Source organism: Rhamphochromis sp. 'chilingali' (genome assembly GCF_963969265.1).
Source record: "Rhamphochromis sp. 'chilingali' genome assembly, chromosome: 5".
NCBI classification, from domain to species: Eukaryota; Metazoa; Chordata; class Actinopteri; order Cichliformes; family Cichlidae; genus Rhamphochromis; species Rhamphochromis sp. 'chilingali'.
In genome coordinates, this window is record NC_137932.1 from 28,434,391 (window position 1) to 28,504,766 (window position 70,376).

At 45.3% G+C, this 70,376-nt stretch overlaps 3 protein-coding genes and 1 long non-coding RNA gene across 11 annotated transcripts; 2 read left to right on the forward strand and 2 right to left on the reverse strand.

The window, feature by feature from the left end:
• The first annotated feature begins 406 nt into the window (after positions 1-406).
• LOC308396494 (inverted formin-2-like) lies at positions 407-13,275 on the forward strand. The gene is made up of 22 exons (XM_080881846.1): positions 407-585; positions 791-913; positions 1,977-2,136; positions 2,500-2,533; positions 2,621-2,762; positions 6,442-6,574; positions 6,815-7,357; positions 7,424-7,554; positions 7,643-7,704; positions 7,798-7,900; positions 8,020-8,105; positions 8,302-8,372; positions 8,488-8,558; positions 9,903-10,010; positions 10,093-10,163; positions 10,280-10,397; positions 10,532-10,696; positions 10,934-11,015; positions 11,388-11,510; positions 11,583-11,918; positions 12,918-12,980; positions 13,139-13,275. The coding sequence occupies exons 1-21, from the start codon at positions 556-558 to the stop codon at positions 12,977-12,979; spliced, it is 2,754 nt and encodes a 917-aa protein (XP_080737972.1). The 5' UTR covers positions 407-555; the 3' UTR covers position 12,980; positions 13,139-13,275.
• A 5,931-nt stretch (positions 13,276-19,206) lies between these two features.
• cep170bb (centrosomal protein 170Bb) lies at positions 19,207-40,942 on the forward strand. 5 transcript variants are annotated; one of them, XM_080882338.1, is made up of 21 exons: positions 19,207-19,734; positions 20,047-20,256; positions 22,542-22,679; positions 22,819-22,908; positions 23,189-23,267; positions 23,454-23,512; positions 23,740-23,857; positions 26,693-26,794; positions 26,917-27,429; positions 27,709-28,787; positions 29,229-29,405; positions 29,595-29,712; positions 30,001-31,725; positions 33,041-33,284; positions 33,378-33,534; positions 33,763-33,804; positions 34,904-35,041; positions 36,070-36,158; positions 36,546-36,639; positions 36,731-36,782; positions 39,037-40,942. In XM_080882338.1, the coding sequence occupies exons 3-21, from the start codon at positions 22,575-22,577 to the stop codon at positions 39,219-39,221; spliced, it is 5,166 nt and encodes a 1,721-aa protein (XP_080738464.1). In that variant the 5' UTR covers positions 19,207-19,734; positions 20,047-20,256; positions 22,542-22,574; the 3' UTR covers positions 39,222-40,942. The 5 variants fall into 5 exon arrangements, with proteins under 5 accessions (XP_080738464.1, XP_080738465.1, XP_080738467.1 ...); XM_080882339.1 differs by lacking the exon at positions 20,047-20,256; XM_080882341.1 differs by lacking the exon at positions 34,904-35,041 and having other exon boundaries at positions 19,208-19,734.
• A 138-nt stretch (positions 40,943-41,080) lies between these two features.
• On the reverse strand, positions 41,081-58,192 carry LOC308396781 (neuroglobin-like). 4 transcript variants are annotated; one of them, XM_080882344.1, is made up of 5 exons: positions 57,600-58,192; positions 56,654-56,761; positions 55,928-56,048; positions 48,398-48,488; positions 41,081-42,456 (listed from the first exon to the last, which is right to left on the reverse strand). In XM_080882344.1, exons 1-5 carry the CDS (start codon positions 57,764-57,766, stop codon positions 42,284-42,286), a joined length of 660 nt encoding a protein of 219 aa, XP_080738470.1. In that variant the 5' UTR covers positions 57,767-58,192; the 3' UTR covers positions 41,081-42,283. The 4 variants fall into 4 exon arrangements, with proteins under 4 accessions (XP_080738470.1, XP_080738469.1, XP_080738471.1 ...); XM_080882343.1 differs by having other exon boundaries at positions 55,904-56,048; XM_080882345.1 differs by having other exon boundaries at positions 48,408-48,488; positions 55,904-56,048; positions 57,600-58,191.
• Positions 58,193-62,337: 4,145 nt separating this feature from the next.
• Positions 62,338-64,619, reverse strand: LOC308397474. Its single transcript, XR_013971781.1, has 3 exons — positions 64,392-64,619; positions 63,736-63,787; positions 62,338-62,676 (listed from the first exon to the last, which is right to left on the reverse strand). It is a non-coding gene; the product is annotated as an uncharacterized lncRNA (long non-coding RNA).
• Positions 64,620-70,376: the final 5,757 nt, after the last annotated feature.

A 70,376-nucleotide genomic window follows, 5' to 3' on the forward strand; every position in this document is an offset into this window, starting at 1 on the left:
TCATGGACGTTAAGATGATGATGTCATTGATTGTTTGTGATTGATTACCTGTATCTGTTTTAACCCTCATCAGCTCAAACATCGGTAAAACCTTTGGCCTGTCATCATGGCAACCAGTACCAAATGGGGGGCGGTAAAGGACCAGTTGACCAGAGGCCTCGCCACAGTCACTGACGGCAAGGTGGAGGCCAATCTGGAGAACGCTGACCCCGAGCTCTGCATCCGACTGCTGCAGGTAGGAAAGAAGCAGAACCTCAGGAGTCCTGCCAGGGGAAGGAGAAGGCGTCTCACAGCTCTGACCGATGGTCACTCTGCCCCTCCAGGTTCCCACAGTGGTGAACTACTCGGGTCTGCAGCGGCGGCTGGAGGTGAGTAATCGGTCATGGATGGTGCAGTTTCTTGAACTACAGGGTTTGGACCTCCTGCTGGAGGCGCTGGAGCGTCTGTCGGGCCGCGGCTGCGCCCGCATCGCCAATGCTCTGCTGCAGCTCACCTGCGTCAGCTGTGTCCGGGCCATCATGAACTCGTCCGCAGGGCTGCATTTCATCCTGGACAATGAGGGCTACGTCAGGATGCTGGCTCAAGGTGGGTGGAGGACCAGAAAGTTAGAATGAAGCAGATCTGCCTTAAAACCACCTTAAAATCATATTTACACGCTACCCTGAGCAACAGGTAGACTCAGGTGGCTGTTCCAGCCTAAGCTAAGCAGGTAGCCGGTGTACCTGTGAGGTGAAGATGACGACTCCGAGTCATTACTTATGAAAGCGGTAACTCCACCTCCTCCTATAAGCCCTCAGCTCTCGACACGTCCAATGTCATGGTGAAGATGCAGCTGTTCCAGCTGGTGGCTGCTCTTGCCGTCTTCGACCCTCGGGGACACCACCTCGCCTTCGATGCACTCGACAACTACAAGGTATGCTCATGTCCTCGTCCACTTCCTCCTCTCTCTTTATTTCCTTCCTGTCCTTCCTTTTTCCTTTTTTCCCTTCCTTCTCTGTCTCCTCTGAGGTGATTTGTGATTTCATGAGATCAGTTTAAGTAATCTGAACTCTGCCTCACGATGGCAGTCAGGACAGTTGGCGCTCAGTCATATTAACACTTAAATGTTGCTGTAGGTCCAGGTCACTTTCAGAGGCTCTCTTGGCTGATTTCATTTGTTTAGAGGGGCATGTTTACCTGCTTGATGGACAAACCAACAGATGTCGCATGAGCTGGATGGGGAGACATGAGCAGGCCATTTGGGTCGGTTTGAAAAGCTTTATCGGCATGACGTTAGCAAAAGGAAGTGCGAGTCAGTTTCACTTAGTTTCAAGGCTAACACAACAAGCAGAACAGCTCAAACTGAAAGCCACTGGCTGATTACCTAAGTCAGCAGATAGCTCACAAAGCTCCACCACAGCTCCTCGCTGCCAGGTGAGAGCAACGACGACGTGGTCTGTGTACCATCAGGGCGTGACTGCAGATACACCACAACAAACAGCTGAGCCTCAGACGCTGCAGATCTTATCGTCCCCGCCCAGCCTGTTCTCACAGGCTCTGAACTTACAGCATGGAATCATGGGATACCACACGTCTGCACACACACACTCGTTTTATTATCTTAGTGAGGACATCTCATTGACATAACCCTTTCCCTAGCTGCTTACCCTAACCATCAAAAATGAATGCCTAACCATAACCTAACTGTAACCCTGACACTAAAACCACATTTTAAGCCTCAGACACGTCTTCAAACTTGTGGGGATGGGCACTTTGTCCCCATAAGGGCTGTTGGTCCCCACAAGTATAGTGGCATGCCAATTTTCTGTCCTCACAAAGTTGTCTAAACATAACATGTACACACACACACACACACCGCTATTAGGAGTGTTTAATCATCACACTTCAGTCAGACTGAAGCAGGAAGTTGTGTTTAATGAAGGTGTAAACGAACTGTGTCCGTCCTCTGACCTGTCACTTCCTGTGTCTGTATTCAGAGCCTGAAGAAGCAGCAGTATCGCTTCAGCGTGATCATGAATGAGCTTCACGCCACCAACAACATCCCCTACATGGTGACGCTGCTAAGTGTGGTCAACGTCCTCGTGCTGCAGGAGGAGGAGCTGAGGAGGAGGCACCGGGTGCGGCAGGAGTTCATCGGTAAAACGAACTGTTTATCACCACTCTGACATCACCCCTGACATCATCATCATGATGTCATTGCTGACATCACTGTTTTCATCATGTTGTAGGGTCTTTACCTCACAACAGAAAGACCTTGATGTGACTGTTGTTGTGATTTGGCGATGTATAAATAAAGTTGAATTAAACTGTTATCAGAGTTATGTGTAGGAGGAGCTTGATATCTGTCACAGTGTGACATCACATCCCTGTACGGAGGCTTTCCTGGAGTCAGGTCTCGCTGAGGGCTCGAGTGTCAGACCCTCAGAGGTCGTCATGGTGTGAGTGTGTCCTGCTGCTTGACCAAAATAAGAAGTGATATATGTGTCTGTGATTTTTTAGGTCTGCAGCTGCTGGACCTGCTCCCCAGGCTCAGGTACTGGCTTCATTCTCACTTTGCTTACATCAGTTATTAATCAATAATCAATCGTGTTTCCAATCAGTTTCCTGTCTGTGTGTGCAGGGAGACGCAGGACAAGGACCTGAACATCCAGTGTGACGTGTTTGAAGACTCTCTGTCGGAGGACATGGAGGAGATGGAGAGGCTGTACGGAGGGATTGATATGAGCAGCCACCAGCAGGTCTTCACAATGCTCTACACCATGGTAACCACAGTTTAAAGAGTGATGCGACTCAAGCTGGAACGTTTAAACCAATGTTTCCCAACCACTGTGCCGCGGCACAAAGGTGTGCCGTGGAAGATTACCTTATTCCACCCAGTTGGTACTCTAAGCCAGCGGTCCCCAACCCCCGGGCCTTGTACCGGTCCGTGAGTCGTTTGGTACCGGGCCGCGAGAGTAGAGGCTCAGGTGTGAAATGTATGGTTTTCAGGGTTTTTATCGGTTTTCAGCGTTATTTTGTTATCGTTAACTCGGTTTTCCTGGGTCTTTTCACATGTGTTATGAATAAATCCTCTTTTTTTTTCGGTACCGGTACTAGTTTTATTTTGTTGTATTTATCCGCGACACCTTAAAGGCCGGTCCGTGAAAATATTGTCGGGCATAAACCAGTCCGTGGCGCAAAAAAGGTTGGGGACCGCTGCTCTAAGCGATTGGCTTGAGTAATGGGCAGAACAATTACATTATCTTCCACTAGAGGGGAGTACAACTACCTGCTCTAATTAAATTGGTTGCCGACTGCCAGTAAAACAGAAGAACATGAAGAAGAAATTATAGGTCGCTGCTGTCAGGTCTAATATTTCTCCATCATCCTCTCAGTATCACACTGACACGTTGCTTACCTCTGATACCTGGTCCTCTTTTACTCCTGTTACCTTACAGGACATCAGTGCTCTGCTTGGTCGAATGAAACTGACTTCAAGCCACCTTGATGTACTTCCTCCATCATTTTTCATTAGTGTGTTTGATTTCTATTGGCCTCTGTATTCTGGAAATAATTAATACTTCTCTTTATACTGGCTCAGTTCCCAGCTATTTTAAACAAGCTATTGTTGAACCAATATTAAAGAAACCAAATTTGGATCCATCTCTTCCAAGCAGTTACAGGCCAATATTAAAATTACCATTGGTGTCAAAGATCTTGGAAAAAACAGTTGCAGAACAACTTAACAACTTTTTGGAAAAGAACAACGTTCTGGACATTTTCCAGTCTGGTTTCTGCAAATTGCACTCCACTGAAACCGCTTTGCTTAAAGTGTCTAGTGACATTCTGATGGCAGCAGACTCTGGAGAGTACACTGTTCTGGTTATGTTGGATCTCAGCTCTGCTTTTGATACTGTTGATCACAGCATCATGATAAATAGGCTGAAGGACTTGTTTGGGATTACTGGTGTTGTTTTAAAATGGTTTATGTCGTATCTATCTGAGAGATCCTTTACTGTCCGTGTAAATCATGTGCTGTCAGAAACATCAGTTCTGTCTTCTGGGGTACCTCAAGGATCTGTTTTAGGTCCTATTCTCTTTTTGCTGTATATACTCCCTCTAGGCCACATTATCAGACGTTACAATAATATTTCTTATCATCTCTATGCTGATGACATTCAGTTGTACTGTTCTTTCAAAGCTTCTGAGTTGTATAAATTGTCTTGTTTAAATAATTGTCTGTCAGAAATCAAACAATGGTTAAATGACAATTTCCTTCAGTTAAATGCAGATAAACCAGAAACTTTGATTATTGCACCTGATCACATGCTCTCAGAAATTAGGCAGCATATCAGTTTTTTAGACCCTTCATTTCAGTCGAGTCTCAGAAACTTAGGTGTTATATTTGACAGTTCAATGTCTCTTGAGAAACACTCTAAACAACTTGCCCGGAACTGTTTTTATCATCTAAGAAACATTTCTAAACTCAGGCTACTGGTGTCAAAGGCAGAACTTGAGATGATTCTTCATGCTTTTATCTCTTCTCGTTTGGATTATTGTAACGGTCTTTTTACGTGTCTCAGCAAATCAGCTCTGGATCGCCTTCAGTCTGTACAGAATGCAGCGGCAAGACTTTTAACTGGTGCAAACAAGAGGTCACACATTACTCCAGTTTTGGCTTCTCTTCATTGGTTGCCTGTAAATTTTAGGGTTCATTTTAAAATTTTAGTTGTAACTTTTAGAGCTCTGCACGGTGAAGCTCCCCAGTATATCTCTGACCTGCTGAAACCTCGTGCTTCATCCCGAGCACTTAGGTCTTCAAGTCAGAGGCTACTGGTGGTCCCACGTACTAGGTTTAAAACACGTGGGGATCGGGCTTTTCAGGCACTGGCACATAGGCTGTTGAACTCTCTGCCGTTGTCTTTACGCTGTCTAGGCTCTACTGACTCCTTTAAAAAGCAGCTGAAGACATTTTTATACAAACGGGCTTTTAATTAATTTTAACTTGTATGTCTGATCTTATTGTAAAGCACTTTGTGATTTTTATCTGTGAAATGTACTATATAAATAAATTTTACTTACTTACTTACTTACTTATATAATAGTCATGCTGTGAGTGAAACGACGCAGCACGTAATGGCAATAAATAAATATTTGAAAAGAAAAATAGTGAGTCTGACCTGGGTCTTTGAGAAAATTCCGACCCAGACGAAGGCCCTAGCATTAGTAGTGGTCAGAAGAAAGCAAAAAAAGGGTAGATTGGGGACAAACTTGTTAGTCCAATAATCACACAACTGGTATGTTAACTCCAACTTGAATGGTTGCCTTCTTTCGTTCCTCCACACAAGAAAAAACGGACACTCCAAAAAACTCCTACTTCCCCTTCCCGCCTGTGCGTAGCCATGCCCCCCTTCACTGGACACTTGCGCAGTGGGACAGATACATCTAAACAAACTGAACCAATTCTGCTATACCTGGTGCGCGGGGAAAAATTATCAATATTCTTTTTGTGACATTTTTGTTTGGTGGTAGGTTGTGTTATTTTTCTAACGTGAAATATGTACCGTGGCTCCAAAAGATTGGGAAACACTGGTTTAAACTACAGAAGCCAACACTGTCACCTTCAGAGCGATTGGTGCAGCATCTGTGAAAGTGACACTGCTGGTAGTTCTCTTTTCAATGATAGAAATGTAAGGAGACAGACGCTACGTTCAAACTGCAGTCGAAAGCACATCAAATCCGATTTTTTTTTTTTTTTTTTTTTTTTGACCCTATGCGACCCATACCCGACCATGGTATGACAGTGTGAACGGAATAAATCCGATCTGGGTCACTTTCGTATGTGGTACTGAATCCAATACATATCCGATGTTTTAGAAAGCGACTGCTGTTTGAATGGTCACGTCGCATTAAATCCGTCTTGTACGTCACTGACACAAGACAGACGCCAATTATTAGCGCCGGAGATGACATCGCGAACGCTTCCTGGCCATCCAGTGTAGATGTTAATGAAACTGTTGGAAAGACAACGTGAACATTTTATTTGTACTGTATAATCTGCAGATTTTGACAGAAATCTGCAACTATTCTTTGAAGCACTGCTCCTCTCTAAAACAGCAATAAGGATAATTATTAGGTTATCTACATTATTATGTAAATAACAAAATAACTTAAAGCAAAAATTGGGAAACGTAAAGTCCGAAGTCTTTATATTAAGGGCCATCAGTCAAACAATATTATTTGCTCTGGGTCTAAACAGAGCGCGTTGTGTGTGACGTCTTCTTTTGCGCATGCGGGCCGCTTCGAGGGTTCACACTAGAGCGTGTTTGCTGTCGCATTTTATTTGTAGTGTGAACAAGCAGACAAAAAAAATCGGATTTGGTCAAAAATTTGGAATTGAGCATTAACACCTGCAATGTGAACGTAGCCAAAATAACCTGTCCTGACCCTCTCTGCGTTCAGGTGTCCAGCCATCCATCCTCCGTGCAGCTGCTGTCCATCCTTCAGGCCTTGTTGCTGGTGGGTCCAGACAGAGCTGAGGTCTGGTGTGCTCTGGAGCTGCTGATGGATCGAGCCACCCTGCTGGCTCAGGATGGTAAGTATGGGGGCGCATCCAACAACAGATCACTGGGTCCAGCTCTGATTCCGCCTCTTTGTAGAAGTGTCCTCTCTATATAAACGATGACCCCTGTAAAGAGTCCCTTAAGGTTCAGATGCAGGCCCTGTTTTATGTCAGTTTGTATAAATGACAGCAGGCAGAGTATGATCAAAGCTGAGGGCATTTCACAGGATCAGGCGAAGGTGAATTCACCGGCTCTGTTTTTCTTGATCGCAGCTGAGGTAGACTCTGCAGATCACCTGCTGGAGAAGCTCCTCCCCCGAAAGACTTACTCACCCAATCTTGCCATCGACAGGGCGGTCCAGACTAGACTACCAGACAGTCCTCCCAGCCAATCAGGGGCACTCACCAAAGATGCTCCAACAGCCCCCACTGCAGCAGCACTGCCTCCGGCTCTTCCCACTTCCTATGCCCCCCCTCTACCTCCTCCCTTACCCGGTGCTATGACTCTTCCCCTTCCACCCCCTCCACTGCCGCCCACACGCTTGCCTGGTGCTATGGCTCCTCTCCCTCCACCCCCTCCACCCCCTCCACCCCCACCCTTACCTGGTGCTATGGCTCCTCCCCCTCCACCCCCACCCTTACCTGGTGCTGGACCTCCACTCCCCCCCTCTCCTCCAGGTGACATCAGAGCTGAGACAGTTCAAAGTCTGGGCAGGTTATATAGCAGCTCTGCTCCTAATTCAAGCCACACCCCCTGCCCAACACTGCGGATGAAGAAGCTGAACTGGCAGAAACTTCGATCCAGACTGGTGTCAGGTGAGGCCTGGTGTTGGCCCAGGTCAGGTGCAGGATTCATCCAAGCTGACGTCACTCTGTCCACAGGCCACGAGTCTCTGTGGACGTCGACATCTTTGGACTCCATGGAGCCAGATTACTGCAGCATTGAGCAGCTCTTCAGTCTCCCTCCGACTGAGACCAAGACCAGAACCAAGTCAAAGACGGAGCCCAAAGAGGTGCCGTAGCTTTCTCTGTCTTCACCTTACAGGTGTGGCGTTACAGGTTTTACCTTTGTCACATCCACATGTTCAATTCTGTCCACAGGTGTCCTTCATCGACGCCAAGAAGAGCCTTAACCTCCACATCTTCCTCAAGCACTTCAAATGGTGACTGTTCTTTTTCTGAGTCTTGCAGCCAATTAAAAACATCTGTGCTGTGACATCACCACCCCTGTATCACCTGACCTGTCTCACCTGCAGTTCCCACGAGGACTTTGTGGATCTCATCCGAAGAGGAGACCGATCAAAGTTTGATGTCGAGGCCCTGAAACAGTTCATTAAACTCCTCCCAGAGAAACATGAGGTCAGAGCAGAGGTCACCTGCGCTTCACCTGTTCTCCACCTGTCTCTCACCTGCCCCTCACCTGTGCTTCAGTTGTCCTTCACCTGTACTTGACCTGTATCTCATCTTTCCCTCCTCAGGTAGGGAACCTGAAGTCTCATCTGGCAGAGCGGGACAAGTTGGCATCAGCAGATCAGTTTTACCTGCAGCTCATTGATCTGCCCAGGTGTGAGGACAGCGCCAGCTGCAGCACACATCAAGCACAGATAAATAAGCACAGCTCACCACAGGTCCACTCACTCGCAGTGTGTGTGTGTGTGTGTGTGTGTGTGTGTGTGTGTGTGTGTGTGTGTGTGTGTGTGTTGCAGTTACTCTCTGAGGATTGAGTGTATGTTGTGTGTGTGTGTGTGTGTGTGTTGCAGTTACTCTCTGAGGATTGAGTGTATGTTGCTGTGTGAGGAGAGCAGCTGTGTGTTGGAGACTATGAGAGTGTGTATACACATGACAAACACACAGCAGCTACACAACAAACACACTGGCTGCACACGCACGTTTGGCTGCTGTGGTGGTGTTCTTGTTTCTGTTTGTGTGTGTTGTTTTGTGTGCAGGTGTGAAGGAGAGCGCTCGGCTGCCAGTCTTCTGTAAACTAATCCTGAGTGTCGGAAACTTTCTCAACTATGTGAGAATCTTTTTTCTTTTACTCCTTGTAATCTGATTACTTTGTGTGGCATGCTCAGTGACGGTCCTAAAGCAGTTCTCTTCCCGAAGACTCAAACCACACAAACAAACTCAAACACAAACTCTGACCAGTGTTGGGGTCGTTACTCAGAAAAAGTAATCTATTACACATCACTTGTTGCTTTGCAGTCTGCCATATGCCCGTCCAACCTGAAGCAGCGTTACATGATCATCAGTGACCAGTGTAGACCTGAGACTACATTTACACGTGCAGCGCTGTGAAGCACATTTGTTTCCACTGCTGCACCGCACAGTAATAGTTTCCCGCTGCGCCAAGTACAGTGCAGCACGTCAGTGAGGAGTACTCGGCATGTGCGCTGTGTCACACGACCAATAGAATCGAAGACTACCACTGCACTAAATTCCATCACACGATGAAGGAAAACATTCGTATCAGTGCGTATCAGAGTTCTGTGAACTTTTTCACACAGGTTTATGTGCATGTATGGGGACCTCCAGAGCCTCTTAACAGCTCTGGGGACGACACACTCTTCACTAGTCTGGATAGTTGAAAGCTTTCATCTATATGAATGAGCGATTTTTTTTTTTTTTTTTTTTTTTTTTTTTTTTTTTTTTTATTAAAAATTTGAACACAATTCAACACAAACTCTTGTGAAGGACACAAAGTCAGAGAGATATAGGTTTAATACAGACTCGTAGAGTGGTAACAAAAAAAAGACTTCCAAGCAGAGCGCATCGGCCAGCACAACACAGAGTTTGGGTCCTTTACGCTAAGCGAGACAGGTGGAGAACAAGCTAGCGGTCAGTGTGCCGCATCCTATGTGAAAGGGCCTTAAGTTCTTGGCTAGCTTAGCATTAACATGCTGTCTGTGCAGATGTTAGCAGTATAATGCAGCTGTTTATGTCCTGGATGCTGGTTCCACTGCACCATGATGCTTGTCCTTTCGTGCAAGAAAAATAAGTCATGTCCGTGTCTCTGCTGTGGAGTGGGCTGCTAGCAACTGCTGGACTTCACATCAGCTAACTTGAGCCTCTGATGAAGTTTTTATGAAGTTATCTAAGCAGTAATATCACAGCTGTGAGGTTGATTGCACTAACAGTTCATCCGAGGAGTGTTTTGTTTGTTTTTTTTGTTTTTGTTTGTTTGCACATTCAGGCAGGTGTGACTCAGCACCAACTATTAGCTCAGCACAAATCTACCAACAGAGACTGTCTACCAAGACAGTTCATTTAGTTGCCAAATCATAAATCAGTCTGTTATTTAGCTGAAATAAAATCTAAAGGCTGGTAGTCTGATTTTGTCATGTGATGTATGGTCCATCAGGGAACTCGCACAGGGAATGCTGAAGGCTTTAAGATCAGCACTCTGCTCAAACTGACCGAAACCAAAGCCAACAAGTCGAGAGTCACGCTGCTGCACCACATCCTGCAGGTAATGCTGGGAATACTACGAATACTGGGGAATACTGCAGTATTCTCATAATATTTCAGTTGCTGCTGTTTGTGACCCTTAGGAGGCTGAAGAGAATCACCCCGACCTGCTCAACCTGCCCGATGAACTGGAGATCTGTGCAAAGGCTGCTGGGTAAACACATATAAGAGTTCAGTCACGTACAGACTGCTGGGCGGAGTCTGTGACGTGGTAGCTCAGGTGTTTCGCCTGCAGCGGTGTTAAATGTTGCCCTCTGACTCCACCTGCAGGCTCAGCTTGGACTCTATTCAGTCTGAAACAAACACTCTAAACAAACGGCTGAAAAACTCAGAGAGGAGCGTTTCCTCCTCATCTGACATGAAGGAGCAGTACCTGTCCACCGTACAGGTGAGTCACTCGGGATGAGGCTGTCACCTTTACGGGCAGATAAATCCAGTCTGTGCACTAACTGACACCGTTTTAGTGGGACAGACCTGCTCTTCCAGGTGAACTTACCTGTTGTTCTTATGTGGTGTTACCAGGAGAGCCTGCAGGCTGTTGAGCAGCTGCAACTCCTGCTGTCATCTGTGGAGGAGCAGAGGAAGCACCTGTCCGCCTACCTCTGTGAGGACAGCAGCAGCTTCTCTCTCGAAGAGCTCTTCAGCACCATCAAGACATTCAGAGACCTCTTCCTTCGAACCCTCAAGGTCAGTGGCCAATCGCAGTGCGGCTCAGTCTGCAGGACTCATACCCTGCCGCACGTTTGCATGTGTCATTTAAACTGTGTCTCAGCCAGCCAATCGGCTCTGACTTCAACCGTGACAAAGTGTGGTAGCTGCCACACATTAGTCCTGTTTCCCTGTAAATGTTAAGCTCCGCCCTCTCTGGGGGGCCGGTTAGCCTGTTGAAGTTTGAACTGTGTGTTCCTTTTATTCTTCCATCAGGAGAACGAAGGTCACAGGGAGCAGGAGAAGAGGTTGGACGAAGGGAGGAAACTGAGAGAAGAAGCCCCCACCAGAAAGATCAGTAAGTCAGACACCATCATTTCACCTTAAATCCTCCCTCCTTAAGGTGTCCCTCACCTGTCTCTCCAGGTGTGGCAGGTGAAGGACAGGTCAAGTACAAGTGGAGGGCAAGTGGAGAACAGGTGAGACGTGAAGGGCCGGTGACTGACAGGTCGAGAATCAATAGCTGACATCAGCAACATTTCTCTGCAACAGTTTATCAGCAGCTGAATATTTAAAGGAAATGATGTGACAGCATCAGGACGAGAAGGAAGTTTGTAAAGATTAAATGCTGCTGTACCTATGAGGCTGTCAGGTGACGCAGTGACAGCTTTCACCTGTTGTTTGTGACATGTGCGCTAAGCTCACAGGGGAACGTGTTTCTGTGCTGCAGTTAGGACGGACATGGCCAATTGGGACGAAGGATGCATCGTCGACAACCTGCTGGCCGAGATCAGGAAGGGCTGCAGGCTGAGGAAGACAAGGCCACGGGCAGAGCCGGACGGTGGGGTCGAAGGTGAGAGCCCGGCAGGACTTCTGCAGACTTTCTTGTCACCACTGCTCGTTTGACCCAAGTTCTCCTTTTCAGGTCACCCCGGGGTCACGCAGATGTCAGCGGCCCAAGACAAGCCAGATTTGCCCGAGAAGCCTCGGGAGGAGGTCCGGACTCCCACACATCCACCTGCTGGAACCAGACCAGAACCAGAGCCAGACAGAGCTGCCTCAGAGCTCCAGGCCCTCGGTGAACCCCCTGCAGCTGAGGTCCAGGGTCCGGAGTCTGAAGTGGACACCGGACCGGCGCAGCAGGAAGTCCAGCATGCAGCTAGTCAGCAGGATGTGACCCAGGTCAACAGGAGCAAAGATCCTAACCCGGAAGATTCTGCTCCCCAGAACACATTGAACACCTTAGACACCAGCCCGGCAGGTAGAGTGAGGCGCTGTGCTCTCTGCTTCAGGCTTTGAGCACGCTCAGTGCTGCTGTTTGTTTCTGAAACATGGAAATTTTAATGCTTCCTGTCCCACAGCCCACCCACACAGATCAAGGCTATGTCCACACGTACACGGGTATTTTTGAAAACGGAGATTTTCCGTTTTCGTTTTAAAAAAATAATCCCGTCCACACGTAAAGGCAGAAATGAAGGAAAACGCTGCTAGGAACATGCCAAAGCAACAGGTAGCGATATATTCCTAACCGTGCAGAAATGTTGGCCAATCAGAAGTCTAGAAGCCTCGGTGGGAAAAAGTAAACAAAGCTGGGGCATAGAAGCAGAACTGAGTCGTATGTGTGGAGTGACAGTAACTGTGTGTGTATATGTAAGCATGTAAACACTGCAGAGACTACAATTAACAGTAACAGTATTGTAGAAATTCATGTCACCGAAACAATAACGTGGCGCACAGTGTGACGTCAAAAAATGCGCACACCTTTGACGCTGCGTTTTCTCTGTTTTTCTTGTCCACACGTAAATGCAAAAACGGAGTTTTCAAAAATATCCACCCTGGCCGGAGTTTTTAAAAATCTTTGTTTTCAGTGACCAAAAACGCCGTTTACGTGTGGACGAAAGGTGCAAACGCATAGAAAAATCTGCGTTTTCAAAAATACCTGTGTGCGTGTGGACGTAGCCCAAGTTGTGTTCAGTGTTTGCAGCAGAGTGACGGAGACTCGGCCGCAGATTGCAGTTGAGTGGAGTCGAGATTGCCATACCATGGTGATGTAGCCGGGTCAGTGTGGCTGTTGTGATGTAGCTCTGAGTCTATGAGGTCACTTCCTGTTCCTGAACATTAGTGTTTCCTGTGACATGGTGAGCTGAGGCTCAGGCTGTAAGGTCGCATCAAGACGATGATAGAACATCCTTTAGTGTTTATGATGAAATAAGCTTTATATCTAGAAACCGACCAATTTTATCCTCTCTTTGATCTCCAGAAGGCAGTGGTCACACAGGAAGAAAGCGTTTGAAGAAAAAGAAAAAATGCATCCTTCAGTGAGGTGAGCTCACCTGCAGCTGTGCATAAATCCACGTCAGCGGCGATTCACTGCTGTCCTTCACTCTAAAGCATTTCATTGGTCGAAATGTTTTTATGTTGTGGGATTTAAGGTCTTTTTTAAATATCATTTATTATTTTATTCTTCTTCTATGGTTCCAGGTACATGGGTCAGGACTTGTTTCTGTGGCGACAGGACTGGACCTGCAGGAGAACAAAGTGTTTAAAAGGGAAACACAATCATAAAGAGCAAGGATTCTGGGCGGAGCTTCCTGTGACTGACTGATCTAACCCTCGCTCACCTCTCAGTGGCGCCGAAGTGACTGCATCAGTTTGTGATGTCAGCAAGGTTTCTGTGTGCACTTCCTGTCAGGTCGAGGCGCTGCTGGTCTCTGAGCTCAGAAAGCACAGCATATAAACTCTTTCCAGGTTAATGCCACCTGCCTGCTCACCTGGTTTCTTGCAAAAGACCTTTTAGATTAAAAGCCTCGCATTGTTCCCGTGCAGGTGTTCAGGTTTTAGACTTTCAAATTCAAATTCAAATTTTATTTGTCACGTACACAGTCATACACAGTACGATATGTAGTGAAATGCTTGGACAACTGCTCGTGACCTAAAGAAAACAAAAAAGGAAAAGGCTATGAATAAGATAGGAAATAAATATGAAAAATTAAAAAGGGTAAATTTAACTAGGAAGGAATAAAATATAAATTAAGGTTAAAAATGAAACAACTGTACAACACAAATTAGAATGAAGGGTAAATTTAACTGGGAAAGAATAAGATAAAATATATAAATTAAAGTTGAAAATAAAATAACTGTACAACAAAATACACAATATAGAACTATATAAGAATGTATGAAGAAATATAAATAAATATATATACAATAACAGCAGCTGTACAAGTATTAACCGGAAATGAAGAATATAATGTCCAGTGTTGTGCAATCCACATTATGTCTTGTGCAGTGCAAATATGCTTAAAGTGATTTAAGTGATGAAGTGAAAACAATGTCCAGAATGTCCAGTGTGTGTGTAAGAACTATATGTGTGGGTCAGTACTGTGTGGTGGTGTGATTGAGAGACCGTATCGCCTGCGGGAAGAAGCTCCTCCTCAGTCTCTCTGTGTTGGTCTTCAGGGAGCGGAATCGCTTTCCTGACCTCAACAGAGAGAACAGTCTGTTGTTGGGATGGCTGAGGTCCTTCACAATCTTCCTGGCCTTGGTCCAGCACCGCCTGCTGTAGATTGAGTGCAGGTCAGGGAGCTCGGAGCGGATGGTGCGCTCAGCTGACCGCACAACCCTCTGTAGAGCTCGTCTGTCCTGCATGGTGCTGTTCCCGAACCAGGTTAAGATGTTTCCCGCCAGGATGCTCTCTATGGTGCACGAGTAAAAGTTCCTGAGCACCTTGGAGGGCAGTTGGAAGTCTCTCAAGCGTCTGAGGTGGTAGAGACGCTGACGGGCCTTTTTCACCACGGTGTTGATGTGACAGGACCATGACAGGTCCTGCGTGATGTGAACTCCGAGGTATTTGAAGCTGTCCACTCTCTCCACTGGGCACTCGTTGATGACGGGGGTCTGGTAGTTCCTCCCCTGCTTAGTGCTGAAGTCCACTATAAGCTCCTTTGTCTTACTGACGTTTAGAAGGAGGTTGTTCCTCTGGCACCAGTTCTCCAGATTCCTAATCTCCTTCAGGTAGGCCGTCTTGTTGTTATCAGAGATCAGGCCCACCACGACGGTGTCGTCAGCAAACTTGATGATGGTGGTGGAGCTGGTAGTGGCCACACAGTCATATGTGTACAAAGAGTACAGCAGGGGGCTCAGGACACACCCCTGGGGGGCTCCAGTGCTGAGAGTGGTGGAGGCTGAGACATGTCCGCCCATCCTTACTGCCTGTGGTCTGCCAGTTAGGAAGTTGGAGATCCACTGACACATAGATGAGCTGAGTCCCAGATGCTCCAGCTTGGTGGTGAGTGTGGAGGGAATTATGGTGTTAAATGCAGAGCTGTAGTCTATGAAGAGCATTTTAACATAATTCCCCCTTCTAGTGTCCAAGTGAGTGAGTGATGTGTGGAGGAGATGAGAGATGGCATCGTCTGTGGAACGATTTGGACGGTAAGCGAACTGTAGTGGGTCCAGTGTGTCTGGTAGTGAAGAAATGATGAATCTCTGACCAGGCGTTCAAAGCACTTCATCACTACTGAGGTGAGGGCTACAGGGCGATAGTCATTGAGAGAAGCAGGGTGGGGTTTCTTCGGGACAGGAACAATGATGGACTCTTTGAAGCATGTGGGGATCACTGACTGAGATAAAGAGATGTTGAATATCTCAGTGAACACAGGAGCTAGCTCAGGGCTGCCCAATCCCAGTCCTCGAGAGCTACTATCCTGCAGCTTTTAGATGCATCCCTACTCCAACACAGCTGAATCAAATGGTTTGATTACCTCTTCAGCATGCCATCCTGTTTGGCAAAGGCCTGATAACAAGCCATTCATTTGATTCAGGTGTGTGGGAACAAGGATGCATCTAAAAGCTGCAGGACGGTAGCTCTCGAGGACCGGGATTGGGCACCCCTGAGCTAGCTGGTATGCGCAGTCTCTTAGGATACGACCTGGGATGCCGTCTGGTCCTGCTGCTTTCCTGGTGTTCACTCTTTTGAAGGCTCTCCTTACTTCATGCTCGGAGATGACGAGCACGTTTCCGGTGCTGGCAGTATCTTCCTGTCTGCAGCCGTTAGCGCCGCTAACACTAGCATTGTTGGAGTCCTTAGCTGCAGCCTCGAAGCGAGCATAGAAAGTGTTCAGCTCGTCTGCCAAAGTCACGGCCGCGTTCGTCATACCGGTTGTTGGTGCTTTATAGTCCGTTATTGTCCTTAGTCCCCGCCACAGGCTCCTAGAGTCACTCTGTTGGAGTTGTGACTCTAGTTTCCTCCCGTAGCGCTACTTCGCCTCTTTCACCGCCCTCCGCACGTTATATGACGGGGCTTTGTACGGGTCCATGTCCCCCGTCGTGAGTCCCGTGTTGTAGGCAGCGGTGCGGGATCTCAGAGCGTCGCGGATGGTTTTATCCACCCACGGCTTCTGGTTGGGAAACGTTGTGATAGTCTTTGTCTCCACGGTATCATCCGCTAGTTTCCTGATGAATCCCACAACCGCTTCCGTAAACACGTTGACATCATCATCGGAGCTGTTTCTGAACATGCCCCAGTCTGCGTCATCAAGTGCGTCCTGTAACGCGGCCACCAATTGATCCGTCCAGCGCGCGACCTTCCTCTGAACTGGAACTTCCTGTTTCAGCCTTTGTTTGTATTTTGGCATGAGGAAGATGGCAGCGTGATCAGATTTGCCAAACGGAGGGCGGGGTTGTGCCTTGTAGCCGTCCTTGACCGTAGTGTAGCAGTGGTCCAGTGTCCTTTCACCTCTGGTGGGGCAGGTGATGTGTTGATAAAAGTTCAGCGCTGCGCGTTTGAGGTTGGCGCTATTAAAGTCCCCCGTCACAATAAGCGCAGCGTCCCGGTGTTGTGTCTGGTGCTGTGTGAGTGCCTCATGCAGCTCGCATAAGGCGGTGACCGTGTCCGCTTGTGGTGGAATATAAACGGCACTTATAATGACCGATGTAAATTCCCAAGGTAGATAAAAAGGACGACACATGATGGACAGTAGTTCCAGATTTGGTGTGCAGGAGCGTGTGAGAGGAACAACGTTCGCACTGTTGCACCAGTTGTTGTTCACCATTAAACACACGCCGCCTCCCCTTGACTCCCCCGAGTCCCGTGTCCTGTCCATGCGGTGAACCGAGAAGAACTCGGCCGGCTGGATGGCGTGGTCCGGCACCGCTGGGTTCAGCCATGTCTCGGTGAAGCAGAGGAGACTTTTCTGTTCTTATTGTTGATTAAAGTTCGCTGAGACTTTTACTGTTAGAATAAATGTTGTTCTAGCTCTTTGATGAGTCCTGTTTTTTGTTTGTTTGTTTGTTTGTTTTTCTGTCCCGTTCGGTACTTTAGCAATCAGAATTGTCTGAGGGCCAGGAAAGATGCCCAATGGGTTTATTTCTTCAAGTGGGGAAAATGTGTCAATGTGATATTGGTCCACTTGATTGATCTTTATCATTATTATTATTATTTATTTATTTATTTTAAGTTATTAAAAATTGGACAGACAATTAGACAGAAAAGGGGGAAAGAAAAACAGAGGGAATCGGGGGACAGTAAGAGAAGACACTGAGAAAATCCATTGGGTCACCTGTTAACAGAAGAAAAAAGAAAACAAACAACAAGAGAACAACACAAAACAGAGGTCAAAGCAACAACCTATCTACGTGTAAGTAACAGTAAATACTAAATATTGAATGTTGAGCAGCACGCAAGATCAACAGCGCATGATATGCTTTAACCCTTTAGAGCCGATCGGAGCGGGAACGCTCTGTTATGCATAACTATTTTTAAATCCCGGTAGCACTGCAACCACGTAAGCTAGCGCAAAAAATTTTTTTGCATATGAAACCGGAGGAGTTGTACTTACATATTGTGCCATCAGCTTGTCCTAGGTCACGGTTTCCTTCCACATAAAGCTTTGCAAAAACTGCATAAAAAGCGCTTGCAGGAACAAAAACATAATATTCCAGAAACACGCTTTGCCGGTCCGATCAGCTGTTCAAAACACTTCCTACGTTGGAATAGACGTCAGCGCGAACTTTTGCATTTCCGCCATTACCTGGCCGAAACCGGAAGTGACGTCATTTTCGCGGAAATGTAGTCTTTTTTGCGATCAGGGCCTCAGGGCCTATACTGCTCTTTTTAAAAGTTATCTTTGACTTTATGACTTTCTGTGTCGTTTCTGGGATGCTTAGGACTCATATTGCACTGCTGGAAATAGTTTATTTTGATGCATATGCTGCTTTTTTGCAAATTTGCAGTATAATATTTATTTTCGTTTTTCCTGCAGTGTATAAAAATTGGTGTATTTCAAAAATAAAACTATGAAGACACTCAAAATAAATTTCCTGTGGTGGGAAACTATTTTGTGCAACTTTTTTGTATTTACAGTTTTGAGGGATAAGCCTCTTAAATTTCTCTAACTACAAATATATGTTAAAAAATCAAAAACGATTTTCAATTTTTTTGTAGTTTATTGCACTTTTTTGCAATTTATGTAATTACTATGCACTTAATGAATACATATTATTAAAATCTGGGCTATAATGGTTGTATTGATGTATAGCAACTTGAAATGCTCCCAAAAATGGCTCCACAGCATGTAAAAATATAATATAAGCTCTGGCGGACTTGGTTCTATGGTAGGTCTTAAAGGGTTAAGGTAGCAGCCAAGGAAGATAGAGTTTGTGTCTGTGAGCACCCATGTGTACAACCCCCAGACCCAGGAGATGTTACCCTTTTCCCTGGGGTTGACGCAAGCAGCCTGCAGCCAAGTGTCCTGATGGTGTACAGAGAACAGGGGTTGTGAAGACCCCATACCTCACTCCGCTTGCTCATATCTCGTGTTGCTGCGTGCTCTAAGCGAGCAGCTCCTGTGCTCACCTGACGGTCACCTGCACCAAGGAGCTGCTGTGATTGACGGAGCAGCAGCTCTACGAGAACCAACACATGTTGTTGGACTTTCAGTTCCAGGTTTTGAGCCACAAAGTACTCATTGCCATATGCAGTAATCTGATTGGTCAAATCTGAGCCTGTTTAGAAAAAATAACTCCCAGATGCATCCACCCATGATGGATGTTTCTTTTTCAATCACTATGTGCTAAAAGACCTCCCTGCACTGAATCATACTTGTTATCAATCTCTGTCTCTCTTTCACAGCATGTCTTTTATACTGTCTTCCTTCTCTCACCCTAACCAGTCGCGGCAGATGGCCGCCCTCTCACTGAGCCTGGTTCTGCTGGAGGTTTCTTCCTGTTAAAAGGGAGTTTTTCCCTCCCACTGTCGCTAAAGTGCTTGCTCATAGGGGGTCACATGACTGCTGGGTTATTGTAAGGTCTACCTTCCAATATAAAGCGCCTTGAGCTTGTATAAATAAAACTGAATCAGTGTACACCCCCCCCCCCCCCCAACATACACAGCGCAGGTAAGCAGCTGAGTCACACGTGAGGTAGACTCTTCATCTGCAGCTCACAGACGGTCACACGCAGAGCCATGAACCGGAGACGTGCACGTGCTTATAACACGTTTACTTTTTTTTTATACAATAGATGTCGTCATCATCCTCATCCCCGTGTCAGCGTTGCGGTGACGTCACGCAAAATCGGCGCTTCCCGTACTGAAGTGACGGCGCTCCAAATCATGTGACCTCTGCCCGGCGCACGCTGAGCTGATCGATCAGAAGAATCTGTGCTGATTACCGATGAGCGGGTCTTCCGAAAACCCTCATACTGCCGAGCGCGCAACCGGAAACCGACCCGCCCTCACAATAAGAGTAGGCCGAGGGCAGCCGTTCCGTCACGGTCACACCTGCAGTCAGGTGTGCTGTGACGAAGTTACTCGCGTGGTCACACTTTTTACTCGTACATGAGTTATCCTCCATCATCGCTCCTCAGCAGACCAACGCTGAGGGGGCCGTGCTTTTCCGCGCTATGTAAAACGGACTCTGAGCTGCTCTCCGGTTTAAGTCTTGCTGGATCATGCAGGCCACTTACACAGCCATTCGACTCAGTCGTGTGAGGTGTGCACCGCTGGATTGGCTCAGCACACACCATCCCTATCGGTACAATCTGCAGAATCCTGCCTACCACGTGACTTTAGCCAGCAGGTGAACCACTGTTTCATTTTAATCAATGGCTAGTTTTGTGTGAACAAAAACATGAAAATTCAGTCTGACTCACCGAAATTACAACATAGTGCCTCTGAGTCTAACTACTGACCACTGCCAAGCCAAATGTATGATAACAGAGCTCCACAGCGCCCTCTGCTGTGGCAGTACCAGGTAATTTGACAGCCAGCCCCGGTGTGCCTGCCTCAGACTCGGTCGGTGCTGCAGTGGACTGTAATATTCTATTTTTTCTAATAAAACCTGTTCGAACCTCACTGGGCATGTTATCAGGTGCGGGCTTTTATTGTGAAGGTCTCGGCAGCTCTTCCGGTGCGGTGGTCGCTGTCGCGGTGCGTGTTGACGCAGCGGGTGCGTCAGGAGGAGATGTTGTAGAGCATCATCGGAGCCGAGCCGCCCCAGTCCGTGTGAGTCCGGATAACGGGACCCGCTCATGCTCTTCCCGCCCCGCAGCACGCCAGCCCCAGATCCAAGAAGCGAAGAGCAGCGGGGAAGAGCCCGGAGGTAAGAGAGGGGGAGGGCAGGGCGTGGAGGAGGAGAGCCTGTCTGTCATCTGTCTGTAACTCCCCCACCCTTCACACACACACATCCGTCGGTCTGTCGGAACCGGACAGGAGGAGCAGCTCCGGGCAGCAGCCGCCGAGAGGCGCTGAGGCTTGGAGAGCTGCTGCTGAAGAGCCGCTCCTCTCCTCCAGCATCAGCTCAGTGTCTGTGGTTGTCTGTGTGTATGTGCATCTGAGTGTGTGTTGTGCACACTTGTCCACATCATGAGCAGTTTTCTTCACTGGTTCTATGCCGTGATGAAAAACAGGAAGATCCCCCCTCCCTTCTCCAGACTTTTTACCTATGGAGTGAGCTGTCCAATCACCTCTGACCTCCTGAGAAGGGCAGAGCTTCACAGAGTGAGCTCCAGAGTGGATGTGAAGTCTCAGTGACTGATGGAGGAGCTGATCTACTCCATGTGTGCCCGTGTGTCAGCCTCTGATTGGACAGAGCGTCTGTGGCACTGCTGTCTGTGCTGCAGAGGAGCTTCATCTATCCTTCAGCTGTGTCTGCAAGAGCTCCTGCATACAAAACCCAGTGCTCAAACTCCAAACTCTCACTTCATCTGTTCGTGTGGTTCACACAAAAGTATTGACAGTACTGATGATACTGCAGTATATGTGCAGAAAAACACTAAAGCAGTGAAGTTTTAATGTCAGTGACTCTCACCTGTGCGAGTGTGTGTGTGAGATCATGTGGTCATTTGACAGTTGGGTATTTCGTGTTAGAAATCGGAAATATCTTTAATCCGTTCCCAGGAAACAGAATCATCTCTGAGCCGTTATTTCAAATTAGAAGTTTTATAAAGCGCTCGTGTTTTATTTTCTGCTGGTCAGTGATTTAGTTCAACTTTTAACTCTAAAGATGAAATGAACAGTTGATTTGCTCATTCTGTGTTTTTAATAAATATCGCATATTTGCCTGCATGACCCCATTTCTGTGCCGAACCTCTGTAATCAGAGCACTGTGAATAAAAATGTCTGTAGGAGTTCATTCAGTGCTTAATTGAAAGTTGAAGGTGTTTGAACCTCAGACTCAGGCTGGTGTGGACAACCTGCAGGTCCTTTTGGACCTGACTACACACCTGCAGGTGCCTCAGCTGTCAGGATTCAAACACACACAAATCAGTAAGAGCAGGATCGTCTGAAATTACTCATTTTGTCTGATTAAATATTTAAAATCTGTCACGATGGCACAACAGGCCTGCACAAACCCACCTGTATCACCTGTAGGGATGGGACCGGTATCGGTTCTGACATAAACGGTAGTAACCAGACCGAAAAGCAGCGCACATTTCGGTGCTTTTTTTTCCTGAGCTGTGATACACTTTAGATTCTAGCCAATCATTTTACGTTTCCGAGGACAGTAGGCGGGGCCAGGTACGTACGTTCTTTTAGAGCAGAGCTACAGATTAAAAATGACCAAGGCAAAGCGGTCAAAAGTCTGGCTGTACTTCACAGCAAAATATGCAAACTCAGCAGCCTGCAACAAGTGCTTTAAGCTGATACTGTCAGAGGTAACACCTCAAATCTGATGAAACACCTGGCGACGCATAGCGTTTTTTTAAAAAGCTGAGAAATGCGCCGTATTTGATAGCTTGCTGTGAGACCTCACACCGAGCACATCTACTGCGGGTGGGTTGCCTGTTATCAGACCCGGAGTTAGCAACATCCCCCAAAAACACGAAGAGGAGAGTCCTGGCCCCTAGCCCTGCCAGTGTAGCAGAAATGATGACGGATGATGATGGCAGCAGCAGCCGTTCTTCCCTGCGTGAGTAGCTTAATGTTGTTCGTGTGTAATTTACGCTGAGTAGGCTAACAGCGTTATCAAATTAATGCATGTAAGGTGAACTGGCAAACATCATCATAGCTACATGCGGCTGTCTTCTTGTTTGATGGCAGATACTCCCTTCACCCTGGCCAAAAAGGCTAAAATGACCAAAGAAAAAGTGGAAAACCGTTAAACATGAGAGGTCTTTGGACAAAGTTTGTGTTTTTTCCATTGATTAAGCACTGCTTCCAGCCAAGAGTGATGCCATAAAAAAGGCTAACATTGTTATCTTTTTACAAAAAAACAGCTGAACATGAGAGGTTTTTGGACCAATTTTGTGTTCTCCATTCTTTAAGCACCGGTTCGAGCACAGTGTAAGCACCGGCACCATTTCAAAAGTACCAGTTTGGCACCGGTATCGGATAAAACCTAAACGATACCATCCCTAATCACCTGCCTCTGTCTTCATTTCCCAGGATGCTCTGGGGTTTCTCAGCAGGCCTGTGAAGATGAGTGTGACATCATGGTTCCTGGTAAGCAGTTCGGGGACTCGACACCGCCTCCCCCGAGAGATGATTTTTGTGGGCCGAGAGGACTGCGAGCTGATGCTTCAGGTGAGGCTGACCTGTGCAGGTGTTCGGGTTAGTAGAAATTGCCTCCCTCTAGGTTGGTCTGAAAAAGGAAGTTTTAATGGTGTCTTGTTTGAGTCGCAGTGAAAGTAAGCAAAAAGAGTTGTATGTGTGTGTGTCTCAGTCTCGCAGTGTGGACAAACAACACGCTGTCATCAACTACAACCCGACCACTGATGAACACCTGGTGAAGGACCTGGGCAGCCTCAATGGGGTGAGCCATACACAACATATCAGTACATTATCATAGGTATCCACCAATCAGCAGCAAACACAGGTGGGGGGTGGTGATGCCTAAAGTCACAGGTTACAGTACAAAGATTTTTTTTTTTATTAACTTAAAAAAAATTAATTCCACTTTCATTTAAACAGGCAAGAACTGTAAAATCACAAAAGAGTGAAAACCTTCAGAGTGGACTTCAACATCATAATCAGAAAGTTTCACCTGGACGTTTGTTTGTTTGTTTGTTTGTTTGTTTGTTTGTTTCCTGCAGACATTTGTAAACGACCTTCGGATTCCTGATCAGACCTACATCACCCTCAAACTGTCCGACATCATCCGCTTCGGATACGATATCCTTCAGACGCACACACGCACTGTTTGTGTGCGTGTCTGTGTGCGTGTGTGTGTTTCTGTGTGTGTGTGTGTGTGTGTGTGTGTGTGTGTGTGTGTGTGTGTGTGTGTGTGTGTGTGTGTGTGTGTGTGTGTGTGTGTGTGTGTGTGTGATAATTTTAATATTTTTCTGAGCTGTTGTTCACATTCTCACGTCTACGTTCTGGAGAAAAGTCAACACAAAGTCCCAGAGGAGGCCCTAAAGGTTGGTGTTTGTGGGTGTGTGTTTTCTATTGTACAAATTACTGCATAGAGGGTGTTATTTAATTTCCTTGTTTAACTGCATTTAGTTTGCATTTCCAAAACTACTCAGAGCGTCATGAATTTCTCATGACTACACACAGCATGTACAGTACTGTGAGTAAATGCAGTACCGTGAGTACATGCAATTTGCAGTACCTTGAGTACGTTTGCCTCGTTCTTCTGTTTCAGCATGAGAAGTACAGCAGTCAGCTGCAGATGAGCCTAAAGCCTTCAGAGGGGAAGAAGAGCGACGTGGACGAGCGGGCGAGAGGCGAGAAAGCGCAGAGTACCAAGAGCCTCACACAGGGTAACAATAATACAGCAACAGTACTGGCAGTAAATATACTGTGTATCAAATGTACTCCTAACAATAGGGCTTTGGAGTTGACGTCACGCCGCAATGCATTATGGGAGCGCAGCGCCATTTTCGGGGTCTACGAATCAAACCAAACACACTGTGTTGGAACGATGACTACAAGAAAGATGCTTAAACGCAGCTCAAAAGAGAATGAACTGTATAGAGACCGATTTCATTCAGAGGCGAAGCAGCGGTACTTGCAGAAAATAGCGTGCATTGGAAATGTGGACCAGTATGAAATAGGGCCGTGGAGTAGAAACCCTGAAGACCAACCGCTACTGACGTAGCCTGACATATTTTCGTACCTTATCTGTGGAATCAGCGCGTACAAGTCGTCATTCAAGCAAAGGTAAGTCAGCTCGAGTACTGCGAGTGAAATGCGTTTGATTTCCTTGCAAAGATTCAGATTAGTGCAGCATAAATTCATTCATGAGGGGAAATTACAGTGAGAACATGTGGAGGCTGTTAGGTGGATAACATAGCGAGTTCAGTGCATTGATGAGACATTCTCCTGAAGGATTGTTATTCTTTATGGTTAAAGAAATTGCACTAATTTATTCATATTTATTATAAATAATCCTAATTAAACATCTTGCTTCCATGTTTGTATCTTGTGTCACTAAAAATACAATTTATTTTAATTTTATATATTGATCAATGACCTGCAGAATCTCCTTATCATATTAAGGGATTCATAATTGTCACTTTATGCTTTTTCCATCTCTAAAGTGATGACATCCTTGCATTACCGGTACATACTTTAGGTTCATTTTCTGCAGGCAGATTTACACTATAACATGCAGCGTTCTATAGATGGACACATAAAGAAATGAAAAATTACATCTATGTGCTAACTTTCTAAACACTTTGTTACATTTATGATAAAGTAGATAAAACACATTTACGTCGGCCTTGGCTCATAGTTCTTGTCTTTAAATGAACTTTGTCTGTGTGTGTTTCAGGTCCTGCACTCTCAAAGACTGAATGAACCAGCATTGCAGCCATGGGTCACCGTGAGCATCACAGGGAAGGTTGAAGCCGCCCACTGCAGCTGTAAGGCCGGAGTCGCAGAGACCTGCAGCCATGTCGCTGCTCTTCTGTTTAATGTAGAAGCAACAGTGTTGATCCGTGGCACAAGGACTGTTACAGATGAACCTGCATACTGGGTTTTGCTGGGTAATATGACCAAGATACAGCCAGAGGTTGGCCATAAGATAGACTTCTCCTCTTCAGCTGCCCAAAAAAAGGCTCTTGATCAAAACCTAAACAGACCATCTGTAGTGACAGGTAAAAGGAGCCGTCCTCAAAACAGAAAAATCCCAGCTGCTACTTTGGAGGAGTTGTCACTGCTATTGGATACTTTGCTGGAACACAGTAAAGCTGTGGGTTGTGGGAATGACCCATAATGTTTTATCTAGGGGTCTACATTTATGCCTGTAGTGCACTGCCGTGTAAATAATTTGCATTTACTGAATATATACTGACTGAGTACCACTGTTCAAAAGTTGAATAAAGAAACAAACTAATTTTTGCCTCTTTTTTTTTTTTTTTTTATTGAAACCACCTTATAGAACATCACATCAGTTACAATGTAGAATCCATGTCATTTATAGTTTACAAATGACAAAATGTTTACACAAAATCATGAGTGTTTACATGACATCACCCACTACTAACATTACTTTATTTACTGTATCTTTTGAAAAAATACAGCAATTTTAACAGCACAAGACTTAAGAATATTTAACAGGAGCAGGTTTCATTCTTCCCTGGTTTTATTATCACACTATTCACCAAAACGCAGCAAACCTTCACCATCTTATCCAGAAGGGTCAACTCTTCACCCTCACATGGAAGAAGTAATCTGATTGGCATGGTGGTATGTTTGCAGCAGGTCCCTTGTGTAGCGCTGGAACCCAGTCACGATGTTTCATCCATTTCATAGGCTGGTTTGCTGCAATAATGCCAAATAATTAGCATCTCTATAAATAGAAGGTAGTTCTGCAAAATCACTCAGTAGGATGTTTGTTCTAATTTGCTATGAGCTCAGAGCGCATAGAAAATAATACTAATAGGCTATAAAGAGTGATATGAACATATTTAGAACTTACCGGAATGAAAATGTCTGGAGCACCAACAGATATTTGGAGATGGAAGAGAGCTGCACGTCAGCTCGTCTCACAGCTGCTATCCAGGCTAGACGCCTTTGTTTGGTAACATCAATACACGAGCTGCTCATGTTGCTTCCAGGTTGGGAAAGAATGAAAAGATAAACCATTTTCAACCTTATTCTCTTGCCGGTCGTGTGATCGAACATTGCAGCCGACCACACAGCAAATACGAACCATGGCTGTTGTGTGAGACTTCGCTCCCCTTTCACTTGCGCTAGACCCCCAAAATGGCGGATCGGGCCAAAATCCTTTCCACGCCCACCCCCCGTGACATCACGGTCCAAAGCCCTATACTGGGCGTAATACAAGCAATAACACAAAATTTTGACATCACACAGGGTCAAAAATATACTGCACTGTACAAAACATAATGTAATACAAAACCCTGCACCAGAAAGCCTGGTGCAGGGTTAAAAAGTACTGGATCAGGAGTCTGTCCGCTGTGTGTTCCTGTACGCAGATGATGTGTCGCTGTTTGTTCTGATGTATTTTTTACTATAAATCTGCTCGTTCAGGAAAATGTTTTAGTAACAAACCAGAAAGTCGTTTGTTCACGCTCCTCGGGACACTTTGATTGGTCGTCAGTTTCACCTATCACACGTTTCTGTGACAGAGGCGCCGGTGTGTCGGCCCACTCCTTTGTATGGCCAGCCTTCCTGGTGGGGAGAGGAGGATTATGGGAGTAAAGTCCAAACCAGCGATGAGCCACATTCAGGTACGCACACCTTAATAAAGTGGAGGAGTGCAGTAAACTGGTGCTGTATAAATAAAGCTAAATTGAGCTGATGGTGCATTATTGATGATGTTGGTGAGATGTCGTCTCTTTGCCTCTGTCAGATGTTCAGAAAGACGCTCCCTCTGCAGATCCAGAATTTTCTGCATCGCTGTCAGACTGTCAGCCAAAGTCCGCCTTCCCTTCGTACCACCGTGAGCCGAGCTACTTTGAGATCCCCACCAAGGACTTCCAGCACCCTAAGTCCTCAGGCGCGGAGCTCCATGAGATCCCCACCAAGGACACTGACACGCCCCCGGCCCCACTCTCGCCTCCCACTCCGACTCCGCCTGTCGTTCAGAGCCATGCCTCCTTTACCATTGAGTTTGATGATTGCATGCCTGGGAAGATCAAGATTAAAGACCACATCACCAAGTTCTCCACTCGCCAGAGGAAGCTGCAGGCTACACCCACCAAGACAGCCATCATGGCCACACCTGCAGAGGTGATGTCAGCAGAGAGCAAGGTGGCTGACTGGCTGGTCCACAGTGATGTAAGCATGATGAAGAGACGCCCACCGTCTGAAGACGTTTACAGCACCAAGAGTGACCTCGCCATGAATATCAAGACCCTGAAAGGTCAGAGTTGCACCTGTGTTCCGGACCATACCTGTGTTTGTCATTCACAGGTAATCGGGGATTATGCTTTCTGCTGGTGATAAAACCTGTCCAGCACTTCATTGTTAACAATTTATTGACACACGGTCCCTGAATCTTCTGATATTTCTCTGATTTTACTGACCCCACTAAACTTGTGTCTTTGTTTGAGGCTATCAAAGCTTCAGTCATGCACTTGTGACCATTGAGCTTCAAAGTTCAAAAGCTAGTACTCACTGACATCTTTATTCCTGTCTTTAGGTCACCATCATGAGGATGGGACCCAGAGTGACTCAGAGGACCCAGTTCTCAAAGGAAGGAGTAAATCCCACCACTCGGTCCGCACTGAGCACTCTATGCAATCAGAGCTGTCCCAGGCGTCGCAGCAGGTCATCCAATCAGGCCAGTCCATCCATAGTCAGCTACACCAACCACTGCAGCATGCTCCACCCAGACCGGCCTCTGCCTCACCCGTGGCCCCTGAGAGACCCTTGTCCCAGAGTCCTCCTAAAGCTCTGTCACCCACCGAATTTCCCAAACAGGCGCCCCCCGAGCACCTCACTCAGCAAGCTTTCATCATTGAGTTCTTTGATGACAACCCACGCAAGAAGCGCTCTCAGTCCTTCACCCACAACCCCGCCCATGCTGACTCGTACTCCACACTCAGAGCCAAGTTGGAGCGGCGGAAAGGCGGCGAGAGGCCAGCATCTGTGCACGGCCACATCCCTCCCACACAGCAGGTGACGGTTCCTCTGAAGAGTCAGAGCCATGGTGGCCCTCAGAGGTCAAGCTCTCTGAAGAGAGAAAAGACTGAGGGGGAGGCGGCTTCGTCGGCTTCCTCGTCTCGCTCCTCATCGGGCATCATCATCCGACCTTTCGGCAGCGTTGGGAAGAAGTCAAAGCTTGCCCAGGAGTTTGCTGCTGAATTCCTGAAGGATTCGGGTCGTAATGACTCCTCCCCAACCAGGGATAAGACAACTCCTCCACCAATGTCTGCACCTCCTGTGATGATATCGCCTCATCATACAAGGATCCTCTCCACACAAGAACCTCCAGCTCCATCTTCTGTCTCCTACCCTGCCTCCCCATTACAGCCTCCAGCAATCTCAAAGACCCCAGTCCCAGTCAACATTCCAGGCCCAGCTGCCGCTCCGGTACATCCGTCTGGACCTCCCTTCTCCACCATGCCGCCCATGGCCGTCAGTGGAGGAGATGTCAAAGGTACCCAGAGGATGGCCCGGAACGAGGAAGACGACAGCTTGAGCGATGCTGGGACCTACACCATTGAGACGGAGTCGCAGGACAAAGAGGTGGAAGAGGCTCGTAACATGATCGATCAGGTGAAGTCCCAGTGAAAACACAGTAAGAATAAGATCTTTGTGATAGTGGTGGGGTGAGGCAGCATTCATTGTTCCTGCTGCTCGTGAAAGGGTGTCTTTAAGTGGTGGTGAGTGCAGGAAAACTGCAGCACAGCACACGTGCTGTGCCGTATGATTCTTCAGCAGGGATGTGGACTTTGATAAAATAACACATCTTATGTAATGTTGTATTCAAACCCTTGTGTCATTGCTGATTATCTCAGTTTTGTTGTCTCGTCTTCACAGAATCTTCCAGATAGAAAAATGTTTATGAAATTAGAAATGATCCTAGGGTATCTTGAAGTATTCTGATGTTGCCTATCTAAACAGTATCTCTTAGTGATGCACTGACCCTCGTATCCTTCCTATTTCTTCCTGTTTGTTTTTTCTGCCCGTCCTCATGCATGTCCTGTGCTCTGACAGGTGTTTGGTGTCCTCGATTCTCCAGAGTACAGTGGTGTGAACACTGGTGTGTATAGACCTGTGATAAATGATGGAAAGGATGAGCATGCTAACCTGCCTACTGATGGTAGCACTGTGGACTCACTGCATGGCTTTATCCCATCTTCTATCAGCGGCCCTTCAACAGGCCCCATACAGGTAAAAAAAAAAAAGTGAAAATTTTGAAGTACAACCTGGAGAAACACCTTTGTAGCACACTGTTATCCCAGTGCCTGCACAACCATGTTGTTATTCCCTATTTCTTCTTGTGATATGAATGTAAATGTTGACGTTTGTTTCCACTGATCTTCCTGAAAATGGTGTTGGTCATCATATTTTGTTCTGCAGGTTCCAGCTGCTCATGCTGCATGTCTGGAAGGCCCTAAGTGGGTTTCACGTTGGGCCAGTCTAGCAGACAGCTACGCCGAAACTGGTTCCACTCCACCTCAAGTAGAATGTCTGGAAGGTGAGGTTTGTTAAAAATACCTTAAACATGTTTAAAGAGCACAGAGCCGCTGTTATCTCAGCTTTATGTTTATGGACCTCCAAATGTGATTCCGTTTGTCTACTTGGAGTCTTGAATTTATCAGTAATTTGCAGTTTTGTAAGTGAACAATAAATGTATCTATACACAGTTCAGAGCAATGGACCCATGGTCTTATTTTTACTCCGCTTATTGTTTTAAAACTAAAGTAGTTACGCAACATTAAAGCAACTCATATAAAATGCTGACGTGACTAAACTTGTGTTGCAGATTCACGTCTCATGAGCCCTTCGATGGGAAACTACAGCTACGACAACTCTGAGTCAGAGTCCAGCCACAGCTCCAGGACAAGAAGGCTGCTGCCCCAAGTGCCTCCAGAAAAGCTAGACGGTGTCACCCCAAGCATCATGATTCGCCATGAATCTTACCAAAGCCAAGAACCTCTGGACAGAGCCTTTGGTCCCTCCCACTCAGTTGACTCCACCCAGCGCCTGTCCGTTCAGGATGATGTGGACCCAGACAGCCTGAGTGATGCCAGTCGCTCAGATGATGGACCTGTTCAAGAGAAGATGAGGACAAATCAGGTCAAGACTGCATTTGTATCTCCAGTGATCACTGGTCCTCAGCTTAGAGGTCAGGAGAAAGTGTCTCCATCCTCCAAATCCACCTGCTTCTACATTGGTTCAGAAGACCATCCCAGCAAACCTGAGCAAGCCCAGAGCCCAGTACAGTCTGAGAAGACAAGAGACCCCCCAGCAAAAACTCCCCCTACCACTGTCCTGATCCGACATCTGAGTGGATACGAACCCAAGAGGACGGGAGTCAAACCCAACAGCTCTGCTCCAAACCTCCAAACACAGGACAAAGATTCAGTTCCAACCAAAGACAGTTGCACATCATCCTTCATCCGTCAGGAGAGTTTCACCAAAGACCAGCCCAGTGACACTGTCCAGATGAAGAAGCTTCCCCACATCTCCAGCCACCCATCCATCAGAGACATGGAGCAGAGGCAGGAGAACATCCAGGACACACAGTCCTTCCTTCAGGAAGGAACTCTATCCTCTCTGGATGCCAAGTTCCCCTCCTCTGGTTCAGGTCGCAGCTCAAAGAAGGAGGGTTCGTCCAGCCACATGGACGACTCCCTGTCTGGTGAGTCAGATGTTGACACGGCTAGCACGGTGAGTCAAGTGAGTAGCAAAAACACTCCAGTCAGCTCAACTTCTAAAAAGCACCCTCCCATCAGCAGCCTTCAAAAGGAGAGGTCCTCTTCTAGTCCATCCATCCAAGAGAAGGGACAGCAGCTCAGTGCCCGTGAGCGACTTTCTGAGAAACGCCGAAACCAGATCACTGCCAGTGCAGCAAATAAGGCAGAGGCAGCGAAGCGCTTCCAGATGCGCCGCAGTGCCGGGAATCGTGGCTCTCTGGATCTGTCTGAAGGCCAGCAGGGGTCTGGTCCGCAGTGGACCGAAACCCCATCATCTGATCACGAAACGTCCCGTCCATCCAGCCGCAGCAAAAAACTCATTGCCCCTCTTCAGAAAGAAGACAATGGGAAGATGCCCAGGACGGCGACCCAGCAGGTTCTGACACGCTCCAACAGCCTGTCAGCGCCACGGCCGACCCGAGCCTCAATGCTGCGGCGGGCACGTCTGGGTGAAGCTTCAGATAACGAAGGTGCTGAGACTGACCGAGGCTCTCAGAATTCTGACCATATTGCTGCAGCGCCCAAAGTGTCCACTGAGGGGAAGAAGCTGTCCAGGCTGGACATCTTAGCGATGCCCAGGAAGAGGACCGGCTCCTTCACCAACCCCAGCGATACCGAGGCATCCTCCACAGGACGGCCCACTTTCTCCAACCGGAACACAGAGGCTGTTGTCAGCACCAGGAAAACATCGGCGGGTGACAACCGGCAGGCAGCTAGCAGAGGAGGCGGAGCTCCAGCGAAGCAACCTCTGACACGTACCCGTTCGAGCGGAGCCAAGTACGCCGGCAGCGGTGAGTTATTCCTTAATGACCCTGAATGTGAGGGGTTCCTGATGTTTCAGTCAGAGTTGTTCCTCCTGAGTTGTTCTAGGATGAGAGACAGAGGTCGAGTCTGCCGTCACTCAGTCTAATCGCATTAATCATAGGTGTTTCAGTTGCTCCGTCGTCTCCAACAGGTGAGGACTGGTCAGTTTGAATTTTTTGGCCTTTTATTATGGAATGATAATCATGTCATGATAAATGCATGAGCCAAAAAATTATTCTGAGAAAATAATTTCATTTCACTGGTGCAATTAAATTCCTCATGTATAAATTCAACAACCTGTGTGTGTAAGTCTCAGAGCTCCGAGAAGCAATTGCTCATGCCAGCTTATCAAGGTACTAACCGCAAGTCCAATGTGTCCCAGGTGTAAGTGTTAGATAAAAAAGAAAAAGTCTGTGCAAACCTGAGTTTGTCAAAAGTTAGTGCGAGCAGCCTCAGCTGACTGGTGTGAAACAGCAAACAGACGATTCAGAGGAATCAGGACAATTGTGAGGAAATCGGGGAAACCTCCTCATCACGGTCTCACTTTTTGAGCTTCACAATGAGCTGAATTGTTTGAGTCGTATCATTGTCGCATCTTTACCTTTACAACATAAAGTGCTTCGAGGTCATGGAAATAAAATTGAATTCAATTGAATCATGGTAAAAAGCACTTAAACTCAAAACCCTCCATGAGGACAGACTCTCTGGTGGGATCTGCTGACCTTTGCTGTCATTTGAAATGTCGTCAGATTTCTGATGCTGCTGAGTCTGTTTGTATTACCGTGGAAACAGCATCAGCTCCCTTGTTATGAACAGGAATTAGGACACAAACCCAGATACCAGCTGCAGCCCAGAGCTTCGCCCTGCAGACACTTTAATCTGATGTCCTGTCACAGCCACAGCCATCCAAACATGCTTACTAACGCTCTGAGGCAAAACCTAACGCTGTGTAGAGTTAGACAGAAGCTCTGGATGGATGATGAACAGCGCCTTTGTGCAGCTGCTGTAGTGATTTGGCACAATATAAAATAGTATTGAAGTGAATTGAATAATTTCATTTTTTGGCCCTTGATCACAAAGAGCTGAGATGCGAGGGTCAGGGTGATCACTGATGAAGGCTCACAAGGATCAGATGTCAAACTTCACCTGAGATGTCAAACTTCACCTGAGAGTCTGAGGTTTCTGACTGAATGATGGCATAGCGGTGCTCTCTGGAAGTCATGGTTGGCTCTTATCTGAACCTCGTGTTAAACAGAATCTCGTAGTTGAGGTTTGCGGTTTCTCACGACCGGCTGTTCTCAGGTTCCCGTCGCAGACAGAAGGGCTCGGACTTCTCTTCTTCCTCTGATGAAGAATACGAGACGAGTGGCAGTATCTCCAGAGCCAAACGCTCCTCCCATCCTTCCACCTCTGACCAGACGCCACACAGCCACCGGACGCCCGCCACCAGGACCAAGTCTGTCTCCCTGGAAATGGAGGAGGATGAGGATCAGAACGACGTTGACCCGTACCAGAACTGGTCCACGCACAGCGCTGAGATTGCAAAGTAAAAGCACTGTCACATGTTGACACGTGTGCCACGGTAAGGTGATGTCACTCACGTCTCTATGGTGATCATGTGTTTGCGTTTCCCCTGCAGGCTCAGTCAGGACCTGGCTAAAGACTTGGCCATCCTGGCGAAGGAAATCCACGATGTCGCTGGGGATGGGGACTCGCCAAGCTCCAGCATGGGCACCACCACGTCTCCCAGCTCGCTGCCCAACACGCCAGCCTCCACCATCTCCGCCAGGGAGGAGGTGGGCCACAAAAATCCCTCATAACACTCTCACTACACACAGGCCATAGAATGACTAGCAGGCAGGGTTAGCAGCAGGTGTTGTGTTGCAGTGTCTTCAGGTTTTGTTTATTAGCTCAGCAGAGGTCAGTGCAAACTCCAGTGTTCCCACTTCAGATGCTGGTCTGACTGGGAGGAAAAGCCTTCGTCATGCTTCGACTCATTGTTCATTTCTCTGTTCTGCTCGCAGACGCCATCCTGTCCATACTTATGGGGGGTCCGACCATCTCAGGTGTCTGACTCATCTCTCCTCGTGCCCTGTGATTGGTTCGCCTGCCATCACTAATCCTAACACTCCCTTCTCATTGGTGTTGTTTTATTTATGTTTTGAAAGATTATTGATAATAAACTGCTGAGGCGGTGCTGAACAAACCCGAGCTGGAACAAGTGAGGAGGTGTGTCAGAGCAAGGACTCGAAGCCCCGCCCCTCCGAGGGTCTGCTGAGAGCAAAGAGCTCTATAAAGAATATGACCTGAGGCCAGGTGACAGGTGGCTTCACTTGTGCTACTTCACACTCCCTACATGAGAATAAAAACGTTTCACAGCTCGGCACGCTTCTTTGGATTCTATGGTTTAACAGTGGCAACCAAACAGCCTGTAGGGCCCTAACTGCCACCTTTTGGCAGTTGTAACACATTACACCCTCCAGGTGCCAATAAAAACAAGATCAGAAGTCACGACCCCTGTAGTGGAAGCCTGTTCTCTCACTTTTCACAGCCAGCCACCACATTTAAGGCTTTATTGTGTTTTCTATCGGCTGTTTCACAGATTTGCCAGATACTCCAGCTGTGGTCCTCTGCGGAAAGGAGCTAATGACAAACCACAGAGTGTGAATCAGAGAACAAATTTCCACAGCGTATCATTGGGTGCTCTGTCTGACGCGCCCTCATAAACAGATGAATAAAACCCCTACGCTCTGAAGTTCGTAACTGTCTCAAACAGAGTCCGTCCCCTCTCTCAGGTGACTGAATCAGATGTAAGAACCTGAACCTGCCCCAATGGTGTTGGTTCCTGCTCGGTGTTGTTTGGTGCTCACTCAGTGGTTTTGATGATAATCGGGTCCATCGGCCTCCACCGTGAATGAACTGGTGTTACTGGTTTTGGAACAGTTCGTGAAGCCGTGGCTGGTGCCCAGCAGGGTTCACCCGCCCTCCTTCGCCTCCCCGTGGTCGTTACGCTCTGTCTCCCAGCAGCACTGAAATTCACTGCGCACGCTGTTGCCTCCACGATTGCAGCTGCATGTTGACTTGGTGCATGCGTTCACAGAGCACCGCCATCACCGTCTAGCTGGTTTCATCACCGGAGTCAGACTCCTTTTATTCTCTTTCCAGCTGGTCCAGCGTATCCCTGAGGCCAGTTTAAACTACCAGAAGGTTCCTCCAGGTTCTGCTGCTGTCTTGGACCTGGACGCAAATATGAATGAGCCAGAGACCAGTTCTAAGCAACGGCGTCCGTGGAACCGCGAAGAGGTCACTGTCTAATCCCTCTGAGGCTACGTTCACACTGCAGCTTGTAGCGCCACGGTCATGTTCATGTGTAATTAACAGAGCAGTTAACGCCAAGGTGTGTGTGCGTGCGTGTGTGTGTGTGTGTGTGTGTTTGTGTGTAACCCATCGCACTGACCATCGTCACACCCAGATTTAGCTTTGTTTCAGCTGGGACTAATAACCACTAAAATGACTGTAATATTTAGGTTTTGATTAGTGCTGTCAGTGTTAATCTTGTTAAAATGACGAGCTAGCATGTTAGCGCGGTTAGCTCGTTAATGCGTTAGCGCCGTCCAGACCCATACACAGGTCTATCTGCGTTAACTCGCTAACGGAGATTTGCTGCGTTAATGTGGTTATGGCCTTAACTTCATTTTAACAAGATTAAGGCTGAGAGCACTAGTTTTAATATTGTTGTCTGCTTACTTCCGGAGGAATTGGGACTGCGGTACACCGCAGCCTGAAACATGGATGTGCGTGCTGTGACACTTGCTTTAGTGACCATATTTGGATGGGACGGAGGTGCTCCAAGTGATCTGCTATCAGGTGTTATTTAGGAGAAATTATCAGCATTAATGTGTTTGTTTTAACACAGAGTCCATAAAGACTGACTCAGTGCTGCCTGTGCTGGACATCAGAGGAACTCCAGCTTCATTTCTCAGCCCTGGCAGGTGCGTCAGGCTGAGGACTAGCTGTGCTATATGCTCAGACAGTATCACCTAGAGGCTGCAGGGATCATTACAGCTCGCACCATGCAAGGGTCAGACTGAAGCGGGGCTCTAGACAAAGGCACTGTTATCCATTGTTTCAAGACTAGAACATCATGCAAAAGTAATGAAACCCTACATAGCTGCCGTGTGAACATAGCCAGTGTGATCGTTACCATGACTACAACTGCTGCAGTTAGTTTTGGTGTGCTGGGAAATCAGGATGTAACCTGCTGGAGCCACGTGACGGTACAACGCTGGCTTCATCTCCTGCCCTCTGCATGTCCCTCTGAACTCTTTCAGGTGATTCTGGACAACCTGATGCTGAATCCAGTGTCTCAGCTGTCTCAGGCCATCCGGGAGAACACAGAGCAGCTGGCCGAGAAAATGAAGTAAGGAAGCACTGACACCCCGAGGCTGTAGCAGCTCAAACCTGAGAAATGTTGGGGATGCTTAAAAGGATCCCTTTTCATCAATATCTTTTTAGTTTGTACAGAAATGACCACCTCCTCCCATTCAACACGTTTACCCAAACCATTCAGTCCAAGTGCAGCCTCTCTCTGGGGGAACAGCTAGTTTCCCCTCACAGTGAGACAAAGATTTAAACTTCAGACCACAGATGTAAAACGAGGATGATTTCTTTTGTTCCCTTCACTTGCTATCAGGCTTATTAGGTGTTCAGGTGTCAGGTCCGGTTCGGTATAGTAAGGGGCACTTTTGGGAGCTGTACGCTGTGGTTTCTGAATGCTGGCGCTGACTCGACAGTGTCTTCCTCTCAGAGTTTTGTTCCAGAACAAGGCTGAGGTCTGGGAGGAGATTGAGGCAAAGATCAATACTGAAAATGAAGTCCCCATCCTGAAGACCTCCAACAAGGTTCATCTCCATATTTATTGGCTGATTTAAACAGCACAAAAGCAACTTCATAGAACATCTGGAAACCTCAGTTTTCTGTTTCCTGTTGCAGGAAATTACCTCCATTTTGAAAGAGCTGAGGAGAGTTCAGAGGCAGCTTGAAGGTACGTTCAGGTTTGGATTTGTGTGTTTTGTCCAGTTTGAGTCTGTCAAATCCAAAAAAAATTCAGGGACAGGTTTTTTTTTTTTAAACTTCTAGTGAAATCACAAGAAAAAGACAAAGAAGTTCCAGAACTGCCTAATAATTGAGCTGATGAACAGTGCTCAACAAATTTATTACACCACACAGTGTAAGATTTATGGCACAGCTGCCCTAATTAACAGTATTATTTATCATGTTTTATGTTTTTCTAATGGTTAATCCACCACTATGCTCATTTAACTCAAGTGATTTCAGTGCTAAAATATCATTACTGTGCCTGACTCAGCAGAACATATAGTAAAGCAAAATTATTGTTTTTTCTTTTTTAAATTAGGATACCAAATTGTAGAATTTATTTACAGAAAATCAGTTTTAGTTGTTGAATGTTGTGCTCGAACCATTCCTGTGTGTGTGAATTGAGTTTATCTACCTCATAACTATTAAACGGCTCTCGTCATTGTGGTTTTCAGTTGAATTGAACTTTTAACTGTGGTTCTTTTTAATGTTCTCTTTGTGTCCAGCACTTTCCAGAGAGTACAGTGCTCAGCATAAATGAGTACACCCCACTACATTTGTCAGAAAACCTTTAGTTTCCTTTCAACATTTTCTATGAGATACAAAATACTCCCACAAATGTGGACCATTGATTGCAAACCAGTTTTGTTTATTTACACACACAAAAAAGTTATTTTCCTAAAAAGTTAATTCAAGCCCATGTCGCAAAAATGAGGACACCCCAATTATAGTCTTAGGAGAAAAGCCACACTAAAGACTACAAAATTTGAATTAACAGGCATTCAAGCACAGGTGAGTCTAATGATTCATTTAAGAGGTGTCCAGCAGACAGGTGACTATGAAAGGGATTCTTTATCAAAGAAAATCCCTTTCCATTTCATGATGTCAGCAATGGCTCCACATGGAAGAGAAATGTCACAAAATCTGAGAAAGGAAATCATTTCTTTACAAAAAAAAAAGGTGAGGGCTACAAGAAGATCAGAAAAGCTTTACATTTCAGCCAAAATACTGTAGCAAAAGTGATTCAAAAATTTAAGAAAGATTGAAGTGCAACCATTGTACAGAGACGTCTAGGCCATCCACGGAAGTTAACATCTCGACAGGAGCGTCTTCTGATGAGAAGGGTTGAAGAATATCGCCATGCAAGTTCACTTCAGTTAGCTAAAGCAGTAGAAAGCCAAACTGGAGTGACCGTTTCACGTGACACCATACAGCGCACGCTGCAGAGGAATGGCATGCGTGGGTATCGTCCACAAAGGAAGCCTCTCCTAAAGCCCATGCACAAAAAAGCACACCTAGAATTTTCTAGGGCCCATGCTGAAAAAGATGAAGACTACGGGGACTCTATAATCTGGAGTGATGAGACAAGGCGTTGTAAAAGTGAGGTTTCAAAGAGAAATGCATGGTGCCTACAGTGAAACATGGTGGTGGCAGTGTCCTTATGTGGGGCTGCATGAGTGCTGCTGGTGTTGGGGAGCTGCATGTCATTGATGGTATCATGAACTCAACAATGTACTGCTCTATACTGAAGGTGAAGATGCTGCCATCACTGCATGCACTTGGTCGTCGTGCACTTTTCCAACACAACAATAATCCAAAACACACATCTAAAGCTACTGTTGCATTTCTGAAGAAGAACAGGGTGAAGGTGATAGAATGGCCAAGTATGTCTCCTGATCTGAACCCAGTCAAACACTTGTGGGGTATTCTGAAGCGGCAAGTTGAGCATCACTCTCCGTCCAGCATTCAGGCTCTAAAAGAGGTTATTCTTGAAGACTGGAAAAAGATAGATGTTGCAATATGTCGCCATCTTGTTCATACCATGTCTAGAAGACTTGGTGCTGTCCTTGAAAATCACGGCGGTCATACAAAATACTAGATGTAGTAGTTTTTGTTGTGGGGTCTATTCATTTTTGCTTTAACCAATTTGAGTAAAACTGAAGATTTTGTGATCAAAGTTATATTATTAACCTTCTTTCCATGTTATGGAGTTAAACAAGTGTTCAATAAAACTCAGCCTTGTGAAAATTTGGGAAATTGTTCTTAGGTTCATTGAGCTACTGATTAAATTTGTACTTTTTAAAGGGGGTGTACTCATTTATGCTGAGCACTGTACATCTTATAAATCATCTCAGACTATCTGAAGTAGACTCATTGGCCCTGGTGTGTTATTTAATATTCTTGTAATGTTCTTGTTATAGTTATAAACACGATTGTGGAGCCTGATGGCGGTCTTCAGGCAGCAGCCGGCGCAGCATCCCTCAGTCAGACTCGACCATCCACAAGGGAGAAGAAACCCAGCACCAAACCTCGCGGAGCCCCCAACACCAACGAAAGCACCAAACGACCGCCTCGTGGACCCGATGGGGCCCACAACATGGCCTGAGCAGGCCACTGTAGCACCTCTGGAAAGTAACTGTGCATCCACCAGTCCCTGCCTCTGACTGTAACACCCAGATCCACAACTCAGTGCTGACTTCAGCTGTAAATGTGTGGTTGGAGGCTGGTGTGGGTTTGTGGCGGGCCTGTTTGAGGTCTGCCTCTAACTTATCATCCATTCGCAGCAAGAATGGATATTTACAAAGCTTCTGACAAATGCCGTGCTTCAGTGGAATTTTTGGTCTGAATTTATTGGTTTCCAACCCAGAGTTTGGTTGACGTTGGTTTCCAACGTCAGAGCGATGTGATGAGGTGATGATCTCGGTGTCCCACAGGTCATAGTTGTGAACTTTCAAGGATGCAAATTTTAAGTGAAATGCTGCTGTGGACCAGAACCACATGCATCGTTTCTAGCAGACTCCTCTCACATGAATCCTTGCCTGTAAATACTGCAGCTGTGAACAGACCTCAAACACGCCCCTTCCCTGTCTACAGGGAGCAGCTCAGTCATGCTCCTTCCGGCTGTTACCGTGACGACCTGTCTCCGGTGTGTGTTTGTTAGGGTGGAAGAGCTGCGGCGTGTGGATGCACTGAAACTGTCCAGAACTAACTCTCATTCGTGGTCAGAGTATATCTGTAGAACTGCTTCCACTTTGCACAAGCTCAGCAAACGTAGTCAAAGCTCCATAATGAAGCAGCCGCTCGCGCCACCGTAGTACGTGGATGATGTACAAACATATACCGATAAACTTTGTGCTTTGATAATCTGTTGTTGCGTTGCATTTGAACAGATAGATTGTGTTGCTGTTTTTATGTCTGTATTTATGAAGAGAAAGCCGTAGCTTCCTGTGGGCTGTGCAGACAGGAAACGGAACCCTGAGCTCAGCTGTAGAAGAGAAAACTATGTAATGTTGTGTTTCCTGAATGTTTGGGTGCTCCGCTGCAATGACGCTCAGCCTCATTTTCTTTTGCCATCTTGCCGTAATTGTGCATTAGCTTTGAAGCTGTGTCAGGTTATGCTGAATGAACAGACTTGTGCTGGTCCCTGAACGCATCGCCTTTCTACCTAAATTGAAAGAAATGCGAGACCAGACTCAGCTCTGTTTGGCACACTGGTTTCTGATAGAAAGGCTCGCCCCTTAACATAGTTCAGGGTCATGTGAAACAAAGGAACGCTGAGGTGTTCTCCACAAGTTCTGCCTCACTTAATTATGACACCTCATGTGTTTCTGGTAATGAAATGAGCTGTAAGGCTGACACGCCGAGCTCTAATCGCAGACCGCAGATGTCTGTGGAAGCAAAGCTGCAGCTCTGATCAGAACAAGCCACTGTCCATTTGCCCCGTCCTGATCTGTGAGGGCTCAGAGAGTCCAGTTTGACAGCGTTATGTCATGAGCACAGGCTGTATTCCTGATGATGAAGTGTGGACTCATCAGCTGAGAAAAAACTCGACAATGAATTTTTTTCTTTTCGAAGCTGCTCTGTCAGAGAAGCTGCAGACTTGGTTCCAGAGTTCAGGACTGACACTCTCCAATTGATGAACAGCTCGTGTCCTTTATATCCTCGTTTCAGCTGACTCTGCTTGCTGAGTTCTGCTCATCTGTGAGCAGCATGAGCTGCTGGATCAGGCTCACCTGTGATACATCTGTGTGTTGTGGACTTGACTGTGTAACTCCATTCATCTGGAGTGTTTCTGATCTTTGAATTTCTTGTAAATTTCTTGTTCGGCTGCGTTAGAAAAGTTTATATGAAGAAAGTATTTAGAGTTTTACCTGTGAGAGCACTGCCTGCTCTCAGAGAGGCGGAGGATGGCGCGCGCGTGTGTGTGTGTGTGTGTGTGTGTGTGTGTGTGTGTGTGTGTGTGTGTTGTTTAAGCATCTGTGTGGGTAGAAGCCGGTTGTTGAGCGCGCTCAGTGAAACCCTCTTGAGCGATTAGCCTAGCTTAGCACAAACCCTGGAAGCAGAGGGAAAGTGTTAGCATAGCTCCACAGGAGGAAGTTTGATGTGTGAAGACATCATCAGTGGGCGGGGCACACACGGCATGCCAGGAGCTCATTTGCGTTGAGAGGACAGCAGACCCAGCTGCGACTCTCAGGACCAGTGCAGGCGAGTGGCAGGCAGGTGATGTATTAGACGGGTCTGTGTGAGTCCAGGATTTATCCAGCCGCAGAGCTGTCCTGCACCTCTTCAGGAGGAATTTGCCTCAACACACCGTTAGTGGGTGTGGTCTGTAGAGAGGGTGACCAGTTTAAGCTAGGCTCACATCAGCTTGTGAACTGAGAGAGCTGAGAAAAAGAGGACTTCACTGAATCTGCTGGAATGTGCGTGTCTGAAGAAGCTGGACTTTTATTTTGTAAGGTGCATGTTTCCTGTAGCTTGCGGCAGGTGAGAGTTTGAGGCTGAGTCACCAAATGTGCACTTTTTCATTGCCGAACGCCTGTGAGGGCAGCTGGAGCTGAGCTTTGTTTGCTCGTGGTGTTTTGGCGCAGCCTTCCAGAATGTACCGATTCATCGCCGCCCACAGCAGACACCTGATTGGCCATTGCTGTGATGATGTAACTGCTGCTGCTACAGGTCATTTGGGCTACCTGCCTTTGTGTTTTACTTTTGTTACAGTGCATGCGGCTGAGAAGCAGCCAGGCTGTAGAAACGTGTGCTCACGTCTCATCGACCGTTTCACATGTCTGACGGTCCTGCGGCCGCCCACGGCCTTTATGTCCACATATCCGAAGCGTCACGCGTCATCATGACGGGATTTCTTTTATCATCATGTCATTTGTAATAAACTGATCTCATGCAGATGTTTCTCTGTGGTTTTTCGATGCTGTGAAAATTTAAATGAAAATAAAAACCAGAACCTTAGACGGCCTGTGCTCGATGTGTGGCTGAGGTCAAAGGTGATCATGCCCAGAGGACGTGACATCGCAGGAGGAGCTTCATCCCAACATGTGACTCCGCTCATACTCAGATCGTGTACAAACAGGGGCATAAAAGATCTCCTCGTCACATGATGTTTATTCACTTTCAAAATAAAAGCCCACAGCTCAGCGCTGTTAAACATTCATACAGTTACACATGAGAGCTGAAAACAACATTTTCACTACACATCTTGTCATTTAAAGACTCCGTCCTGAGCTGCTGAAGCCACGTGATGGGACGAGCTGCTCTCAGCTGCTGCTGTGGCTCCTCTGGGCCTGCTGGTAGCCTTTCTTCATGGTGCGAGTGATGTACAGGAACAGAGTCTGCAGGAAAGAGAAGAGTCGTAAAAAAGGGTCAACACAGACGGCAGGGTTTGGTCGATGACCAGCAGGGGGCAGCATGAGTCTGCAGGCCCAAGCAAGCTGAACTGTGCAGGTAAATGAGGTAAACAGGACTGCAGATAAACATTCAAACATGAGCCTGGGGTCCGTTCTTCGTACCTCGCTTACTACATCCAAGATCAAATGACACATCCAAGATCAAATCATCGCGCCAACTTTGAGCTCGCTATTCCGGTTCTCCGAACACACCTGTTGTTGACGATTAGTATAGCTGGATGAAGTAATGTGAGATCATTGGGTGGCTTAACAGGGGCTACGCATCGATAGTAGAAACATTGATCGGCAACCCTTTGATTGGTCGGCGAAAATGTCGAAGGAGCGCACTCAGTATTTTTCGGCAGCAGAGCAAGAACTCTTGATTGAGGGATTTCAGGAGTTTCAGAGTTTAATTAAAATGCAAGGGAACACTGCAAAGGCTGCAAAAGCAAGGAGAGAGGGCTGGCAGAAAGTTGCTGACAAATTAAACTCGTAAGTAATTTAATAATAATAATAATAATAATAATAATAATGGATTGGATTCATATAGCGCTTTTCAAGGCACCCAAAGCGCTTTACAATGCCACTATTCATTCACTCTCACATTCACACACACTGGTGGAGGCAAGCTACGGTTGTAGCCACAGCTGCCCTGCGGCAGACTGACAGAAGCCAGGCTGCCATATCGCGCCATCGGCCCCTCTGGCCAACACCAGTAGGCAGTAGGGTAAATTTATCATATTATATCACATTATATCATATTATATTATATTATATTACATTATATCCTCTATCACATTAGAGCCACAACAGGACCCACTAGAACATGTGAACAAGTAAAAGTGAAATATAAGAATATTCTACAGAATGGTAATATTTATCACTTATATTGCTTTTAGTCTCTTGAAAAGAGACCCTGACATAATCTGTTCGTTTGTTTATAACAGCAACCAAGAAAAGGGCAGAGCAAAAAAAGACAGGTGGTGGTCCTGCACCCCCTCGTCAACAAGTTGGTTAAGTAAATAATACCCTCACGGGAAAATCGATATCTCTCTATGAGCACACTGTGGCGCTGAGCTAAAGGATCCTGTCTATCCCGCAATATACGCTGAGTTCTGAAAACTCTCCTTATCAATCTTGCACCTTCCGCAATGGGTGGCTCGCGTATACGGACAGGACATGGCTGCGACAGACTTCCCAAATCCACCTTCGCTTTTATAGCCGTGGTCTCTCATCTTGATTACACGACGTAATTTACCATTACTACTCTAAAATATGAATTGCATCTGAAATAATCAAATACATGGAATGGAATGAATAATAGTACATTTCCCTTTTTTTAGGAAATGACCTGTATGTATCTGTATGAAATCAATAAAAGGATCAAGTACTGCATTATCTTTAGTTACATTGATAATATTTATTTATGGACAAACAGTGGTAAAATATCGCTGTTGCTTTCGTATAAATGAAGCGGACATACCTGAGTGGCCGCGATCTAATCTTGTATACATAAAGTAAGCCTGCTCCCAAGCAGGTTTACGCTTACGGATCTGTTGCTATGACAGCAAGTCCCGGATGAGCTTCGGAGAACCGAACGATCCAAGATCACGCGAAATCGTCAACAATCAAATCCAGCTAACTTACTTAGCGAGGTACGAAGAACGGACCCCAGGTCCTTTTACAGCAGGTTTGAGAGGACAGCGTTAAACCTGCTGCTGATATTTACAGTCCAATCATCAGCTGAAGTCATTCCAACAAACTGACATCTTCATTTATGCAAAACTCTCTGGAATATTAACAGTTAATTTTCTGTTTCTTTATTTCCACGAGTTTCTTTCATTTTCTCAGAAAGCAGAGGTCAGATCAGAGGAAGCTCGTCACAGCCAGGCTGTCTTTGTTGCCAGCATGGTGATGTTATCACTGCTCTATCCATCTTTGCAGGCAGCACAAAGGTGACCCGGAGACAGTTCAGCACAACAAGCCAAAAAGTAGAGCTAAAACATAGAACATCAGGGCTAAGGTCCTGTGGCAAAGAAAAGACTAATTTAATTTTAATTATACAGCGCCAAATCACAACAGCAGTCACCTCAAGGTGCTTTATATTTTAAGTTAGACCTTACAGTCATATGACCCCCTGTGAGCAAGCATTTTGGTGACAGTGAAAAGGAAAAACTTCCTTTTAACAGGAACAAACCAACAGCAGAACCAGGTTCGGGGAGGGGCGACCATCTGCAGCGACTGGTTGGCTTGTGAGAAGGAATGGTTGGCTCAACAGTGCTCTGACTGTTTGTCAGCCTGGCTACAGTGCCTAAGAAAAATCTAGGGTTGTTCTTATTTTCTTCAATCAGTGATGAATAGCAAGATGTTCTAGCTTCACGGAGAGCTTTCTTATAAAGCAGTAAACTATTTCTCCAGAGTAAATGATGAAATGTATTTCCCTTTTTCATAACGTTTAAATGCTAGTAATTAAGGGCCAGGTGGACAACAGGTAACAACAGATTAAAGATTAAACTTTGCTTTGTTAATTTTTTCTGCTTAATTCATTTCTTGCTGTTTCTTTGTTTTTCGGTGGTCTGAGAGCAGACAGGGGGAGGAGTGGGGGGAGGACGTTGCAGAGAGACACATAAGAGTGCAACTGTTTCCTGGAATTGCCACATTCATCACCACTGTGATGAGTGTGGCAATTCCACCTAACGGTGATGTCAAACAGAGAGAAGTACCGCGGGCTGAGAGAAGAGCTGGAGCCGATTTGAAGTCCTTCAGTGGGAGAAGCTACAGTTTTTGTATTAGAAAAGTGACCGTCAATTCTAATAACCAGATAAATGCGCAGCCCTGTGAAAGTCCACTGCTACTGCCATGTACGAGTTCGGAGGGTAAGAAGCAGACATTCCCTCCTAACAGCTGTGGGCACAGATGAAGCCCTCCCCCTTTTTTTCGGAACAACAAAATAACGGCTGTACCAACCTTTGTCTGTCTCCGAAGCGGGGACCACTCGTATCGCTCTTTTCTGCAATAGCGCCTTTATTTCCTCTCTGAGTATCATGGCCGCCTCGGTGTTGACAGTCGTGTTTACGACTCTTTGGAAACGAGGTGGCTTGACCCGGAACTGCAACCGGTAACCCATGGCAACGGTTCGCAGAACCCACGGTTGTAGAGAGGGGGCGCAAGCGCGCCACTGACGGAAGTGAGCAGCCAGCCGGCTGACCTGCAGCACCGTCGGCGGGGCGTTGTCGCCCCCCAGTGTGTCTGCAGGGGACTGCATCACCTGCATGACCTGGCTCATTCTGCCTGCAGGCTGAGCATTTGTGATTGTTTGAGAATAAACAACACTCTTTATTGATTGTAACATGGAAACATGTACATTCATACATTTTGTTGGAGGCACCTTTTCTGGGGCACAACAATGAAAAACAGCGGGAACACTCGATGTGGTCACCTGAACATTTAACACACCTGAACAGGGAGTTACCTGAGGCATTTTGTGTGCAGGGGTTTTGTGCTTGGGAGACAGTGTTAGGAAAGTGCAGCGCCTTCTGGGGCTGACAACCTGAACAAAACTTAAGCGGCACCTCTTGGGCGGCAACAGAGGGGTAAAAGCAGCGTCTCCCTGCTGCTGGACCCCTTCTCCACTCGAAACCACAGCTAGGAGGGCTGAGGCTTCTTCCTCCTGGGCATCGGGTCCCATTGGGGGCCCGAGGGTGGGCCTTTGCTCCAGGCCGACTGGCGTGGAGCTCGGGCTGGAGGATGTGCTCTCGCTGGCAGCACACCCACTTCAGCAGTGACTCTTGCCAGTCAGCAGAGGAGCGGCGGGCCTGTGAGAGCTAGCTGCGGGCTTGGGCTGACGTCTGGGGATGATGTTGCGCAGAGCTTCCGTCTGCTTCTTCCTCAGATTGAATCTAGCCTGAATGGCTTCAAGTGAATGTCCAAATAACCCAGCCGCAGACACTGGTGCGTCCGGATATACAGCTCTGTCCCTATCTGGGACGTCAGAGAGGGTCAGCCACAGGTGCCTCTGTGACACTACTGCCGAAGCCATCCCTCTGCTCAGGGAGAGCGCTGCACAGCGAGACGCACGGAGGATGTAATCTGTTGTGACTCTGACCTCGTTAAGAAGAGGTGCCAGCGGGCTGTCATCAGGAACCAGCGATCCGAGCTCTGCCAGGCACATTGTCTGGAGCATGGTGACGGAGCTCATGGCGCGAGCAGTGCCAGCCTGAGCCCGATAAATCTTCTCCAGCTGCGAAGCAGAGAATCTGCAGTGCTTGTACGGCAGAGTTGCAGGGCCGCCGACACCATCGTTATGGGATGGGGCCAGATAAGCAGCCAGAGACGGCTCCATAGGGGGTGGGTTAGCTAAGCCAGCCCCCTCGGCGCCGTCCAATTCCATGTACTGTCCATAGCCGGGCACAGTGACGTGGGTAGACAGAGGTTTGTCCCATGATGCTGTTAGCTCGCAGAGAAAGTCTGGGAACATGGGAAGGCAGTTTTTGGCCGTTGCGGGCTCCGTTGGGAGGAAAAACCCCGCGAACCGCAACGGCTTCTGAGCTGGCGGAGGAGAGGGCCAGTCCAGCTGCAGCTTCTCAGCAGCACGGCGAAACAGGGAGAAAAGAGAGGTGTCATCGTGGCCAACCAGCGCAGCAGTGGCGGCACATTGGGCCGACAATAAGCTCTCCTGCTCATCCTCCGACAATCCATGGATGTCCAGGCCGATGTCCAGCACGTCATCGTCTTCCTGGGGAGCACTGGTGGGCTTCAACCCAGGCTGAAGCCCGTCAGCGCTCCTGCATGGTTCCGGCTCGTCATCGGCTAACCCGTCAACATATTCCATGTGGTCAGCCCAGCTAATTGCGGGGACGTCGACCGGAAAATCCTCGTCTTCGGACTCGGACGAAGCCGGGGCTCCAGACTCGGAAAGGAGATGGTCATGCCGTGCGACAGCCGAGCGTCCCAGCACTTTTTCCACAAACGTCACCCGTCTTTCCTGGGTCGAGCGCTGGAGCTGGCGGCAAAATGCACAGGCTTCGGGCTCCGTCAACGCTCTCCTAGCATGGACAATCCCCAGGCAGACACGGCAGGCATCGTGCTGGTCGCTGTCGTGCAAAGAGAAAGCGCATCCCTGAGGACAGGGGCGGACAGAAGATTTCTGCTTTGCTCACTTCGGTTTGGAGTCCATTCCAAAACGCAAAGCGAAACGCTGCACAGGAAAAACTTGAAATTAGCGCTCTGCGGGCAGCCTACACACCAACTGCGCGGTGGAGGCTAACATCAACAGGGGCAGTTAAGCTAAGTTCAAGTCGGCAGACAACGGAGCTAACTAGCAGCAGCTAGCTAGCCCAACTCAGCAGAGGTGTTCTCAGCGAGGTGAAGAGCGTAAGAACTGAGGGATGACTGTGATGACAGCGGCTACATGTGCAGGCGGGGGCCATGCGCGTGTCATCACACTTCATCTGCCTTAAAGGCGTGAATAAAGGTTTCTTCAGCCAGGACACGCGAGGGCATGATATCCCATAATTATGTGTTGTACCAAGTGAATCGACTGAAAAGGAACTGGACAGAACAAGTCCAGAGCCTGACTGAGAACACTGTGGACTGAATGTAAAGCCTGCCCTATTTAAAATGTCTTTCTCTTCTTTCATGACAGATACAGACAGCCCCTCTACAGGCTTTCAGAAGTTGGCCAATGAAAAGAAAACAGGCTCTTCATTCTGATTTGCAGTTTTTTTTAGGCCACCGTCAGCTTCAGGCTTCAGCAGAGATCACATCTGTTTCTCCTCTGGTTGTTTATATGTTCAGGTTCTTGAAGCAATAAATTGCATGTTTAATCATCATCTGTATGATGAGGTTAACTTTTCTCTGCTTGCTCTGAAGAATCTGTAAAAGTCACCTCTGTTTACCTTCCAGGCCTCCTCCAGGTCTGAAGTCCAGCGCTCCTGCAGGACCGGATGGATTGCGTGGATGAACTCTTCCCCCATGAGCTGGACAGACAGAGAAAGTTTTTTTTTTGATGAGCACACACATGCAGCTCTGGGTGGGTGGAGTTAAGAGTAGAGCAGTTTGGTGCTTCCACAGAGCGTGACAAAATAAACCAGAAAAAAAAGGCCTTTCTCCACCCGAGCCCTCCTACAACCTTCTTACAACTCTCCTAGAGCCATCTTAGAGAAGTCCTACAGTCCTCCTACAACTGTCCTACAACCCTCCAAAAGTTGATTCTATTCATCTGGATGTAGCATTTTGTGGAAGAAACATTTCGTCACTCATCCAAGTGTCTCCGCTGATTGCAGGTTTCCCCAATCTTATAAACAGTACATTGCATAATAAATGAAACCAGCCCACTGAAGGAACAATGGCCTGGGAGGTCAGTTCCTTAATCTTTACAACACTGAGCGAACAACACAGAGCGAACACCATCACCACAGACACAGCAGCCAGGGAAGCTGAAGAAAAGCACATCAAGAAGGTCCTGAGTAAATGTGGTTATCCCAGCTGGACTTTTGTCAAAGCTGGGAAGGCGCCAAACGAAAGCTCCAGCCGATCCAGGAGAGAAGGACAACCGCTGCCTAAGCGAAAACCCGCAGTAATCCCGTATGTGTCAGGAGTATCGGAGCAGTTGAGATGCATTTTTTCTAAACACCGGATCTCTGTGGCTTTTAAAACCCAAAACACGCTGTGCCATAAATTGGTCCACCCCAAGGATTGGGTCCCCCAACACAGACAGAGTAACATGGTGTACACTTAATAGTGCCAGGAGGATTGCCAGGATTTATACATCGGGAAAACCAAACAACCTCTGGTGAAGCGGATGGCACAACACAGAAGAGCTACCTCGTCAGGCCAGGACTCTGCAGTCTATTTACACCTACAGGCCAGTGGACACTTTTTCAATGATGAGGAGGTACACATCTTGGACAAGGAGGAACGCTGGTTGAGTGCGGTGTCAAGGAGGCCATTTACGTGAAAAGGGAAAAACCATCTCTGAATCGAGGAGGGTGCCTAAGGGTACATCTTTCGCCATCTTACAATGCAGTGATTGCAGCCATTCCCCAACTCTCTGTGAATGGTACTCATGGCCATTGATCAGTGGGCTTTGATCAGTGGGTTTTGGTCAGTGGTTGTTGATCAATTCTCATGAGAATTTGCATAATTAAGATTAAGGAACTGACCTCCAGGCCCATTGTTCCTTCAGTGGGCTGGTTTCAGTCATCATGCAATGTACTGTTTATAAGATTGGGGAAACCTGGAGTCAGCTGAGACTGAAGAAGTCAGTTGGATGAGTGATGAGCTATTATACAGCTATTCTACTACCATCATTCACTAGCTCAATTCATGTCATGCTTTGACATGAATTGAGCTGCAGTTGGGGAAGGCCTCAAAGGGGACGGGCGATGGTTCCCGGGCCTGGCAGATCCCCATGTACTAAATAGAAGTGAAGAAGTTAAAGAATGGAGAACAAGGAGGGAGGGAGGGTGGGGCACGTAAACGAGAATGATCAGCTTGCAGAACTGGGGGAACCTATATAGATGACAGCTGGAAGGAGCATGTTTGGAGGCGTGGTCCTACTCCGGAAATTCCGATACATAATCTCCAATTCACTAGCTGGGCCTACGTCCTCATTTTAGGTTTGACAGCGTTTTAATAGGTAAAAGTGAATGCTTTGACATGAATTGAGCTGCAGTTTGTGGAAGGTCTCAAAGGGGACTGGCGATGGCTCCTGGGCCTGGCAGATCCCCAAAGAAGGCATCCCCTGAAAATGGTAACAACTGTGCATTACGAGGGTCGACGACCTCAGCGAGAATAATTAGATTTTCAATTCAACTTATTTATATGCCACCGAACCATGGTGACAGATGCCTCGAGACCCTACAATGATGTCTGGAGGAAAAACCCAACAATTATATGACCCCCTCTGAGCAAGCGCTTTGGCGATGGTGGGAAGGAAAAACTTCCTTTTAACAGGAAGAAACCTCTGGCAGATCTAGGCTCAGGGAGGGGCAGCCAACTGCCGTGACCGGTTTGGGTGAGAGAAGGAGAACAGGACAGAGGCAAGTGTAGGGAGAGCGAACGCCGAGTGGCCTCACCACCCAAAGAAGAGGAAAATAACTGGTAGCAGGCTAGCAAAGCTGAACAGCTCTCGATAAGGTAGTCAAAGATTCCATGGAGTGGAGTGGATCAGCTCGGACAAGCAGAAGATGGAGAGGGGGTGCTTAGCTGGTTAATTACGTCAGATAAGGTAGTGATAACTACTGTGCTTATTTCTGAAATGAACAGAAGTGAAAGCGGCAGCTTGGGAAGGGTTGATGAATTGAATGACTGATTAGAGGAAAGTCGTCTTCTATAATAATAACTCCCAAAATTGTCAGAGAGCAGAGGGCGAGTCCACTGAACTTCGTGGGAGATGATGAGCTGTTTAGACATAGTCTTGAATGATTGTGTCGAGGGTGGATGCTAGATAATGCTTGCGAAAGCACGTGAGAAGTAAAGGGATGTCATGAAGAATTATGCGCATGGCACAGTTTGGATGTCTTAAAAGGGGCGATAGAGGAAAGAATCTGGCATCCCAGTGCCACGAAGGTTCATCAGTGCTTTGCAAAGGCAGAAAAGATGACAGATGGTTCTCTGTGCCGGAACAGTTTGCTGCTACATCTTGTGGAAGACTGGATGTAAAGAGAGAAACTGGCATCCTGGTGAAAGGAATGTTTTGGGTTTTTTGCGAGTGATTGATGGCGGAAGCTGCCAATCCAGTAACGGAAAGGTAAGCTACTTAGGGAACAGAACCTGGCATCTCGGTGCAAAGAACGTTTTCTGCATTTGCAAATGAGGAATAGAGACAGCGAACCTGGCGTTTTGGTGCTGAAAGGAACATCTGCTGCTTAGCATATAAGGGCTAGATGTGGAGAAGCTGGCGTCCCAGTGGTAGAAGGATTAATGCAGTGAAACTGGCAACTCTGTATTAGAAAGTTTGCTCCTGAGTATGCGAGTGAGGGATAAAGAAGAACCAGGCAACTCGGCGCCTGGTTCTTCTTTATCTTGCTACTGTATTTGCATAGGAGGGATAGAGGATAAGAAGCTGGCATACCGGTGCCAAAGCTTGCTAATGTGTTTGCATAGGAGGGATAGAGGAAGAGAAGCTGACATCCCGGTGCCAAAGCTTGCTACTGTATTAGGATAGGAGGGAGAGAGGGAGAGAGGCTGGCATCTCGGTGCCAAAGCTTGCTACTGTATTTGCATAGGAGTGATAGAGGAAGAGAACCTGGCATCCCGGTGCCAAAAGCATGCTGCTGCATTTTGCCAATATGGGATACGGGAAAGGGAAACTGGTGACTCATTCATAGAAAAGTTTGCTGGTGCGATTGGATATGAGGGAAGGACCGGCAAAGGAAACCAGCAAGGCGTTGGTAGAAGGCTTGCGGCTGCTTTTGTAAATAAGGGTTAAAGGACAAACCTGGCAACTCAGTGCCTTTTTTTCCCCCATGCAAAGAAACTGGCTATTTTGCAAATGAGAATTGAGAACTTGGTATCGGGGCTAGAAGGATTAATGCTGCTTTTTGCCATGATGGATGCAGAGAAACTGGCAGTTTATTAGTTGGAAAGCTAGATGCTGCATTGCTAATGGTGATGAAGGAAAACCTGGCAACCCGGGGCCGTTTAATTAAATTCATTAATTAATTAATTTTGTCTACACTGAGAACTGGCAACCCGATGGCAGAAAAGCTTGCTGTTTCTTTTGCGAATGAGGGATAAAGGAGCCTGGCAACCCAGTGCCAAGGTTTGCTACAGAATTTTGCGAAGGAGAGATGAGTGGCTGGAAACCTGACAACTCGGTGCCGACGCTTGCTGCAGAGTTTAGCAGAGGAAGGATGAGTGAACGTATGCTGCAGAGTTTAGCCAAGGAGGGATGAGAGGCTGGAAACCTGGCAACTCGGTGCTGAGGTTAACAGCAGAATTTGCGAAGGAGGGATGAGTGACTAAGAGCCTAGCAACCCGGTGCCAAGGTTTGCTGCAGAATTTTGCGAAGCAGGGATGAGGGGCTGGGAACCTGGCAACTCGGTGCCAAAGCATGCTGCATTCACTACGGAGGGGTGGAGTACTGGCAACTCTGCTGCTTGCTGCTGCTTTTGTGAATGAGGATAAAGGAACCTGGCAACTCGGTGCTGAGGTTACGTGCAGAATTTTGTGAAGGAGGGAAGAGGCTGGGAACCTGGCAACTCTGTACTGAATTTGCTACGGAGGAATATAGAACTGGCGTTACCTCATAACTGAATTTAGCCGAGATATGAAGACTGGATGGATCGACGTGGCAGTCCATATGTCGGGTGGCGAGAAAACTGCTAGAGGATCATCAGCATTCGGTCTTGAGCCGTGGCGTTCGGTGTGTTTCTTGGATTGCCGGAGGAAAAGCGATGGACGAAGAGCTTGAGTAGTTGTTCATCTAATGCGCTGACAGACAAGAGGACAATTGTAGCGAATGGAAGGGTGAGTAAAATTATGTTACTCCTGTGAGAAAGCTGTGTTTAAAGGAAACCGCCAAGAATGGACCCTGTTTGCACGTAAACGAGAATGATCAGCTTGCAGAACTGGGGAAACCTATACGGAAGGAGCGTGTTTGGAGGCGTGGTCCTGCTCCTTAAATTCCGATACATAATCTCCAATACAACAGTCCTACAACCCTACTACAGCTCTTCTACAACCCTCCTACAGTCCTAGTTAGGGATGGCTACCGGTATCTGGTGCCATTATGGCACCGGTTCTGACATAAACAGTAGTAACCAGACTGAAAAGCAGCGCATTTCAGTGCTTTTTTTTTTCTTGAGATGTCATACACTTTGGATTCTAGCCAATCATTTTAGCTTTCCAAGGATAGTAGGCGGGCCCAGGTACGTACGTTCTTTTAGAGCAGAGCTACAGATTAATAATGTCCAAGGCGAAGCAGTCAAAAGTCTTGCTGTACTTCACAGCAAAAGATGCAAACTCAGCAGCCTGCAACAAGTGCTTTAAGGTGATACTGTGCAAAGGATGTAATGCCTCGAATCTGATGAAACACCTGGCAACGCATAGCATTTTTTTAAAAGCCGAGAAATGCACCGTATTTGATAGCTTGCTGCAAGACCTCACACCGAGCACATCTACTGCGGGTTTGGTGCCTGTTATCGGACCCGGAGTTAGCAACATCCCCCAAGAACCCGAAGAGGAGAATCCTGGCCCCTAGCCCTGCCAGTGTAGCAGAAATGATGACAGATGATGATGGCACAGCAGCCGTTCTTCTCTGGGTGAGTGGCTTAATGTTGTTTGCGTGTAATTTACGTTGAGTAGACTAACCACGTTATTAAATTAATGCATGTAATGTGAACTAGCAAACACCGTCGTAGTTGCATGCGGCTGTCTTCTTGTTTGATAGAGTGATACCATATGGCTTGCAAAAGTATTCGGCAACCTTGAACTTTTCCACATTTTGTCACATTACAGCCAAAAACATAAATCAATTTTATTGGAATTCCATGTGAAAGACCGATACAAAGTGGTGTACACGTGAGAAGTGGAACGAAAATCATACATGATTCCAAACATTTTTTACAAATAAATAACTGAAAAGTGGGGTGTGCGTAATTATTCAGCCCCCTTTGGTCTGAGTGCAGTCAGTTGCCCATAGACATTGCCTGATGAGTGCTAATGACTAAATAGAGTGCACCTGTGTGTAATCTAATGTCAGTACAAATACAGCTGCTCTGTGACGGCCTCAGAGGTTGTCTAAGAGGGAGCAACAACACCATGAAGTCCAAAGAACACACCAGACAGGTCAAGGATAAAGTTATTGAGAAGCCAAGGCCCATGGTGACTCTGGACGAGCTGCAGAGATCTACAGCTCAGGTGGGGGAATCTGTCCATAGGAAAACTATTATTGCACTGCACAAAGTTGGCCTTTATGGAAGAGTGGCAAGAAGAAAGCCATTGTTAACAAAAAACCATAAGAAGTCCCGTTTGCAGTTTGCCACAAGCCATGTGGGGGACACAGCAAACATGTGGAAGAAGGTGCTCTGGTCAGATGAGACCAAAATGGAACTTTTTGGCCAAAATGCAAAACGCTATGTGTGGAAGAAAACTAACACTGCACATCACTCTGAACACACCATCCACACTGTCAAATATGGTGGTGGCAGCATCATGCTCTGGGGGTGCTTCTCTTCAGCAGGGACAGGGAAGCTGGTCAGAGTTGATGGGAAGATGGATGGAGCGAAATACAGGGCAATTTTGGAAGAAAACCTAGGAGTCTGCAAAAGACTTGAGACTGGGGCGGAGGTTCACCTTCCAGCAGGACAACAACCCTAAACATAAAGCCAGGGCAACAATGGAATGGTTTAAAACAAAACATATCCATGTGTTAGAATGGCCCAGTCAAAGTCCAGATCTAAATCCAATTGAGAATCTGTGGCAAGATCTGAAAACTGCCGTTCACAAACACTGTCCATCTAATCTGACTGAGCTGGAGCTGTTTTGCAAAGAAGAATGGGCAAGGATTTCAGTCTCTAGATGTGCAAAGCTGGTAGAGACATACCCTAAAAGACTGGCAGCTGTAATTGCAGCAAAAGGTGGTTCTACAAAGTATTGATTCAGGGGGCTGAATAATTACGCACACCCCACTTTTCAGTTATTTATTTGTAAAAAATGTTTGGAATCATGTATGATTTTTCATTCCACTTCTCACGTGTACACCACTTTGTATCGGTCTTTCACGTGGAATTCCAATAAAATTTATTCATGTTTGTGGCTGTAATGTGACAAAATGTGGAAAGGTTCAAAGGGGCCGAATACTTTTGCAAGCCACTGTATGCCCTATAGCTGCAGAAAAGGCTAACATTGTTATCTTTTTACAAAAAAGAACAGCTAAACTTGAGAGGTTTTAGGACAAAGTTTGTGTTTTCCATTGTTTAAGCACCGGTTCCAACCAAAGGAGGTATGTTGTATCAACAGAAAAGGCTAACTTGGTTATCATTTTGCAGAAAAAAAGAGACTGCTAAAAATAAAAACATAAGAGGTTTTTGGACAAAGTTTGTGTTCTCCATTCTTTAAGCACCGGTTCAAGCACCGTTTAAGCACCAGTACCATTTCAAAAGTACCGGTTTGGCACCGGTATCGGATAAAACCTAAACGATACCCATCCCTAATCCTAGTACAGCCGTCCTACAGTCCACCTACAGCTGTCCTACAACCCTCCTCCAGCTCTTCTAAAACCCTCCTACAATCCTCCTCCAGCTCTTCTACAACCCTTCTATAGCTTTCAATCTGCCTAAAGCTCAGAAAATTGAGAAGAATTGCCAGACGTGTGTGAGCAGGCTCGGCTGAGGATGACCAGTGTGGACTGAACTAATGTCACAGCTGAGTGGAAACAAATCCCCACCACTGTGTTCAGCTTCACACTGACATCATAGTATTTTGGCAGGGCTTTGTACTGGTAATGCTTCCTGCCCAGATCCAGGATCAGCTGGTCCAGACGGTCGTCCTGGTCGATCCTGGCGACCGTCTTCTCGATGATGTACATGATCCTGCAGGGAGAGCAGAGGAGAAAACCAGTCAGCAGGAGGCTCTGCTAAAACCAGAGACCCTGCAGGAGTCACAGGCAGCTTTTGCTGCTAGCTGTCAGCTAACCGGCCCTCTGGGCTGTGTTTTAATGAAATGAAAGGTTAATTTCATGCTTCTGTATGGTTGCAATAATTCTGATCAGAGGCAATAATAAATATATCTTGAGCCCTCATTGCAGCCCTCATACAAAATGTTACAGCAAGGGGTGAGAGTACAGTTTTATATTTCCTCTCCCACACAGTTTAACAAAGTGTTTCAGTTTCAGAGATAAAAATGGACGCAAGTCATTATGACTGATAACAACATCTGCTTCTTGTTATTGTGTATGACATTAAATTAGCACCACCCTCACATCCTTCCTGGCTTCAAAAGAACTTTATTTATAAGTCCAACAGAGGTGGTATTTATGTTTAACGCCTCATTTGACTAATGTTTTATGTCATTTGTGAAATCAGCTGATCAGCTGTTAGCACATTTGTCCCTGTTTCTGCTTGGTCCCCCCACTCACAGTTACACTGCTCAGCTCTCACTTAAAGTGTGTGCGTGTGTGTGTGTATGTGTGTGTAACCTGAGGCCGTGGGCTTTCAGCTCTTTGCTCGCCCTCAGGGTGTTCACATCATTCAGGTCTCTGAAGGTGAAGAAGGCGTCTTTGCACTCCGGGTGAGTCTCAAACAGCCTGGAAGAGGGTGGGGGTGGAGTTAAATGGTTGGTGTGAGCGCTGCTCTGATGTCTGATAAGCTAACAAAGGGCAGTCAGTGAACCTGCAGCTGCAGAAAGGTCACGTCCTCATTACCCACGGTCCTCTGTGCTGTGCTGAGGGCTGGGGTGAACTTGCACACACAAACACAAGGCGAAAACAGACAGCTGTGCACAAACCACAGAGAGCGGCTGAGACTGCAGAGCGGCTCGCTGCACCTGCTTTGCATGAACATCAGTAACATCAGTCTGCAGGTAAACAGCACTCCTGAGCCCAAACACTGTGGCTCTGCCTGGCCCTGCTCCATCTTGCAGAGGAGAGGAGGACCTCCACCCTCTGCGAACTCAGGCACAGCAACCAAACCAGCTCCAGCCCACTTCCTGTCAGGGTTCGTCTGCACAGTTTTCTCAGACTCCAGAAAGCAGAACATGATCTCCCGTGACTTTTGACACATGACCTCTGACTCTGAGGCACTCACCTGCATCAGAACCAGAAAGTCTTTCAGACCTGCGCATGCCCGCTGTTTGGTGATGAGCTGTCAATCAAACCATGCCCGCAGTTTTTACAATAATCTGATCATCTAAACGATAATCGCCACTGTTTTCTGACTGAACGTCGATTTACGCAGAATTGACGTCACAGCCGTGCCTGTGGGCTGGTGGGACATCAGATCTGCGAGCTGAGAGACCCTCGCCCTTAAACAAACTCAACACGGCTTTATGACCGGTAGTTAAGGATACCTGCTCTGACGTAACACTTCTTCATAACGTCTACCTGCGTGACGGTACAGAGGACGGCGGAGCGCGCGTGAACTCACCTGACGAACATGATGACGCCCACCCTGCTGATGTCCTCCTGGATCTCCCTCCAACTGCTCCTGATCGCCTCCCGGCTCTCCGCGCTCAGACTCACCGGCAACGCATCCTCTTCCTCCTCCTGCTCCGGCCGCCGGTCCGGAGCCTCCGCTGAGAGGGAGCAACCCATCTAGAAAATCACCGACAGTACACCAGAACCGCCGCACACAGCGCGACGCACAGCTGGTACTGACTGCGCTCACTTCCGCACTCACGAAGCGCGCGTCTTCAGATCTGAGCTTGTTTCTATCAGATAAAGTTCAAAAGAAACACACACACACACTCACAGGGACACATGCACACACAGCGCTCCTGTTTTAATAATGTTTAGTATCACCCGAATGCGCTGACACACCGATCACCTGCACAGGTAAGAATGTGACAGCTCCTCAGTCCAAACCGAAGAACTGATAATCTGATCCCAGCCCAACTTCACAGTCTCATGCTTGTCATCATCAGCTGCCTGACGATCATCAGCTCACAACAACAACAACAGCTTTTTAAGGCGACTTTAGCTTCCTGTGTGCAAGCAGAGAATAGGAAGTGAGCTGCAGCAGAAAACCTCTGAGCACATAGCGAGCAAAGTCTGATAAACTGTCACGTCATCAGCTGTCCTCACAGCTGATGGTATGACGACTGTCACCGTCATCACATGTGTTTCTGTGCAGCATTTAAACCTGGGGTCACATGTATGATCACATGATAGCATGTCAGAACCATGAAGACTGTGTATGTTCCCCTTAGCTATGGTCACAGGTTAAAGCACTGGGATGCAGGTTCCTCTCACCCTGGTCTGTCCTCAGCAGGTCTTTAGAGGTCTCTTCTCTTCCAGCCTGATTCTGAGTGTGCTGGTCCAGGTTCACTCTCAGCTATTGCTCCAGTGCACAGATCCCAGATCAGCTTACATTCAGTGAGGTCAGACACTCTCCAACTGTTTTGGTTTGTTTCCCAAAAATTAGAAAATTATTATTCAGTTTAATTTTGTTCATACGGCACCAAATCACAACAGTCGCCTCAAGGTGGTGAGGTAGACCGTACAATAATACATACAGAGATAACCCAACAATCATATGACCCACTATGAGGAAGCACTTTGGCAACAGCGAGAAGGAAAACTCCTTTTTAACAGGAAGAAGCCTACAGCAGAGCCAGTCTCAGGGGAGGGCCAGGGGGAGGAAGACAGGAGCAAGACATGCTATGGAAGCGAACCCGAGATTAATAACAAATATGATTCAGTGCAGAGAGTTCTGTTGACACATAGTGAGTGAAGAAGTAACACCCAGTGCATCATTGGAATCCCCCAGCAGCCTACACCTACTGCAGCATAACTAAGGAAGGATTCAGGTCACCTAATCCACCCCTAACTATATGCTTTAGAAAAAAGGAAAGTTTGAAGCCTAATCTTGAAAGTAGAGATAGTGTCTGTCTCCTGAATCCAAACAGGAAGCTGCTTCCACAGAAGAGGGGCCTGAAAACTGAAGGCTCTGCTTCACATTCTACTTTTAAATTCTTTTTGTTACTAATACTAGTAACAAAAAGTAAAACTACAGTGTGAGAGCGAAGTGCTCTAATGGGGTGATATGGTACTATAAGGTCATTAAGATAAGATGGGGCCTGATTATTCAAGACCTCCCATACGGTAAAAAAAATACTTTTTTCCTGACCAAAATATATTTCAAATATATGGTAAATATATTTTGTATTTGTGATGCTCCAAAAAATATATTTTTGAAATTGAAAATATATTTCTTTCAAACCAAAATACATTTCAAAAGATATTTGCGTTCAAGAAAATAGATTTCCAACCTTTCAGTAGAATATATTTCAAAGTATCCCTTATTTAACCTCCTAGGACCTGGCGTCCACATATGTGGACATCACATTTTGGGTTATTTAGACCAAAATACTCAATTTTGCTCTACAAGGGCCTAATATCCACTTACGAAGACATTATACTGCTATTGTTCTATCAAAATTTTAAACAAATATCCTCATATGTGGCTCTTATTTTTCTTAAAAACAAAAATAAGGTAAAAAAAATAAATCTGGTAATTCTTTGTTTTTACATTCATCGGGTCCCAATATGCCTAAATATCAAAGAGAAATTAAAAATGCATGTCGTGGAAGAGTTCGGGTCTGAGGAGGTTAAAATGTATTTAGTGCAATAATAATAATAAAAGTAACAACATCTGCATCTAATCACATCTGCAAAAACAGTTGGATTCAAACAAAACAGAGTCAAAGGTCTAGCAAGAATTAGGTTATTTATTCAGTATTTCACATTACACAATATTAGCATTCACTTGACTTTGAAATTATTTGTCATTGATACAGTACACAAAATACAACAACTGCTATGTACACTTTAGTTTTTGAAAATATATACAATATAGTACTTAAAGAAACAGTCCACTTTTTTTGGAAATAGGCTCATTCTCCATCTCCCTCAGAGTTAAAAAGTTGAGTTTGACCATTAAGTCTTTGGTCATTTTTCAACGCGATGCTCACGGTCCCCTTGGATTCAATGATGTATGCTAAGCTATGTTAAAAGTGTTATCACCATACAAATCAACTGTATGGATTCCAAAATGGTCAGACTCAACGTATTAACTCTGAGGGAGTGTTCCTGTAATGATGCAATATAATATAGCACTTAATGACTTAATGTAATATATATCTGACGTTTTGCCATTTAATGTTTAATTATGTATGGGTTTTTTTATGAACTGGTTTAAAATCACTTCAGAAAAATACCACATGGCACTGAAGAAAATCATGTTTTCTCGTGTTTAACCTTATTTAAGGAATTCACACTGATTAATGCTTCTAAAATGTAATTGACTTTTAGTTTTTCAGTGTGAATGATCAGACATTTGCATTTGATCTTTGCAGCAAGAATACCTGTCAGATGCCCAAGACGTTTTGATACTGGTTCACAATAACTTGGATTTGAGGCACAGAGACTATGCTTTGCTCGTTCATAGAATCTTCCAATGGCATAACACGTCTCTCCACTTTCATTTTGACATATTACAAATCGTTTAATGTTAAAGAAATTTTGATCATCATCATTCAACATAACAGCGAATGAATTACGTTTGAGTACACAACTGTAATCTTCTGAGTGAAACACCTCGCCATTTGTAATGATTCGTTGAAAGTACTTTACTCTGCTCCTTTGTACCCCATAACGACTCAGTGCCATATAGTCATCCCTCCTAATTAATCGCACTTTAGGATGATTAAGTGCAGTGATACCATGTGTGCGAGTTACATCTTTTAACTGTTTAGGTCTTGTTAGAGATTCAAATATCTCCTTGCATTCATTTGAGGCATCTTTCAGTAAAGTCTGGCCATAAAATGGTAAGGCCTTCTGTAGCCAGAACATTTTTACAATCTGTAGCGCAACCCCTTGAGTGCTTTTGATCATGTCTAGTAGTTTAGCATTGTAAGACTCAAACATAAAGGCGGAATGAGCCCACAAAGGCCCCCAGTTAACTACACTTCTTGGTAAATGGAGGCAAAGATGGACATTATAAGACAGATTAGCTTCCCCATAGAATACCTCCATGTCTTTCACAAAATCTGTTAGAAGTGCCTCAGACTCAGTAATCTGCTCTCTAGTTATATTTTCGCCCAACAGAAGGGATACTCCCTTGACTAGTTTAGACCAGTGATTCAGTAGTGGTTCTGGCAATACACCTTTTAGTACAGGTAAGCTATTATAAAAGAGCCACATATTCCACATATATGTGACAGACCTTGGCACACGAGGTACATAACATGGCGGTTTAATCTTTAAAAGCATTTCATCTAACAGTTTTGTAGACCTACCTATATACCAGTGCTTTTCATGGTTTTCACTGTTTAACCACAGCCCTGTTACAGTTCTTTCAACACCCAGAAGTACTAAATGCATATAGTCTGGGACAGACCCTTCGATAATATCAAAACTGGGAAGTCTACACAACATACTTGGCCCTTTAACACCCAAAGCAGCTTTACCAGACTGTAGCGCAGCTTCTACAAATTCATTAGTTTGTTCCTGATTGCGGAGCTGAACGTCCTTCTGAAAAGGATATACACGAGTGAATCCTCTGCCTTTTTCAACTACCTTTCCTTCATGAAGGCAGTAGGAGCATTCATATTCACCATTAAACTGTTTAAAATTTTGGATCAGAGGTCTGGCAACTGAGTCACTCATTAGAATTAAAGGGATTACTTTTGTATTGACAGAAACGCCTTTGTCATCTTCCCATGTGAAACCACTGTCCTGTAGGTCCACACACTCATCAATGAAAGGTTTTAAGAAACTTCTCATGTGAGGCTTCTCATCCCCGAACCATAGTCCACAAAGGAGTACATTATCCTGTCTTGTTTTCAATGGCAATTCATTAATGGTGCAAAAAAAAAGGGCCAAATACTACAAGGGGACTTTTTAAAAACTGGCACACCATCACAGCTAAATGTTAAGCTGAGGGTTTGAAGGGCCGTTTCTGAACCACTTAAAGCTTTCTGATACAAAAAACCATCACAAATGTCACTGAGAGAAGTAGATGTTTCTGTTTGCCTCCCTATTAATTCATCTGTAATTCCTGGCATTCTCAAGAGATTTTTGAGTTGATCTTCCAAGGAGAGGTATATGAAAAAGTTATTGGTAAACCTACTTGCTTTGTCATAGGTGCTGTTGCATTGAACACAATGAACTTGGTCCAGTTCAGCTGACATTATATTACTGCACTGTTCACACACATAACAGATTTTCATGATGTCTTTTGTATCATCAAAAGCTTTGTAAAATGAATATTTTGTCCTGCATGCTGAATCACTGCCACCAACAACATTAAGGATTTTCATGATATCTTCAAGACAGTCATTGGTCAAACTGTGTTTGAGCTTAAGTGCCAGAAGTAGTAGTTGATTTTGCTCTTTAGTTTGATCTGAATCCACTGGGACCTCTATCTGAACAGGACCTGCAGTACACTCTTCATCATTAGTCATCAGCAGAGTTCTGTCTTCTGGAAGGGTGTCTGGGATTTCCTTGAAAAGAGAAGCGAGAGAGAGAATTATGGGTCCTGTAAACAAATCTTCAGTGTAAGAGCATTAACCTAGTGGACTCATAGACGCATTTATGTCTATATCGGTGAGATCTGCCCTGTAACCGTCTTCTCTCTACTGTATTTATGCGTCTCTTTTTTTAACATTACAGCAGACATTTGAAATTGGTCTCATTCACTAATTGTGCACTATTTGACATGTCCATTCAGTCTTGCCAAAATTTAAGTTTGCTTTGGCTGTCAAAATGAATGCTTAGTGCTTTCTTTCATGATAAATTCTGTAAGAATATATGATTGCAGTAGAAAGTAGAAATTACCGTAAAAATCATAATTAGAACAATGATTACTTGTTTTATTTTTTCTTGTTCAATGCACTAATTCATGAATATTCTTAAAAAAATAATGTCTAGAAATGTAATGATCTTTTTGATTTCATTTCTTGACTTGAAAATTCAACTAACTATTGTGTACTTATTTCGACAAATCTATAGTCCAATATTCAGAATAAATTCAATTTAGATTTATGCATTAAAATTGTTTTCATTACAGTTAACACAAAATGTTTGTATTCCAACACCAACCTTAAAAAGAGACCAATAAGATCATTTATTAATATTAATATGAATCAAGCATTTATTATTTGGTATAACTGAGGTAATTAAATGCTAAGGGATAAGATAAAATGGATGATAAGATAAAAGGAATAAAACGTTATTTTGGTAATCATCACCCTCAAGTTGTTCTAAACCTATTTCTTTGTTCTGTTGAACACAAAAGAAGATATTTTCAAGAATGTTGATAACCAGTTTCTTGTCCCTACTGACTTCCATAGTGTTGTTATTTCATACTATGTCCATACTATGTCAATGGGGACCAGCAACTGTTTGGTTATCAACATTATTTTGTTCAAAAGAAATTCATACAGGTTTATAAAAACTTAAGAGTGAGCAATTGATTAGAGAATTTACATTTTTGGTTGAACTGTTCATTTATGAATTTACAAAAATGCAAATTGAACCACCAATTATATCATAAGGCATACCTTTTGACATTCCTTGATAACATTCTGAAGTTCTTCTTCTGCAACCTTAATTCTGAAAAAGAAAATATACAATAAAGAAAATAGAAATTGCTTATTGCTATATTTGAACTCTAAGTGAACTGCTATTAACACGATAAAGATGTGATCACTTATAAAGTTTATTGATCAGTAATAAGCAGATTAGACATAGCCTCGCTACATTCCCTGTTTAAAAGAGCCAACTGCAGATCATTCATTTGGGAGCCAGAGTACATTTATCGTACCTTATGGTATGGTAATTTATAAAGATCATTTTTTCCTTACAATTTTCATTGTGGTTATTAATTACATTTTATAAAATTCACTTAGAATGATGTTTATACCATTGTTTTAAGCAACTGCATGTCCTATTTTTAAAAGAACATAAGCTGAAAACACTAATTGAAAATCCTTCAATGCTATTCTGGAGTATTAAGCCCCAAATGTCTATTACACATTGGCTTTGTTTATTCTTGATAAAAAACAAACATCTTAAGCATGCAGTGGACGATTATTTACCACTTTGAACGATTACATAATTGTGGCATCGTTAGTGATTGCCACTAGATTAATTGATTGTGCGGCCCTATGGCATTCGTTAATGTTAAAGAGTGAGGGATATTACATTACCAACACACCTTTCTTTTTGTGCCCATCTCCGTTTGGTTCTTGAAGGAATTTCCTCTTCAGGATCAGTTAGATAACATTTATACAAAATCCTTTCAGGAGGCTCGCTCATTTTGACTCACATGTGACCTGTTGATGAAATTAAAATTACATTGAAGAAAACATCGAGGATTGTAAAACAGAAACTGCAACATATAAAATAAATGTAGCATGTTACTGTGAAATATATGCTTACTGAGCAGTTTTCCAGGGAGTTTGCAAAATTGCAGCGTCTTCTTCCGTGAGCACACCTTAACAAAGTCCCAAAAACGTCCGTCTTTGTACGTCACAGAATTAATAAAAAAAAGGTACTTAAAACAATATGTTTTTTCTATGAAATCTATGCTCACCAGAGATTATTCAAAAAATGCGCGTGCGCGTTGCCATTGTGCTTTTTATAAATAAAGATAAAATAAAAAGTAATACGTAAAAAGTAAATATTGAAATATTCCCAAACATGTGCAATGAACGCGCAAAAAATATGTTTATTAGTTGTTGTTTCTTTTTCCCCCCCCTTTTTTTGAAATATAACCGACGTCTGAGGCGCAATTTCCGAATGGCCGATATACAGACGGGAAGACACAAGCGGATAATGTTCGCGTTAATTAAGTGGTCGGAAGATGGAAAGTTCTCAATTCTGCCAACTGAACACATTCGGGATTTTGATGAGGAGGAATACTTAGACAGTTTGGAGGAAAAGGAAGTTTATTTGGTGGAGTGGAAAAGAAACTTGAACCTCTACAGCGTGTCATTAATCAGTTGAGAGAAGAGAACTCGAATCTAAAAAGAGAGAACGATAGGCTGAAAAATGAAATACTTGAAAGTACTGTACTATTGCATGTTTTATGTGTGTGTTTACACCTGTCATATACAATAACTATCAAAACCTATTCACATTTAATTTCACTTTCACAGAAATCCCACCTCTCCTTCAGGCTACAGAGCATTTACTTACCAAGGTTAGAAACAAAGCACAGTTATCCTTCATTAATAATCACTAATTACAATGTTCTACATTTCCTTGCCTTTTTAATCATTTTAAGGCCTTTTGGAGTTTTTTTGGGTTGTTTAGCAGTAATGTTTGTGCCTATTTATTTCAGCCCATGAAAATGAATGCAGATCTTCCTGATGTAAGTAAAATCAAATAAATTTTTTTGTCATTATCATTAATTTTGTTGCTTTGTTGTTTTTGTGCAGTTTGCAATCATATAAACCTAACAAGCATCAGTCAGCAGTGTGCCTAACCTAACCAGATTCTTGCTTTATTCACATAATATGTAGTTATATGTACTTGTACATTGTACCTAGGGTTGCGGCCACTTGGCACCGCCCCATTGTTGTGACAGCCCTGATTGTACTTGTACACTGCATCGGAACAGGGAACAGTCTGCCACATTAATGTATTTTTAAATGACTTGTTTCTAATACATCAATTTTTCTCTTACAGATGTCAAAGTCTCAACCTGATGCTGCCCTCCCTCATCCTCCTAAAGTAAGTATTAGTTGTTGTGGTTTTTTACGCAGTGTCTGTGTCACGTGATATTATGTCACATGCTAAGCATAACTATTGAAATAAAAACTGTTTTATAACAGATTTTCCCAAACACTAGCTATGTTTGTTGTCATTCAGACCAGTACTACTGGTTAGACATTGCTTAATAAGGATTGTGTTTTTCAGCACGATATCTTATTTTTCACAGGAAAAAGGGGAAAAATTTGTAGATGGAAAAATCTCCAAATGTTCTTTGTGCATTTTGTTTTCTATTTGTTAGAATATTTACTTTTTATTCAAGTTTTCTAAGGTATCTAATATTTTCATTCCTAATATCCATGATCTAAATATTTTAAGAAATAGTCGTTTGTTTGTCAATTGAAAGTGTGTAGATCTTGCATTATTTTGGTGTTATTTTATGATTATACACTTAAAGGTATTAAATGGTCTTAAAATGACAATGACATTACTTGACGCAATTGTTTATGGGGCAATATACCGACCAACAAAAAGTTGTTATCGTAACAGGCCTAAAAAACATGACTTTATGATTGATAAATACAAAAAATAAATACATTTCATTTCTCTGACATTCATCTGATATTCAGTTACAATTCACACCACAGCTACCTGCACATGCAAAGTACTATACTGTAAATTATTTTGCACAAATACCTGTACTATTACTAACACATTTACTATATTACTTTTAGCCTGTGGATTTAAATGCAGATGTCCCTAATGTAAGTTGTTATATCATGTTATTTTTATTGTTATTTATTTTATTTTACATTCAAATATCTCAAACTTCTTAGTTAAATAAGCTTGATTGCTAGTAGATAAAGAATAGGTCACCTGTAGTTCACCTAGTTGTGGGGCGATCGTGACTCAAGAGTTGGCAGTTCGTCTTGTAATCGTAAGGTTGCCGGTTTGAGCCCCGGCTCTGACAGTCTCGGTTGTTGTGTCCTTGTGCAAGACACTTCACCCGTTGCCTACTGGTGATGGTCAGAGGGGCCGGTGGTGCCAGTATCCGGCAGCCTCGCCTCTGTCAGTGCGCCCCAGGGCAGCTGTGGCTACAATGTAGCTGCCATCACCAGTGTGTGAATGGGTTGATGACTGAATGTGTAAAGCGCTTTGGGGTCCTTAGGGACTAGTAAAGCGCTGTACAAATACAGGCCATTTACCATATAATTGATATTCACAATTAATTTCTCATCTCTGATTTAATGCCTTTGTTTGTTTGCCTTTTTTTGACCATAACAAGATATTTTTGCAGGATATATATGGTGAATTTATATGCATAGATACAGTCGTAGTGCTTGACACATGCACAGAGCAGTAGATGGACTAGGAGGGAAATAATTACAATCATGATGTTGATTGCTGATGTCAGTATATATATATTTAGAGGAATGTTTTGTTTTTCACCCAAAATGAACTATATTGCTTCAGAAGAGATTTTTTTTACCCCACTGGATTCTTATATATTGTTGTGTTTTTTGCTTGCTTGTTTGTTGTTTTTTTCTCCAGAACATATATGCTGTACCTATTTACTTGAATTGTATAGATATATTTACGTCATCAAAATATGTCACATGACTTACAAGGTTTAGATTGTTGTGCAACATTGTCACATTCTGATATTTATTCAGTGGTTTTATGGCAGTCAATGCTATGTGTATTTTTTTTATCTTTAAATATTCTCCTTTATAGGTGCCCAACTCTTCATGCAAAGCTTCCTACGTCTGGTGATGCTAAAGTAAGTAATTTTGCTACTGCTTTGTGCCACCGAGAAATGTCAATCTTTCTTTTTAAAGAGTAAAGACTCAATCATCTAAGTTATTCTGAGTTCTTCCTTCTTTCATTTAGTTTACCAGTAATACTCTGTCTGTAACAACATTGTTGACTTCGTATGTATGTGTTTATTTATTTAAAGGGTTCCAGTGATGCCGAATATGTAAGTAATTTTGCTGAGAATTTAGGAAGGTGCATACTCAAATGTGTTTTTTAAAAAACAATTTATATTGAAACACTCTTTTTATGTGATTGCAACCACAGGTGGAGATAGCACATGCTACAGGGTAAAAATTCTGAAACATCAGTGGGCTACTGCTCTTCAGGCCCAAACACCCACTTCAATGGTGCGTGTTCTTCTGATGGCCATCTTCCCACTGGAGGTTTTGATCCAAAGCAATTTAAAAGGTAAACAGCTTTGAAACTTAGTTCCAATGGTTAGCTAATAGTATTTTAAAAAGCCTACTTCTCTGTCACCAGTTTCTTTACCAAAAAGCATAATATTGTAGTTCAAATGTTTAGATGAACAAAGATCAGATTTTTGGAAATTTAACTAGTCAGACTGATAGGTTTGTAGCTTGTACCTATCCGCTGGAACGTTGAAGACAATATAATAACACTGCAAAGCAAGACACAAGCAGGCTGGTTTACTCATGCATGAGGGAAATCTGGTTGGGGCCAAGTGTCGTCCCACCACCTAGCCTCTGTCAGACTCTCAGCCAGGCTCCCCATAGCACTCCTTTTATTGTGGTTACATGAATATGCATAGGGTCATTAACATATAACATCTTACATAGGTATACATGTGAACAAAGAATACTGTGTGTGTGTGTGTGTGTGTGTGTGTGTGTGAGTTCAAGGTGTGACCCTGTGAAGACTCTGGTGCTAGCTGGTGCCAGGCGTCTAGCAGATCTATCTGAACAAAGGGCTCTTATACTTAAACAGATATACGTGTGTTTGCTATACCATATATCAGCAAGAGAAGATACGACCTCTCCTAGGAGGTGTGTGATCTATGCCAGAACACTCTGTAGAGGGAGTGAACGCCCTCCCCCTTCATGCTACACAGAGCTGTTACAGACCTCCTAGGATGAGACATTCTTTCAATCTACAAATGATTATACACTTCTAAGCATATATGGTTAAATATTTCTAAGCATAAATGACAATCAACAATACAAATCTAACATTTCCCCCTTTTTTGACCTTTATGCTTGAAAAGTTCCCAGTCATAGAATACCTCATGTCTGACAGTTTCAATGCAAACATTTTTATACTCAGCATATGTCAAATCACCCCAAATTACTGAAAAAATACACAGTTTAACAAATGCATCAGATGTTATCCCATTCATTGATCTCATCTCATGGCAAACTGCACCCTACAAGCAAACAAAGAAATTGTTAATTTAATAGTAAGAATAAAAAAAGTAACGTTTTCAAAAACATCTCAGCTTGGTGATGCTTCCTCCGGGCGTGCAAATCATATGTCTCTCTGCAGAATGGTTTAAGCTCTGCAGGGCGTCATGAATGTCTCTTCCAGTTGTTTCCATCATTATCCATAGGACCAGAGTCCAAATGTATGTGGGATAGACATTCAAACATACCAGTTTGTTTTGTTGTTTGTCAACATGGGTCTCAGCTATTTCCAATGTTGCAGACCTCTCAGCACTCCAGTTTTATGGCCTCTTACCAGGCCCCATCACCTGACTTCAGACCTTCGTCTTGTGAGGGGGATATTTATGACTCCTTAATTGTCCACGCTCTGCAGAAAAACCTCTCTGTGGAAAGGGTGCTGGGTTCCGTCATCTTACTGCTGTTATGATCCCAGCAGTCTTCAATGTGCCATCGTATGCACAGTATAGTGGCAAAGCATTAGGTGATGTTCATAGGAAACTACTGTCATCACCTCCATAGCTGCTGGTTCCTGTGCTTTTCACAGAATCATGATGTCATCCTTAGACTCCCTCTGCGCTGTCGATGGAGCTTGGCACGCTCCCCTCATCCTTCAGGTGCCCGTCTGTTGTCCACAATCTCCTCTGTTGGCCTCTGGAAACCCCCTTGGCACAGCTCTCATTCCAACGCAGTTTCATGGTCCTTGCTGTGGCTCCAAAGTCTGATCTCATGATGGGCCCCAACCAGCTCGACCTTTGACCTCAACCACTGCCTGGTCCTGTCAGCTATGCGCTTCTCACTGGGCCTCTGAAGATTTCTCAGCAGATTACTGCTGCACCTGTATTTCCTTGCTAGGAAGACAAACTATTTGGAGAGCATGTCGACAATCATCAAACCACATTCTTTAGTTCAGTGAACTTCACTTATAGGCCCTCAAGCCTCATCTGAACATGGGTGCACCACTTGCATAGGTTTAATACTTGTAAATAAATGGTTAATCACACAAATCACTGCAACAACAATAGAAAACATTGTTTTATGTTAATTCCTGGACCCCTCCTCTTGACTCATGGACGCTCCCATGAGTCAACTCATCAAACCTGGATCCCTGTCTTAAAGAAAAAGATTAGCTAGATCCTATCCCAGGCAACATCAGGGCATCGCCTCCCCTGGAGCAGCACCACCCTGGACCTATAATCCTGCAATAAAAATGTTAGCGTGTTTTGCATATTAAGTTTGCTTAACACCTGGCTCTCCCAGGAGCCTGCATACACACC

Excerpts from the sequence above, each read along its gene's own strand:
- LOC308396781 (XM_080882343.1), bottom strand. The coding sequence starts at position 57,766 with ATGGGTTGCTCCCTCTCAGCGGAGGCTCCGGACCGGCGGCCGGAGCAG. Across the intron at positions 56,762-57,599 it reads GGCGTCATCATGTTCGTCAG|GCTGTTTGAGACTCACCCGG; the intron begins GTGAGTTCACGC and ends ACCCTCTTCCAG. Across the intron at positions 42,457-48,397 it reads GGCCTGGAAGGTAAACAGAG|ACTCTGTTCCTGTACATCAC; the intron begins GTGACTTTTACA and ends TCTTTCCTGCAG.
- cep170bb (XM_080882338.1), top strand. The coding sequence starts at position 22,575 with ATGAGTGTGACATCATGGTTCCTGGTAAGCAGTTCGGGGACTCGACAC. Across the intron at positions 23,268-23,453 it reads CATCATCCGCTTCGGATACG|ATTCTCACGTCTACGTTCTG; the intron begins ATATCCTTCAGA and ends GCTGTTGTTCAC. Across the intron at positions 33,285-33,377 it reads CACAGCGCTGAGATTGCAAA|GCTCAGTCAGGACCTGGCTA; the intron begins GTAAAAGCACTG and ends TTTCCCCTGCAG.
- LOC308396494 (XM_080881846.1), top strand. The coding sequence starts at position 556 with ATGAGGGCTACGTCAGGATGCTGGCTCAAG. Across the intron at positions 7,555-7,642 it reads CAAAGACGGAGCCCAAAGAG|GTGTCCTTCATCGACGCCAA; the intron begins GTGCCGTAGCTT and ends TTCTGTCCACAG. Across the intron at positions 10,011-10,092 it reads TGCTGCACCACATCCTGCAG|GAGGCTGAAGAGAATCACCC; the intron begins GTAATGCTGGGA and ends TGTGACCCTTAG.